A 72,089-nucleotide genomic window follows, 5' to 3' on the forward strand; every position below is an offset into this window, starting at 1 on the left:
AAAAAAAATCAATATCAAGTAATATATAAACAAAATATAAATTAAACGAATCTTACAATGTCTTCACGTCCCCACCTGCTTGGAGGTTGTTCTTCAAGCTTTCTTAGTATAGCATGATATTTGTTGAAAAACGGTAAAAGAATTGCCCAACATTGTGAAACTCCTTTCCACTTATAGTTGCGGTCAAAACCTTGAATTTCATTCATCTTAGCCATAATTCGTTCCCAATAAACTTGTCCCGATTGATCATTCCTTACTATAGGATCTTCTCCAATCTTAATCCACGCTCTAGTAAGAGCAATATTTTCTTCATTTGTCCAACTTGGACCCCTGCCTTGTTTTGGTTGTGACATTGAGAGTGTTGTGTGTGAAATAGATGAGTTAATTGATAATAATGTTTCAGTTGAGTGCATATAAAATAAAGAAGGAGATGAGTATAGATATATGGATGTAGAATTCCGACCATTTTTTGCAAGTTTTTTTCCTGTTGGAGTACGCGACATTAGTAGTGGCGCGCAACAATACCACTGGCGCGTGGTGCTGGTCAAAGTAAAAAAAATAAATTCGGCGACATTTACAATGGCGCGCGACATTACCAATGTCGCTCCACATCCGTATCCAAATTGCCAAATTTGCGAACAAGAATGCAGCTGGACAGGTGATGCGACCGAGTTTGCTTCTACCTGGAGTTGGAATTCCATAAAATTTCGAGTTTTAGAAGCAAATATGAAGAATTTGAGAGGTGATACTACCACCTAGAGACGCTCTGATTGTATTAAATATTAGCCATCAGATGTAGGCTTCACACAAACCACTTAAAAACTAAGTTGTTTTATTATATAGAGAATTTAGATAACTTCAGATAAATTTAGATAAGTTAGAATTTAAATAAGTTATATAAGTTATTTAGATAAGTTTCATAAATTCTAGATAAGTTAGTAATAATTTCTTTGAGTACGTTTTTATAAATATTGTTTCCTAATTGAAATCAACTTATTCTTTTTAATCATGCCGGTCTACCGTCAGATGTACTAATTGTATTAACTATTAGCCATCCGATGTAGGCTTCACACAAACCACGTAAAAACCAAGCCGTTTTATTATATAGATTAAATGGGTGGAGGAAAACCAAAAACTTTAAAATAAAATATAAACTTAAAAACTCAAGTACGTTAATTTAAGGAATACAAAACCAAGACATACTGACTTGAGTAGGGAAACAATAAGTGAAAAAGAAAAGATAACAGCATTGAAGTTTAACGATTGAAAATTGAGTCAAGACTTTAGTGAACACACCTTTGTGTCGTGATGAGTGAAGAAGTACAATGTTCTACACAAAAACCCCTAAAGTAACACAGTACTGTCAATAATGTCAAGTTTAGGTGGTGAAATAATAATTAATCTATTAATAACATACAATATTGGAGAAGTAAAAGAAGAAGGAATCTTCACCTTGTAGAAGACATTGGCGGACATATATAGTAAGTATTTATCAGTTCAAATTGATATATATATATTTATTTATTTTTATTTTATTTTTTTTTTCCTTCTTCTGCCTACTTGTTCTGGCAATTTTACTGCTGAGAGTGGAGAAAACAGACTCAGTGAGACAATGTGACAAACACTTAGATCCCCAAATCAATTCAATTCAACACAATCAATAACTATTACTAATGGGAGATAAAGAAGAGAACACAGGAAAAAGTTGTTAAAAAAATATTTTTTTACTTTAAAATCACTCAGAGAAATACCCTGAGGAGTTCGATAGTGATTAAAATCCCCAATGGAATCTAGTGGTCAAATAGTCAAATAGGACCAGCACAATGGTTCATATTCACAATGACTCAAAAAAGCAACAAAAGTTACTATGGGGCATATATATTTTATAATCAACAATGAATCAATCTTGTTTCTTCATTCAGTATCTAGAATACTAACCATAGTGCCTTCCAAAAGAAAGTGTTACTGTGCCATCTACAATGAGCTCACGACCACCAATTGATACACTGAAGTATACTACAAAATATCCCGATATATCGCGATATTTGGGGATATCTATCCAGATTTTAGAAAAAGATATATAAATATCATGATATGTCCAGAGATATATACGACTGTAAATATCGGTGATATTTCGACAATATTTACAATAGTTGTGATATTTGAGGATATTTTGCGATATTTTGTGTATATAACAATTTTATTTAATATTTACCATTATATTTCAAATAAATATAAATAATGTATCATGATATATCAAGAAATATCCACAATATCTATGATATTTGTCGATATTTTGGATATATCAACGATATTTGTATGTGAAACAATGTCAAATATCCCCAAAGAGGGAGATATATCCACGATACATATCCAAAAATTGAATATCGATAAATACCCATATCCTGATATTTTGTACTATGCACTGAAGTTCTCCATGTTAATATCTTTGATAGTTGAGCCATCTACACTGTTGTCATGATTTACAGACACTACTGGCATCCCTACTTTAGCTACTTCCATTTTGGCTACATGTATCAAGTATTCTTGTTGTTTTATACAATATAATGTAGTTAAGTAATTAAGACATAGGAGTTTCTAGTAAACCAATAGCATTTCCCCAAAATGGTTCATAGTTAGTTTACCTCTCTTTGATGCCCCTCTTTTCTCTTTCTTCTTTCGAGCTTCAACCTATTGCGTTCAGACAAAACAGGACCATCCATCACCTCTTCTTTTTTCTTAGGAGCCTCCTCCTCATCCATTCCATCAAACATTTGCAACGGTGTTGCCAAACTTCGTACCGCCAGTTTAGCCCGAAACCCAAAATTACAGAAACAACATATATAAAGATTGAAAAGATAGGAGAGAAGAGAGACAAAATTTCAGCGAGAGAATCTCTAGGGCTGTTTTTAATTTTAGTCGTGGGTTTTTCTTTTTTTTGGGAATAGTCGTGGGTTTTTTTAGGGACGGGTTTAGCTAACCTTCCATTCTAAGTGGGAGACATCTATCGCAGTTTTTCTCTCCTCTTTTTTTTGTAATCCCCCTGGTGACGTGGATAGCCTCAAAGCGCTGGAAAAGGGACTGCTATTATATATATATATAAAGATTCCATTTCTCATTTAGCAAAAAAACAAATAAAAATAAAAATTAGGTCACTCAAAGATGCAGAGTAACCACTAACTCCCACATAAGTAGCAACCAAAGTTTTGCACACTCTAACGTAACCCAATTCCCAAGGTCGTTAAAATCTGCAGTGGTAATATGCTCCCTCAATATCGAAAGTGGGCTAATACAAACAAAGTAAGTCAGACAATTGATAAAAGGCCAAACACACCATTCACATCCTAACCCTGTTCATCCAAAAAAATTGTAGTTTAAAGTTTAAATAATAGAATAAGCATGATTTCCTTTTTTCTAGTGTTTTCGGTAAGGCTGAAAAAAATGAAGACAACAAGCAATTCAATACACCTGAGACAATGGAAGCCCTTGTGATGCATACTATATGCAAGGTTAATTACTACATTGACTTTTACATTGGGGGTTTGGTGTATAGGTAAAGGACTGCCTAACTACTAAAAGCCTTGTAAAATTAGTAATTTGTGTTATTTCCTTAAATATTCAGGATTGAAAAAAAAAATTGATAGAACGGGGCAAACGAAAGCTAATAAATTAATATTGATATATAAACGACGAATCGATGATTGCTTGAAGTAGGGAAATGCATATCCCCACTGGGTTTGTGCAGAGCTCCTATGTTGTGAATCAATGTGGAAGCAAGTGTACACAAACAAGATCAATCACAAAGGTGTGACCTTTAATCAAAGCAAGCGTTATAACAATAATCTAAGTACAACTACAACCTAAAAAACAATATCAACTAGGAAAGCATAAACAAGTAAAAATATGAAGTAAATAACACACACCACAACACAAAGATTTAAGGTGGTTCGTCAATATGCCTACATCCACACGGCAAGAACGATGGTTCCATTAGATGAATTAGAAGATTACAAGAGGATTTATTTGGATTGTACATAACAATAAACTCTCAATCACTCACAAAGAATGAATCACTCACAAAGAATGCTCTTTCAAATTTCTCTCTTTTCTTCTCATCATTAGCTTTGTTTATTTGGGTCAAAACACTAACTTGTTTTATATGGTAATCCGAAATTTTGGTGTAAGACAAAATTCCGAATCATCTTGGTTTATCTTCAAAAAACCAAAACTTTACCTGTGCAAGGGCATGGGGGAGTGCGCCCTTTCATCAAGGCATATTATAGGGTGTGCACCCCTTGTGAAGAATCAACTTCCAATACTAATGTGCGCCCTTTCTGGAGAAACTCTGCTGTGAAAGACTAGGGGGCGTGCGCCCCTTCACGCAGGCAAATTAGGAGGGGGGGATACTCAGTCAGTACCTATTTTCCAACATTCTAGATCTAAGAAGTATAAGCTAAAACAATACATTGATGAAAAGTATTGGTAATTGAATTGTATTGAGATGAATTAAACGTCCTGACTCGTGCTCTATTTATATATGCACAAATGAAGACTCTAGAACAGGACTATGTTACAAAAACAAGGATGTGAAATAAGGGATTTGATTTTTTTTTAATAGGACAAAGAAGGAGAAACAAAAGAGAGGTGAAAGATTATGAATAGAGTTTTCTTTCTTTGATCAATGTGTAGCCAGGTTTATGGTTTTGTTTTATTTAGTTTGGGGGATTGGAAATCACATTAATTTAAGAATAAAAAAAAGTAATAAACAAATACATAGAAGTGTTTATGTTTTCAACATTTAACATTTCCATTTTTTTTTTAAAAACTCTCTAATATTGCTCTATTAATTAAAATATAGCAATATGATAAAGAGAGAGAAATAGGCCATATATCTATAAATAATAAATAATATATATTAGGAAACTAAGTAACCCTTGAACAACAACTATAATCACATTGATGTTTCTGATTCTTAGTTTTTAATCCGACTTGTGGATTAACAACAATTACATTAGGAAATTTACAAGATGCATAGCCAAAAGTAACATTGAATGCTTTAAAACACCTGCAATGGTTTTTTTTATACATATTACGAAAGTGGAACGATATTGAAGTAAAAACTACAAAGCTAAACTAAATCAAATGGGGAAAGCTAAACTAAATCAAATGGGGTTTCAACCATATTGGAGCTATACTAAACCATATCGAAACATAACCTGGAGCAGGACAATGTAATTATTGATTAACATAAATAAATAAGAATGATTAACAAAAAAAAATCAAATGGGGTTTGGTATGCTGAAGGACCTCTCCATTATCTGTCTCTTTAGGTAGAATAGACCAATGTCGTCTTATGGAGACTACTAGAATTGTTGAAGTAAACCGAGTTGCGAACAAGGCTCGGCCCCTCACACGAGGAAACAAAACTGAGTTGTGCCCAACAAAAATGCATCTATTCCCGATGTCACTTCTCTTGGCTTTCCAAATTCTAGCCTAAAAATCTTGAAACCCATCGTGGCTCGCCGTCCTTGGTCATCCATGTATACTAGAAGAAGCTCGCAAGCGATTTCAAATATATACAGAATATTTACTCTAAGAATAATTTCTATAGATTGTGGTACCCCCTCCCACTCCTCAATGCTAAGAGGGGTTCCTAGAAATCTAGAAGATTCATGATTTGGCAATTTATAATTTTTGCTGCATCATGGACATATATAAATATTATGTATCTTATTTTTGTAATTTACCAATCCATATGAATGAATTGAATGTAATTTATTTATTTGTTATTAATTATTGTTATTTTCTAAACGTAAACGTTATATATGAATAATTTTTTTTGAATCGGCTCTCTACCCTGAGCAAATCCAACAAATTATTCGCTCTCTCTAATTTTTGCAGCAACACTTGAACAAAATCGGAACATAAACACTCATCATTCATCATCTCGAGCTGGAGTAGTCACTTCTAACAACCGACTAGTTCATATAAAGTTGTATTCACACGATTGTTCCCCATTAGTCATTGCTTTAAAATGAAGTGGTCGATCGCAATTGTTTTTGAACTATTTTATTTTATGAGCTAGAACTTGAACGTAGGACCGTTTGGGTAATGTTTGGTAATTTACACGTCATGAAAAGGGTAAATAATTAAACAAACCATCCACCCGCTAGTTTCGCACATAGAAAAGAAAGTTGCTTAAATAGCAAAGCGCCATAGTTTCTCTCTCCTCCTTGTTTCCAGAGAGAGAAAGAGAGGTCTACCAGTTCACTCCTCTTTTTTCAATCTTTAATAAATGGAGACGGCTGTTTCTTCTTCTGCTGCTTCAGATTCTATTGCCAATAAGAAGCTGAAATACAGTATAACTGCTGAGGTATAAAATTGATTAATACCCATTGTTTGTTTCTTGATTTTAAGTATGGGTTTTCGATTTGGTGCTTGTTTGATAGGTTAAATTTTTATTTTTGATATATGATCAAAGGGTTGATTTTTTTTTTTTTTTACTAAATTAGTGTTTGATCAGTGATTTTAGGTGTAATTCTGTTATGGGTGTGTGATTTAGGTCTTGGGTAGTGAAGATTTAAAGTAAAGACTTGATCTTTAGTTGGGAATAGTGAGTTTAAAGAATCTGTTGTCTTTTTTTGTTTTTTGCAAATTTTGATTGATTTTCCTGTAATTCAATGCAATGCATGTTTGCTTACAGGAAGCGCTGACACCAGACATGGTTGCTAGTACCTCGACAGATCCTGATTCGATGGTTGATGATACCATGGATCTACAAAATGACTCTGACTTGGAATTGGATGACCTTGATGATGATGCATCAGATGCTTCATCATACTATGATGATGATGATGATTTCTCTTATTACGATGAAACTTTAAGCTTGCAAGCGCAGTTTGATGCTGCAGACCTCCCTCCTGGGGTGGAAGCATCTGTACCCTGGTTGGATGAGCATGAAGAAAAACAGAAGTTAGGTGCTAATCTTCCTAGTGAGGCTAGCTTGGCTGCAAGAAGTTCACCACTCACTGTAAATGGAGTAACTGAAGAGGAAGAAGATATAATGTTTAGGGAGTTTAAGAGTTTTGATACAGTCCAAGATTTTACAGACCATCACTTTTGCAAGCAAGCTTCTCCAGCAAAGCGGGTGAGTATGGTTCTACAGAGTGGCTACAACCTCTCTCCCTGTTTTTATTTTTGTGCCCACGTCTTAGCTTCCCTTGCTCTACTGTGTTTGTGCAGCCAGGAAAGGATTGGGCGAAGGCAATTCAGAATGATTGGAGGATCTTGGAGAAGGATTTACCTGGTCAGTTCTATTGTCTTCTGTACCCTCAGTCCAGTTGTGATCTTTGGTTCTGAACTGTGTTTGTATGTCATGATTTGCACTTCAGCTTTATTCTTGGTGGAAGTATATTGCTGTTTATTTTCATGATATGCTTTTCCCATGCCTTAATAGCTTCATAGGTTTAAATTTCTTAGTTCACATCTTTGTTATTTTCCTTGTTCTGAATTATGACCCATATGGTCACTGTTTTCCCGTCTTCTGCTTCTCACCTTTTCTGTTGTTGCTGTTTTTGTTGTTGTAAATCTTGACAGAGACAATATTTGTTAGGGTTTATGAAGAGAGGATGGATCTTTTGAGGGCTGTCATTATCGGTGCAGCTGGTACTCCGTATCATGATGGCCTCTTCTTCTTTGATGTTTTCTTCCCATCTGAATATCCTAAAGTGGCACCAGTATGTGTTCGTAGTTGGTAGTAATTAGATTATGCATCTCTTTTGTTATACATGATTGAGTTGACTGAATTTGGGCTATTTCTGCTGCCAGAAAGTCTACTACTACTCAGGTGGCCTTCGATTGAATCCAAACTTGTATGGTTGTGGGAAGGTCTGCCTCAGTTTGCTGGGTACATGGTCTGGCCAGGGAACTGAGAATTGGAGCCCGGGGAATTCCACGATCCTACAAGTGTTGCTTTCCATCCAGGCTTTGGTGCTGAATGCAAAGCCCTACTTTAATGAGCCTGGATACGAACGCATGGCTGGTCAAACAACAGGTGAACAGAAGGCTAAAGATTACAATGAGAATACGTTTGTCCTTTCTTGCAAAACAATGCTTTACACACTGAGGAGGCCACCAAAGGTATGTTCGTAAACTTTTTCATCAGCATTGTTGTCCTTTCCTTATTAAGGTTCTGTGTGGACACTGAGGAGGCCACCAAAGGTAAGTTCGTAAACTTTTTCATCAGCATTGTTGTCCTTTCCTTGTTAAGGTTCTGTGTGATTCTAGGGACCCTCCTCTCATATTTGACATAATCACACCTACATTTTATTGAATTTATGTAACTTTCTTCATTTTGTCTGCAGCACTTTGAATATTTTGTTGGTGGGCATTTTCGTTTGCGTGCACAGACTATTCTTGAAGCTTGTAAGGAATATATCAAGGGTACTGAGGTTGGCGGTCTCATTGAACATGAAGGGGAGGTACAGGAAGGAGAGCTGCAAGAGATTACATATGATAACATCGGCTCGAAGAACTTCAGGAGGTCCTTGGGCATTGTAGTCGGGAATCTGATACCGGCACTCCTTAAGAATGGTGCCAAGGACTGTGAAAAGTATATCCCTCTAGGGGATGTTACCAGAACTGCTCCATTAAAAATTTGAGCTGAAGTGGCTAAGAAGCATTTTTTGGACATATTGATACTGATTTTTGGATGGAATAGGTTAGAGAGTAATCCCTGTTTTCTAATTTAAACATATGTTGATACTGAAGCCTGTATATGGGTGTAGATACTGTGCAGTAGAGACAGTGTCAACCTATGGTTTATCTTAGGTGATTGGAGAAATAATTTAAAGGGTTTTCATCTTGATTAAGCTATTTATATGCTGGACAAACTTTTTATCTGATTTTATTCTCAACGCACTTTTGGTGAATGTCTGATTTTAGATGCTACGATGTGATAGTGAGTTACTATGGTTTGGAGCAATCAGGCTGTTTTCTTCTTCATACAGGGTGCATGATTCACCTCCATATATTTAAGGAACTTGTAGCAACATCCTACTCCAGTCTAAATAAGACGTTGAGGATGATCAGCAGAAAGGCCATGCATCTACAACTTGAACCCCAGTCTAAATAAGACGTTGGGGACAATCAGCAGAAAATCCATGCATCTACAACTTGAACCCCAGTCTAAATAAGACGTTGGGGACAATCAGCAGAAAATCCATGCATCCACAACAAAGGTGTCATCTGGACTTGAACCTTTGTAGTGCAAGTCTATCAGTGGATACTTAGGGGTGTTTTGTTCAGTTGAATGATTTTATACGAGTGAGAGTGAATGAAGGTTTGTTACACGTTTCCGAGATGGCAAACGCTAATGCTGTTGTGAAGCCAGATCAGAAGGTGTTTGTGAAAGATGTTTCCTATTAGCAGATTGAACAGATTGTTTAAAACCTTATCTCAGCTGCTCTCTCATTTTCTATTTTTCTATTTGCTCGCCTTATAAGTTGCAACTTCATCTCACCTTGATTATTACTTGTTGATCGCTTGGCAGCTCCTATTCCCCAAAAATGACCAAATAAAAGGAAAATAGATAAATAGAGACATAGTAAAGAGACCAAAACTTTAGAAAGTCTAGACAACAAAAAATAAAGTCCGAGTTCAAGGGACCATACATCAAAGATATTTTTCGACCAAAATTTATACACTGTAATCACTTGCCTATCAAACTACAAACTTCTGTATACACTGCATGGTGAAATTCTGATTGAATATCTGAAATGTAAATGTGGGGTGGAAACTATGGGCTAAACTACAGTTTGTAGACCGGCTCAATTCCAAGGAGATGGAAGCATTTTCTCATTACACTGCAGTTGCTTCACATAACAGCAATCTGCTTGTTTCCTCCAGCGATCCAACAACCTGAAAAGAATCAAACAAACCAGCAAAAAAGTTAAATAAATAAGCTGTTGTACTAGTTGCACAGCTGGAGCAGATGACAGTGAACTGTGTAGTGCACAAATAAAGGCCCCAGTGTCCAATAGAGTCACATCTTTGAAGATCATCCCCACAGCATCATATTCATCATTTTTCTTAATTTATTGAGTGAATATGCCCTTATACGAAAGTTTGTTAGAATGGCAATCTTGAGTTGGTCGCTTTATGGTGAGATCATTTCCACAATATGTGTGCTTCATTCACCTTGTTGGAAGTACATAGTGGGGCGAGCAATAAAGACGTGTTTAGCCATACTGAATAGAGGTGTAGAAAGATGCAAGAGACAAAGCGAGCTCGAAGACAACATAACCAAAAATCACAAGATCTTACCACAGAATGGAAAGTGGTCCCTAAGTGTTGGAAGATGAAGAAGGCTAGGGAAAACAACTTAGGATCCGAAACAAACAAAGGTGGGGCAGTAAGAAGATTTACTATTATGCAATCTATTGATCAAAAGCTGGTTAGCATTTAGCAAAAGGCAATGGAGAAGAACTCATTCAAGGAAGTCACGAAAATAGCGAACGAGTAGATGTTGGGGTGGATGTGACATTAGTTTGATCCCAAGCTGAGAATGACATCAGTTTGTTCCATGCTCTCTTCGTAAAAATAATTTCCAGCTGCTAGAAATGAAGATGAAGGGAGCAGCTCTAACGAATGTAGAAAGCTATGGAACCCAAGAAACGTCCAATGATATATTTAATTATTGTTTAAATTGCCATAGACCCCATAGTAGGCTGTTTTGAGAGTGTCCATAGTTTATGTAGAAGGTTGAAGTGTTGTACCTCCGTTTAATGATCAAACTACTGAGGAGGGTGCAAGCATTTTTATGTCTAATAACCCAGTAAAAATTTGAAATTATCATAATAATAATTTTAGTAATAATGATAATAATAATAATTAAACAAATGAGAAAGAGGTATCGAAAGTGTTTAAACTCGTTTCTGCATACTTGTCCAAAGCATCAAAGCGTTATAATAATAATAATAATATAATCCAGACAAGTTTATTTTTCACAATAATAATGTATCTTCCAAGAAAGTTTATGGTCCTCCTGTACTAGAGGGTTGAGTTTTATGCATGGAAATAGTACATATGTGATTTAAAGAAAGAGGCCACTCAATCCATGCTTTTTTAGATGTACCCAAGTACTTTTAATTTTAAAAATGCAATAGTGAAAAACTTCAGGGTAGAAACCAACTCATCATCGTATTGCAACATACTCGATAAGTCAGGCATTGGCATCTATTATTTATTATAAACATCCTGTGTGTTATTAGGCCAGTGCAACAGTTACTAAGCTGCTAATTACTTACTATTTTTGGTCAACCTAGAACCAACTTTCTGCTCATCTGGTAAAGTACGGTCTGCTAAAAGGTAAAAAGGACCAGCAGATAAAGAAAATCATACCTGACAGTTGGTATAAAATGTTGTGAAGTTCTCTGATAAGTTATAAAGGTACTCGCACAGAACATTTGGTAAGAGATTGCTGCAAGCCTCCTCAACAATCTGCATATGCAGGTATATCATCAATGGACATCAAAATAAGAAAGATTCTTCTATAAAGAGCAGTATCGTGTATATATCGTGTATATATGCCAAATGCGATTAACAATTCCTTAGAGTACAAAAATAAATCATGCAAACTAGAGCTACAAACAAGGAACCAAGTTGCTACCTCTGCAAACTGAAGTAAATGAAGTCCCAAGGCACGCTCAGCCGGATGAGCTAGCACAATGGTTCCCGTCTGTCCAAAATAGGGTATCAAAAACCAGGCATGATAGATAATCCCTGTTGAAGTACCTCATGAACATTTTATAAAGAACTTACCTCCTTTAGATCTTCTACAACTTTACCAGATTTCCTGATAATTGAACATATACGAGCATGTGCATAGAGTAGGTAAACAGCAGTGTTTCCCTGCCAGCAGATTTGAGATGATATCGTTAAAAATGCGACAACCACAGAATAACAGACGCTCAGAATAATGTAAGCCTACCAACTGGTCCACCCCTCGCACAGTTCCACAAGAAGCATTGGAACAACTCTTACAACGGGAAGGACAAAGTACAGGATAAAACGAAATTCACAAAAGGCACGAGTATTTTTATAAAGGAAAAACAGATAATAATGGGAATGTTTATCAATGAGGTGAAAGAAAGAGTATAGAATTTACAACAAAGTTGCAGACACCTAGAATGCTAATATTCCTTGACCAAGGTCACATCCCAATACCTGGTAAAAAACCTGTTGAACTTTTTTCTGGAAAAATCTTGGAATTCTCAAATGAGTTTTAGACTATATGAATATATACGAACAAGATGATTGACAGAATATATAAACTATAGATCCCTGTTAGTGGAAAGAACTAAAAGATATTAACAGCAAAAAGAGAGAAAAGTGAAATGTACTTATTAGATGGTTCAACTAAAATGACAAGAAATAATTCCTCAATGACAAAAGTCATTAGAATATTAGATCCATCCATTTTCAGAGAACTTGTAAACAACCCCCACCCCCAAAAAAAAATCAGTAATTAATATATATATTATATATAATATAATAATAATTAACAATAATTAATAATTTAAGTAAATAAATAAACAAAATTGATATAGACGTTCCCAACTGGTGGTTTTACGATGACTAGTGGATGTCATAGTCAACTTCTAATTTCACTAACAAGAGATACATGTTAAGGCATTTTTGTAATTTCTATTGTATAAGAGAATCATTTCAACTGGGACCATCAAATTCACATATTGAAAATATCAATTCCTAAAAACTAACAAGTTCCAATTGGATTTACTAGAGACTGTAAATAGCAACCATGGAATAAATATTTCTGTAGTATAAGAGGATCATAATTCACATACCGCAAATATATATATTTTTTTTTTTGAAGAGGTAAACGATCAATATATATATAAACTATATAAAAGATAATTACAATATAGGATGAGATATCCTACTAAGAACCGTAAAATAAAAGACAACAACAAGGAAAAACAGAAATACATCAGTGATTAGACATCTCGGATGATATCCTCCCAAGAAAAAACAAATGACCCGAATGGTATCTCCTTGAACTCCTTCCACCACTTACACCAAAGGAAAAGCAATCCTTTGATGTGAAGAATCAAATGTACAACGTCAAGGCTTCTATCCTCGAAATGTCTTCGGTTTCTTTCCAACCATATACCCCATAGTATCGCAAAGGAATGATACTCCACAACTTTCTTTTAGTATGGGTGGGGGACCATAGACTAGACCACATCATCAAAAGATCACAAACAGATCGAGAACACACCCAAGAGATTGAACCAGATTGAATAAAATAGTTCCAAATGGCATAAGAAAAAGGGCAACGGATAAGAGTATGAGCAACGGATTCTCCTAAATCATAGCAAAGAGGGCGGAAATTAACAATAATCATTTTCCTTTTCCAAAGATTGTCAATGGTTAAAATTCTACCCAAAACCGAACACCAAGTGAAGAAAGAAACCGGAATTTTGGCCCTCCAAATGAAACTCCAAGAATAAACAAGGTATGATAGGATATGAGGTTGGTTAGGTGAGGCAGCAAGGAGGGCTGAATACCAATATCTAACAGTAAATATACCTTTGGCATCATGGGCCCAAACCTGTTGATCATCTTCGAGAGTGATATTAGGCAGAGACCCTAATCTCGCCATCAAGGTAGCCAAATCATCAATCTCCCAGTCATTGAACGTATGTCTGAGATCAATGTTCCATGAGGCAGTACCATCTATCATAACAATAAAATCCCTAACCGGCTGATTTTTCCTGTCTGACATGGCATAGAAGTTCCCAAAATCCCTACTCAAGGCTCTATCCCCATTCCAAACATCCTCCCAAAATTTGACTCTATCCCCTTTGTTGACTTTATAGGAGATATTCTTCCTATAGTCCTCCACTTCTTTCATAATCCCTTTCCACACTCCGCACCCATAGGAGATCGTCACATCACGGCTCTCCCACCCAAAAAGACTCAAACCATACCTAGAAACAATAATTCTCCTCCACATTCTCTCACTCTCAATACCGAACCTCCACAACCACTTACTCAAAAGGGCACGATTCATAAACCGGGTCTTCTTTATACCAATGCCACCTTGATCCTTAGAAGTACACACCATATTCCAACTAACAAGATGGTAGTGATGTGCCTTCTCGGAATCACCCTATAAAAAATCTCTCGAAATCTTATCCAACCGCTTAGTAACACTCACTGGTGCTCGAAAGAGCGATATGAAATAAACGGGTAGACTAGACAAGGAACTCTTAATGAGGATCACTCTACCCCCTTTCGAGAGGTAACAACCTCTCCAAGAAGCCAACTTGCGCTCATATCTCTCTATCACCGGGTCCCAAATAGAAACACACCTATTCGCAGCGCCCAAAAGAAGACCTAAGTAAGACGCCGGAAGAACACTAGGAGAGCACCCCAAGACACTAGCAAGCTAAACTGCACTATTACTCCCTCCTACACAATACACCGTGCTCTTAGCAATGTTGATCCTCAAGCCTGATACCGCCTCAAAACAAGCAAGAAGACCTCTAAGGTATCTAACTTGATTCCCCTCATTGCCCAAAAAGATGATTATGTCATCTGCAAACTGTAAATGGGTGATCTTAATATTGTGTCTCCCCATGGAAAACCCCGACAAAACACCCCACTCATTGGCTCTTCAAATAATCCGACTCAAAGCTTCCACCACAATGACAAAAAAGGAAGGGAGATAAAAGATCATCCTGCCTTAAACCTCTAGAACTCTTAAACCACCCCGGGGAGACCCGTTAGAAAAAGACGCAAGAAGAAATGCACTTACGGACCCAACTTCTCCAAACCCATCCACCTCAACATATAATCTAAAAATAACCAACTCACATTATCATAGGCTTTGGAGATATCCACCTTACATATAATCCCAAGCGTCCAAGAACAAATCCTATCATCAATGGCTTCATTAGTAATTAGAACACCGTCTAGGATTTGTCTATTGAAAATAAACGCTCCTTGTTCCTGTGAGATAACCGAGTCAAGAACCTTTTTTAACCTCAAAGAAAGAGCCTTGGACATAATTTTATAAGCAGTTCCCACAAGACAAATAGGCCTGAAATCCCCCATGTCCACTGCCTCATGCACCTTAGGAATAAGAGTGAGAAAAGTATAATTCAAACTATGCTCCAAAAAACAGTTCATTTGAAAATCTCTCACCATCTCCAAAAAATCTCTTTTAATAGTCATCCAAAACTTTTTTAAAAATTCAACAGGAAACCCATCAGGGACCGGAGCGTGGTCCCCATCCATTGAATTCAAAGCTCCAAAAATCTCCTCCTCCTGAAGCGGTTTGCTCCAAACACTCCTTATCTTCCACCGAAATTTGATTAACTTCGAGATTGTCAAGTTGAGGTATGTATCTCATATGCTCTTTGTACAATTCTATATAAAAATTCACAGTCTCATTACGGATTACCTCTTCATCATCAACCATAGAGCTCCCTATGTTCAACTTGGAAATCGAATTAACTCTTCTCCTAGCATTTGCGAGGCTGTGGAAATACTTCGTATTTTGGTCTCCTTATCCCTTGATCTTTGCTTCCACGCAATCTCTTCCATCAAGATCACTCTCTCTAACACTCTTTTAACCACCTCCATCTTGTCCCTTTCAGCTTCTGTTAGATTACGCTCCTCCTCCACGGTGTCCAATTCCTTAAGTTCTTGAAGGGAATTCTTTTTTCGTGTCTCCACACTCCCAAAGACTTCCTTGCTCCACACTTTGATTTTAGATTTAACAAACTTCAATTTTTTGGCGACAATGAAACTTGGTCGTCCTCCAAACACTCTTTCACCCCACCAAGTTTTCACCAACTCTTCTAAAGACGGTTTAAGCAGCCACATTAACTCAAACCGAAAAGGAGAGGGTATCTTAGAAGATTTTCTACACTCCAAAGTGATGGGCCGATGGTCAGAAGTAGGAGCCGAGTGTATGGTTTGGATCAAGTTCGGGGCCTTATCCTCCCATCCAGTATCAATGAGAAACCTGTCAAGACGAACAAGTATAGGGTCCACTTTGTGGTCTGACCAAGTATAATTACCCCGAACAAACGACAGACCAACCAAATTGTGCCGATTAACAAAGTCAGAAAATCTCCTCATACCCGAGTTAATGGCGCATCCACCACTATTCCCATAAAATCTTATCATATTAAAATCCCTTGCAAGACACCACGAAGCCAACACAGAGTAGGCTCAAACGTTATCTAACTCTTCCCAGAGATCCTTGAGATCGCCTTATTAGGGACCATATACTCCTGAAAACATCCATTTATCAAGGCTTCCAATCTCATAATACAAAATGGTAGCAAAGGATGTCCCAATAAGGGAATCTTCTACAACAATCACATCTTTGTCCCAAATCACACATACCCCACCTCGGGTATCTAAAGCTAGAGTGGCAACCCACCCCAAATTATTCCCGCCCCAAATATCTTGAATCACATTATTATCTATCACTTCCAATTTAGTCTCTTGTAGAGTTACAATCGAAGCCACAAACTGACGTATAAAACCCTTGACAAGAGTTCTTTTATCCATATCACCTAATCCTCTAACATTCCAAGAGTCATTAAGAAAACTTATTACCCCTCACACTCCTCCTGCTCCCACTGGGTGGGTCCCCATAATTCACGGTAGACGATAACCTCATAACCTCTTTGGCTAATTTACGGTTGCAGTTAGGGAATATAACCGACGAAATTTCCTCTCTCCCTTCAGACAAAATCAGATCATTACCATTATTCGGAGGTGTGTTACGACTCCTTTGTGATCCCATAATGTCACTAAGGATATTAAGGGCGTCTTCCCAACACCCTTGAAAAGACAGACCGGCTAACCTCGCAAGCTCCTCTCGATGACTCTCTAACCAACTGGCACTCGCTAACTCAATAGTTCCAACGCCTTCACTCACATTAATGGGTTCTATTTCTAAAAGACTCTCCAAACCATGTTCTGCAATGGCCAACTCCTGACAAACCCTTTCACCCCCAACCTCGCCAGTAGGACTAGCAGGATGCCATGTCAAGTCAGGCAGGTTAGAATCTTTCGATGTATTATGCTGAGTTATTATATCAGACTGAAGAAGTGCTACTACCCCCATGGACCTTCTCATATTCAAAACATTTCGACCAGGAGATTGAGGATTTGGACACCTCTCACTCAGAGATGTGCAGGATGATCCACCTATATATGCCTCAGAGAAGTCTCCTGCCAAGGTTTGGGTCCATGCTCCCAACGGGCTATTCTGTGTAGACATAAAACCAAAATTAGACTCTAGTTGCCCCAAGATTGGAAGATTAAAATTAAAGCATGTTGAAAGAGAGATGGGATAAATTAGAGGTTCTGAAGTTCGAAGGAGTTCAGCAGCCTCGTTGATGGCAAAGATTGGAGGGGAAGAGTGAACTCTTGATGATAAGGCTTCTATGATACCCCACCCATGTTCAGATTCGTTTGTTTACATACCAACCCTCACCTCTACTGTTTGGTCCATGGGTACTGTTGCTGCTTCATCCCCAACTGTAATCCCGTCATCGTCGGTTCTATTAGTTGTCTCCTCAGTGGAATTCAAAAAATCCTCTCTAGTAGTTGTAGTTCTACTGTTAGAATTCTCATTAACTACACCGGATGACGACCTGTGTTCATGAGTACTAGAACCACTAGACTGGCTGCTGCTATCATTTCCATTTATTAGAGGAGCTGGAGCTGGATGGGTATTAAAAGTAAGAATAGCACCAAGCCCATCTCGTGATTCCATAGACTCGTTCTGTCTACCATTTCCAGTTTGTAAAGAACGGTTGCACTGGTTGAAATGATAGATGGGTAATCTATTTATGTTGTTTAATCCCACATCATGTAGCCCAGGTGGTATATTTGAGATGTTTAATCCCGCATCATGAGGCCCAACAAAGCTGGACTCAGGAACTGAATTAGATAAAGAGGATTGGGCCCTATTAGAAGCATATGGGCCTAAAATGTGACTGTCTTGTGCATCTGTGGGCCTGGCTGGAAAGATATGATTGTGGGCTGGATTGAACTGGTACCTAGCAGAGACATTGTTCAGGTCCACAACAGAACCCCCACCCGTCATATTCTGCTGTCCCACTGGTTGAGGATTCACCAAGGAAAAGTTTTGATCCTGTGGAGCTTGATGTTGAGTCCTATGTCGCTCCGTCATCATTTGCATCCTAGGAAATAAAATAGGAGTTCTTAACTGGCCCACTTCTGTAGACTCTTGATCTTGTGGAGCCTGATGTTGAGTCCTATGTCTCTCCCTAATCCTTTGTAACCTAGGAAATAAATTGGGAGTTCTTAACTGGACCACTTCTGGAGACTCTTGACCGTGTTGACAATCTTGCCTTCCTAGAACTTCATATCTTGATCCCGTAGACCCTATATTGCCATGTTGTGTATTCGTACCTACAGATGTAGGCCTATCCGTTCTGCAACCTTCTGCTTCCTTGACACCACAATTCAAATTTCTGCCAATCCTCTCTCTCAGCGTGTTGGAATCATGAGGCTCCACATTGCCCACTGTTGACCAACAGTTTTGGGTTTGACCACCACCAGAAATATTCTCGATGGGAACATCATTGGCCACCGGAGATCTGTTCCTCCTCAGATCGGCTTCCGACTGCTCGCGACTCAGAGTTGCCTTTAATACCAATCAGTTGAAGTAAATCCTCTTTTGGATCAGTGTCTAGAAACAAACGAAGTGATTTACCTTGGATCCTGATAGAGATTGATCGGGGGATTTCCACAGTTAGTTCGTCGATTAAAGCGAAAAGACCATCTTCTTTGGAGGATATCACTACAACAAGAGTGATGCCTGGACAATTTCCTTTGATCTTGGTGAAGGTTGCAGGATCCCACTCTTTTTTACTTAACCCCCAAATGGATACCCATCTCTGATCTTTGTTTCTGATTTGTGATGATGGCGACCCATTTCTCACCACTTCTGCATAGGATATACCTTCATTCCTTAAACTCTGGTTACACTGTATTTGTGTTCTGAACAGTGTGGTTTTGAGCGGTACCAGTCTGATATCCTCGACCTGCTGTGGTTGCCGCAAACATCCGTGTGAATTCCTACCATCCCCTCCCGTTTTGACCCTCTGGAATGGCAAGAGACTCTGCGTCATTTGGGTTCCCAAAGTAAGCTTCGATGCTAATAAATCTACTTGATCTGTTTGACCTCTTTTTGATTGTGATAACTCTGCCTCTGAATCTTTTCTGATACCAGCTGCACCCTTCCAAAGCTGAGTCTTTAATCGCTTTTTGAATCCATATCGCCTCGTCAAGTTTAAAAACTATTGCACCTTTCCTCTTCCTACTTTCTTCCACAACCCTGAAAGTGTACGAGCTGCACCCCTCAATGCGGATTGAAGCCTCCATTCTAGTGTAGCAGCTGGATTATACAAGATCTGATTTTGAACAAGTGGATTGTAACCTTAATGTTTCTTTGTAATGTGGCCTATAAAATCTTGTCCAAAGTAATAGTGAATCGACTTCGTCCACTGCTGCACAAGATTATATGACCTTTCCAAAGCGCTTTCATTCCCTCTCGGAGCATCCATGATAACATCCTAATTGCAAACGAACTATTTCACCACATCCACACCAAAAACAAAAAAGCTTCGCAAAAATGGGGTGCCAAGATAGACTTATCTAAAGCCTATGACCGTATAGGCTGAAATTTCCTTAGGAAAACTCTTTCTTCTTTTGGCTTCAATGACCACTGGTGCAATATGGTGATGTTCTGTGTGCAGTCCGTATCCTACTCGGTCATCGTCAATGGTAGACCTTGCGGATATTTCAGCCCAAAGCGAGGTATTCGTCAAGGGGATCCGCTGTCACCATACCTCTTCATCCTAGGTATGGAGGTCCTCTCCACTCATCTCCTTCATACCCAACAGTCCAATTTGATAAAGGGAATCTCCATTGGCCGTGGTGTGCCAACTATACACCACCTGCTCTACGCAGATGATCTTGTACTCTTTGGCAACAACGACCTCAATGAAGTAAATGAAACGGTCTCTGCCTTGAAACTTTTTTGCCGATCCTCGGGCCATCAAATAAATTTTGATAAATCTGATATGCTCTTCAGCCCTCATTCGACGGTAGATTTCAAGCACTTTGCCTTCACAATCTATTTGGGGAGCCCCACTTGCCTCCAGCAGAGTTACAAGCAAGTCCTTCCACCCAATTATTCTGAGACTGCAACAAAGACTCAGATTATGGAAGGCATCTACCCTCTCTCAAGCGGGTAGACTGACACTCATCAACGCGGTTTGCTCCGCTATTCCGAATCACCAAATGGCGGTTTTTAAACTACCGGAAATGATCACACAGCCAATTGATGTCCATCGGCGCATTCCTCTCAAAACATCAACACTTTCAGTGCACTCGGTTAACTGGGATACTATTGAAAAACCAAAGATTCAGGGAGGTTTGGGAGTCCACAATCTTCAACATAAAAATCTCGCCCTTCTAGCAAAAAAAGCATGGGCAGTCATTGCAAGCGGCAAGTCCCTATGGGTGGATATTGTAAAGGCAAAATATCTCCGGAAGCATGATTTCTTAACAAATGCCCAAAACCCGACTGATTCAAGAGTCTGGAAAGATATCCTCAAAGCTCGCTCAGTCCTACATAAAGGCTTGGGCTGGAAAATAGGTGATGGCACTCTATAAACCTTTCCACCGACAGCTGGATTCCAGGAAACGAAGGTGTCATCGCTCCAATTACCTTGACTAACAGCATCACCCCCCTCTTCGTCTTCGACCTAATTGATAGTACAACGCGAAAATGGCGTTCAAACATCATCTACCACTGCTGGCCGGAAGATATTGCTAAACAGATCATCTCCATCCCACTTTCCCTCTCAGAACCCCGACGAAAGAATTTGGACTCTTTCAGTCAATGGGAAATATACTGTCAAATCAGGCTACCACGCCCTCCACTCCACCAACACAACACCTCGCTTTGATTGGAGGATCATTTGGAAACTCAAGTGTCCTCCTAGAGTGAAAGTATTCATGTGGAAACTCTCCCGAGATGCTCTGAAATCATCCTCAAATCTATTCCGATTTGGGTTGAACATTAACCCCGACTGCATCTTCTGTAACAACCACCCGGACACAGCACAACACCTCTTTCATGAATGCCCTTTTACCCAGACCGTATGGCAAACTAGTTCACTTCCCCAAATAGGTTCTGTCCCCTTCACTGAGACCCCACAAATTTGGATAACAAAGATCCAACAGTTGCTGTGGAACACGCATGGCACTATCCCTTTTGCTATAGAATTATTCGCCATCCTCTGCTGGAGCATCTGGAATAGTCGAAACGAGAGAATGTTTGAGCAAAAAAGGGTAACACCACAAGGCACCTTACGAGCTAGTCTGGCATTTTGGAGAAGTACAAAGGAAGCCCAAAATCTACTCCTTAAACCCAAGAGAACGAAACAGCTAGTCCACCCCTGCTGGAAGCCAAATGCACCTCCACACATCACTTTGAACACAGACGGCGCCTGCCATGGAAACCCCGGTCCTTCGGGTTTGGGTTGTGTACTACGGACTTCTGACGGGACTTTCGTTGCTGCAGCAGTCGATTTTGTCCCTATCTCCACATCATTCATTGCAGAAGCATTGGCAATGAGACTTCGGTCTCTCTCTGGCGGCCTCATACAACATCCCACAGCTACACATCTGATTTTAGCTGTATTAAAGGAAATGACAGGGACACTCCATGGGCGGCGGCCGGAATTATAGAGGATATCCGCAAACTATTTTCCTCCTTCACCAATCTGTCTCTAACTCACATCTACAGGGAGGCAAACGCCACAGCTGATACTCTAGCACAACATGGAATTTCTTTATCCCGTTACATGAGCTGGCATGCCAGGCCACCTGCTTTCATTTGTAAATATTTGTATTACGACAATATCGGCGTGTCAACGGCACGTTTAGTATAATAATATGCAAATCTTTGAGGAAAAAAAAATCAATTTCCTTGAGACATCTAGCTGTTTAAAGAACTGAAGATCCCAGCAAAAAAACATTTGATCTTTCCTAAATATCAATTCCTAAAAACTAACAAGTTCCAATTGGATTTACTAGAGACGTTAATTTGCAACTATTGAATAAATATTTCTGTAGTATAACTGTATAAGGGAATCATTTCAACTGGGATCATCAAATTCACATACCGCAAATATCAATTCCTAAAAACTAACAAGTTCCAATTGGATTGCTAGAGACGTTAAATTGTAACTATTGAATAAATATTAGAAAATCCAGGATTTTCTAGAAATGCACAAGCACTGAAGTTAATTATTGAACTGTCAAGGGCGTTTTGTGTATAAATAGACATTCTCTGAATTTTCGCACAAGTCCTAATTAAGCATATTTAATAGAGAAATCCTGTACAACAGGGTCTTAAAAATGTACACAGAATATGAGACCAGTTACGCACCTTATCATTAAGCATCTGGTCGTAATTAAAGGTGTAGTTTGTTATCCTGTTGTTTTTCAGGTCTGCATATCTATTAAATACAACAAACAAAAGTTAGAGTCCAGCAAAAGGAAACCAGAAAAACTGTGTGTGTGTGTGTGTGTGTGTCTGGGGGGAGGACTCTGAGCAAAATGAGTGACTGCCAAACAAAGGTCATCTAAGATTCTCTCTTTCATGCCTGTCCATTATTATATTGGTCAAGCACACCTCGTCTTAGAGCATCTCCTGTTTCTCACGAGGTAGAGTTACATTTATGCAACATAAATTGATATTGGGGCATTTTTGTTGGTAAAAGGAGTGGAAATACTAAAATCCAGCAACCATAGATGGGACATTATAATCTTTAGAAAAAGATTCAATTTGAACAATCAATATCTCAAGTTAGCCATCTATCACTGCATGTCTTTAAATTTATTAGCAATTATGACTTTCCACTTGTCAATTGAAATGTAACCACAAAAAATAAGGAGAAGGTATTAAATAGGGCGGGAAGCTAGAGCATGTGCAGAGGCAAGACGTGTCTATACCCATAAAGGAATGACTTTGACTATATGCATTGGTAGACAGCAAGAGATGATTAATATACCTGGGAAGGCAATGAATTCTTGAATAAGATATGAAATGCCTACTTAAGCATAAGAACATGGAACTTACTTGACCGCTCCATAGCCAACTGCCTCAGCAGTTTGCTTGAGCTCTTCATCAGTCCACTCTTCAGCCTTGCCTAATCAAATTTAGAGAAAACATTTCGTGAAATCAAGCAAAAAACAGGCTGAGTAGCACCAATATGTTCTAAATCTCACTATAGAAAATGTAGAATATAACTGTATGAAAAAAAAAAAAAAGTGAACAGTCAGCAGAGCAATACCACGTCCGACAAGTGCAGCTTTACTGCGGTTCTTGGCTTCATCAAGTAAATCGACCAATCTCACTACTTCACTGGCACGAGTTCGGAAACGCTTTCCATCATCTCCGAGAACAAGACCAAATCCCACGGGCTTGTTTTAGGATAAGAATGCAACTTCTCATCTTGTGGAAGCCAACCTGCTCGTCTAGCGGCCTGACATAATTTTTTACAGTTAAGCTCATTTTCAGCCCTAAGTTTTAGAATAAACAACTCACTTCTAGCCCCTCAATGCAGCAAACAGAAAAACAGGAAGGTTTCGTGGAGGTGACAATTTCAAGTTCACTATTGTCTACACTGTACCTCCGGCTCCAGGCAGTAAAGTTATTAAAAGCCCTAATAATGAGGAACACGCCAAGGATCACTATCATAAATACTATCGCAAACTGCACTGGAATGCTTAAACACAGAGCTCAATTGAACTACATTTTTTGTCGCAGATCTGCCCAGTTATGTCTTGAATCTCATAGATTGCCAGGAAAAGTGAAACAAGGGAAAAATAAAGCACAGGAGCTGCAAATGATATTACATTACTGAAGACGCATAGATACGTACACTGAATACCATTTCGAAGTGCCCTTGCTGACCCACGTCAGTAACGTAAATGATCCACTCAGCTTTTTCGTCATTAAGACGGTACCTGTAAATAGGAAGCAACATTATCAAAAATAGCGGGTTTATCCAAACAAACAAACTAAATATATACTTTTATTAAGATTACTTAATTACTAGTCCATGGGGCACGTGTTACACACGTGCATCACAAAGGAGTGTAGGGAGTAAGTGAACAGGATATGAATTTGAGTATAGTATCAGTACGCAAGCTTCTTCTTCTTGCAGCAGAGCATGAGATTTGATTCTCTTAATTGAAATAAAAGCAAATGGATAATGAGGAGGTAATTAGATCTCATTCAAATTGCACCGCAATAAAGTTATTGGATTTCCAATAATTAAAATGAACTTAATTGCTTAGAAGTGACTTCACAATCCAAATAAATAACCAAAACCTTAAAAAAGATGGAAACCAAAACCCTATGCTCAAGTCAGATTAGCCAAAGAAATTTACAGACAATGCAAAAAGAATTGGGGAAGATGAGTTCAATCTAGGCGGTACAGGAATGGCTTATGCTGGAAGAGAGCAAATTGGGGAATGTCGCTGCAATGAGATCAACAAAGAAAGTGTTTGTGCTGGTCTGAAGGGGAGTGGGTGGACATACATTGTTGCCCTTTATAATGTATAATTTACTATTTTGATATGTATTGGATAATATAATTTGAAGTCAACAATGAGGTTAAAATCAGAAAGTAAAAGGTAAGGTATGCCTGTAATTGGGATATCTGAATAGGGGTATTTAAGGAAATTTGAAGTACATTTATACTCTTACCCTTCTTTAACATGTTATTCACTGCTTTAGTCTTGGCTTTGGTATGTAATATCAAAAGATTAATAAGATAAAACTGGAAAATAAAATGTCCATGGAGTGGAAGAATCACCATAGGTCGCTGAAGATTTATTATAGAAGTAAGATAGATGCATAGGAACCATACACTGTGATCTGCAATGTCACACAAATTACGAGTTTAAGACAATTGTTTGTCAATCACACAGGTCATTACATGAATCACCAGACATTGTGGACAGTAATACCCTTAAGTTGTGAGACAGATACAAGTATACTTCGCCTAAAGCAGAACACAGTTTCTTGGATTAAATCATAAAATTCTTCTTTCTAGGTAAAGAAGAAATTTTGATAAATTAATGTCCACAAAAAGCCTAACTTAGACATTTGAATTAACAATAGTCCACTGTTAGTATTAAAAATGTATATTAAGGTTAGGAAAAGATGACCCTCCATCATAAGTTGCAATTAGCCAAAACCCCCATTTTCGAAAAAAAAAAGGGGGGGGGGGGCTAACTCTCGCATTGCATTGCATTTAAACGATTATATTTGCTTTTACAATTAGATACATGTGAGAGATTTAAAATTTAAGGCAGTCAAAGCAATAGACAACAAAAATTCCAGAAATTTCATGACAGATACGATATTTCAGGAGTTTTTTCTGACAATAAATTTGTTTCAATTTTTAGTCTTAAGATTGTAGATAAATAGAAGAATAACCTTCAATTGATGCACTTGTCAAAGTGGGATAACCATACTAAAAACAGAATTACTAAAGCAGAGTAAGAAGGCACTTAATAGGCTCAATAAACCTAAGTAAAACGCAAAAATGTAAACAGCATAAAGTAGTCAATGCATTCTATACTCCAAATGTAATGACTAATAACTAACCAAAGGGCCGCCAGATCAGTCGACGCGTAGTTGTAACCACCATCACTCTTTACCACAATTAAAGGTACTTTTTTTCCTTTGAAAAAGATAACCTGGGCACCCTCACTTTCCTCGATCAACCCTTTTTCACTAAGACCCTCCAAGACTCCAGGAATATATGGGTTATAAAAGCTTTCTCCCTGACGAAAAATAAGGTGTTAACAGAGGGGTTTATAGAGCAAATTAACATAAACCAGAAGCCTAGCAATCCTTATGCACAAAAAAATATAAACAACACGTGTGTGAGTGTAGATATGGGGAGGGATAGAACAAATACCTTGGAACCACTCCCTTAGAGACATTCCACTCCAACGGGGGGAAATAAATTAGTCAAAAACATAAACTGTAGCCTATGCAGTCCTAATTGAAAAACAAATACATACATATATGTGTCATGTATTTATTTAATCAAGGATGGACCCAGAGGGTGAGGGTATTCAGTTGAATACCTTCACTTATTACAAAATGTTACATATTGATGTGAACTATGATGGCGGAAGCTTCAATCAATTAACAATTCACTCAATAAGAATAGTCCTTAATAAAATCACTCAAGAAATCATAATCTTTTATAAATCAAAGAACTTAATCAAAAAAACAACCGACCAATAATGGAGGCACACTATTCTATTTATACTAAATCTAAACCTCCTCAAACCTAACCTAAAGCCGAATGGGCTGGACTTGGACTTGGGCCAACATGACCTGAAACATAAAAACAATGAAAATACTAAAATACCCTCGCACTCTATGTGCCTATAACATCACATATAGTTTATGTTATCCTGGGCAAGAAATCTATAAGCCTAACTAAGATTCTCTTGCTATAAGTTATTACCTTTAGACTACAAATTCATACTATCCTAAATCAGTTTGTCATGTTTTCCAATAATAAAAACTCCATTGCTTCATTGACCTTTCTAACTTATTGTGATTTTTTAAATAGTGAAGTCTATAAACTATTAAATTTCTTGTTCAGGATGGTCTTTTGATATGCAGTCCAACAAGCTGAAATGTTTAATACCCTCAGGAAATTTTCTAAGTATGCCATTGTGCTTAATATATGGGGAGGGATAGAACCACTCCACTCCAAATGGGGCCTAGAACATGAGTTGATGGCTGACTCTTTTGTGGAGATGATCTCCCTATCAGACACACACACATACAAAGATGATCACTATTGCAAACTAACAATTTCATGTCAGAATGCTTATTCAAAAGTTTCAAGCACAATACCATGTATAACCAGTTTTGCAATCAAATATTAGCATAAACTTGCACTTTTAGCAAATCAAATGTTAGCAAAAACTTGCACTTTTAGCAGATTATTATCTAAGTCACATTGACATGGATACATGTGCTGGTGTCGGATATGGCACCTATATGAAGTAGGAGATGGGGACACATCTAATTAGATAAAGAAAAAAAATACTATTCTTTAGTTACCCAACTAATTCTTCAGCTCAACACAATTACCATGAAAGTGGCATATCATGGAGTTGTAACTATGTTAAAAGATTATGTTCTTAGGCTCTTAGTCTTTCAAGGTTTTAGGGTATAGAAGAAATTAGAAGTGTGCATAAAACAGACAGAACCGACCAAATAGAACCGAACCAGTCGGTTATGCTTATCAGTCAGGTCGGTTCGGTCGTCAACCGTCCTGCTATATATAATATATTAGAATATACATATTTAATTTAATTTAAGAATATGTGAAAACCGATAGGGTCGGTTAAAGGTCAAACCATAACACAGTCGCTTGGTTCGGGTATCAATTTGGTTGGAAATTGGTTCGGTTCGGTTACTGTAACATATAAACTAATAGGGTCGGTTCGGTTGGCCGTTTAGTCCCAAACCCGGCCCAACCCATGCACACCCTAGAAGAAACCCTAGTTTGAAATCGTATGCACAATGTGACCGTGTATCCGACACAAATGTCCTTGGGTATGTGTTCGAGTGTTCGACACGGATTTTTTTAAGAATATGGTGTCCATGTTACTTAGATGTTTTAATTCAACGGAAGAACACCAACCTTCAAGACCCAAACTCCCCAAAAAAATGTTTCTTTTGAGGAGATTAGCGTTTACCTACACTTCTATTGTGTAGCTAATCAATGAAAAAAGGTAATGGGGTTTCCATATTAGCACTGACATTTCATAAAGGACATAGATTAAAAGAGCAACAGTAGTGACTCACAACTCAGAGCATAAATAATAAGGGCAGGAACTCATTGTACCAATACATATACTGCAATAATGAAAAAAATTACCTTTTCTTCTAATTCGACTCCAAGACGTTGATAGACCATATTAAACTCCCTGCGGCTAATCTCACAGATCTGAGCCCATGCCCTGCGATAATTCTCTTCGCCACCCTGTTATACTCAATGGACCATAACAAGAATATCAATAATGCTACTTATCAATGCCCATGAAAATTTGTACACTTCAATGAAAAGGTCCAACACTAAAATCATTGATTTGTGTTTAAAATAGAAGACAAGTTAGCACTTCAAGTGCCTTGACATGAACACGTGAATAGAGCATCTAGTAGTGATATGGTTAGGACCTCAAAGATCAATCTCAAATTAATGTTAATTAAAGTCTTTCACCTGGAGTTGAACCACTGCCCTCTGTGCACGCTCCTTAAAATCAGGATCATTATCAAACCTCTGCTTTGACTTCTTGTAAAAAACCTGAAAATACCAGTCAAATAGAATAATCATGAACACCTTTGCTTTTGAAAGACTAATGTGGGAATTTTACTTCAAAGCTTTCAAGCTAATTCCATTGTTTTATGAATTCATAAAATTTTGGCCAAGATATATATAACAGCTTCCTCTACATAGACGAATGTAAAATATATTACAAGTGACAATATTGTCAGATTTGTCAAAAGTCTTTATACGTCAATCACTAAGCTCACACCATAAGTCCCCATCTATACCTACGACATTCAATTATTTTTTAGAAGCATGTTCGGAGTTCTTACAAAGTAAACCATCACAAATAAAGGAAAGATAACTTCCTGATCCTAGAAGTGAAGCACCTTAGCACTGTTGCACCGTATTCACGCAGACAAGGAAAAAAAAGAGGAAAGAGAGGATTTTTTTGCCCTTTTAGATTGGTAAAAGAGAAATGATTAGTCACCAACCAGTAGATGAATATATTTCCAATATTTACCTTGATATGTTTTTCCTAGCCATCTCAGCTGAGAATTCACAGGCTTAAATAATAATAATAATTATTATTATTATTATAATAATACACCATGATCCACCTATCAGGTTGATGCTTGGTACTTAAAAGAGTGATTGATCACATACTAACCACAAGATGAAATGCTAACACAAACGAGTGAGAGAGGATCATGTCCCAGTAGGAAGCAATGCACCCATCCAAGAGTCAATTTATGAAATACTAGGTTACATGGACACGCCATAATTTGAAAAAAATCCGTGTCGGATATGTATCCACGTGTCCGTGTCGGACACATATTGCATGTAATTTATCTCGAATTTTGATATTTTGCCGTGTCCGACAATTCGTATCCGTGTCTGATACGGCATGTCAATGTAACCTAGATGAAATATAAAGTACAAGTCTAAATGCTGGAATGTTCACTGCAGTGCCAACAACTGGATAAGATATGGAAAAGGTTCTAAAACCAGCACCTCAAGTTTCTTCAGAAGTGAGGAAATAGGTAACCATATGTTTGTTTCTGATAAGTAAAGTGGGTAAAATTCCAGACCCTTTGCCTGAAGGAGATAAACTCCTTGCACCAAAGAAAGCAATCAATGATGAAATTGACACTTTCAATTTATATATGCTAATCTTAAAAGAGAACTCCAAAAAAAAGGTGAACACTCACCTGTACTAATGAACCTTCCTAGTGTACAACCGATTAATTATCTCCTCTTTTACAGTTCTAACTGATTCCATTTCTAGAGGAGGTACAAACTACAAAGTACACAACATTATCCTCAAAAGTTCTTCATAATGTTGCTAAATGGTCTGCAACACCATTTGTCTACCTAAATGCATGGATAAAAGTTCAATTGATCATAAATACCCTGTATGAACATGACCAAGTTCAGACAATACCAGGGTCAAGCCTCCCTCCTGTTGATACAATTTATGGCATTAAAATAGTGTTGCAGCCTAAAACAACATATTATGTGTCCGCTAATTATGAACACTAAATGAGTTTCAGATCTAGTAATATTGTTACTAGTCAGGAGCCAACCAAAAACAGACAGAGAATCGCAACCACGTCCTCACAAGTAGTGGTTCATAATACAAGACAATGTAGCTTTTTTCTAAAACCAAACAAAAAAAAAATGAGAAGCTTTCATAGCTCACCTGCAGATCTCCAATGGCCTGTTCTCCAACTTCCTCCCAATTTGGGAACTGATCGAATAAGAACTCAATCAACATACCAAACTGCAAAACATTTGAAACATTTTGTAAACTTACATATTAAGGATATGCAGAGAAAATACTGAAGAACTAAAAGATGTACACTAATATGGGCACCAGCAGAGTACACCAAAAACAGCCAATGAAACGAACGTATAGGATGACTGCTATAAAGGGGTAAAACGAAGACCAAAGAGGACATGAACTGCAGTATTTTAGTTCTTGTTCTAGAAGATCTACATATTAACAAAAAATTACAACACAACAAATAATATAGAGTGGTACTTTCCAGCTTCCACCAGGTATGAAGTGGTAAAATGTAAAATACTCATAGGATAAAAACCAACAACAACATTTTGGGAAAAGGTCCACCTGTGTGCCCCAATCTCCAACATGGTTTCTACGAAGAACATTGACATTTGAGAATTCCAGCATACGTGCAAGAGCATCTCCAATTATAGTAGATCGTAAATGACCAACATGCATTTCTTTCGCAATATTTGGCGACGAAAAATCAACCACCGCTGTTTTCAAATTCAGTCTAGGTGCCCATATCTCAATACCATATTTCAACATCTTCTCAATACTCTGCACCAATAAAAATAAAAATAAAATATCCCTACAACATTAGCATCACCTCAGAAAAAAAAAACACAAAAAACTTCACCAGCACAACAACAACAACACCACCTTAGCTATCCACTTGCTAGACAAAACAATGTTAACAAATCCAGGTCCTGCAACTGATGACTCTTGTATCATTTCCGTCTTGGGAAGATTTCCTCTAATCGCCTATAAATACATAAAACCCAGTAGTTCGATATCATAAACTAGAAAAAAAAAAACATTCATGTTCATTATTACAGTACCTGTCCAATAGCAGGAGGACCCTTGAACTGTGTTGACTTCCCTTTTACCAATGCCCACAAGCTCATCGCATTATTACTACACAATACGTGTATAAATTAGTATTGTGCAGAAAATAAAATGTGATTAATAGGATAAGTAAAAGTACCATTGGTAATCTCCAAATTTAGCAGTGCATGCTACAACTAACGGGTCTACGTCTGTGTCTGGTAGTGTCTTTTTAAGTGATATTTCGAATAGTTTCGATATTTGCTTCTTTAGACTCCCGCCATTATCTTCCTCCTATAATAATAATAATAGTAATAATAATGTGACAGTGTTAAAAATAATAAATAAAACAATAGGATATGAAATTACCATTATGGACTGCCCCGGGGTGGATGAAAAGCTATTAAGAGATGTTGTTCTGAGAAAACCTGTCTAATTCCACAACAACAGCTATTATTAGTTAGTTACTTTAGTAAATAAAAAAATAAACTTTTACTGAAAATAAGTTTTACGGAAGAGAGGCGGAGAAGGAGAGTGGGAACGAGGGAAGCGATTTATGGAGAGTGTTGTTGTTGTGGGGAGAAAGTGGGAAGCGGACATGTTATGAACTAGTCTCTATTTTTTTTTTATTGTTCGTTGGGTTGACCAATTGATGCGCGTTTGGGCTAAACCACTTTGCATTTGGTTCGTATTGACCTATGGGCCTGTTTTCTGTGATGAGAAGAGATCCACGAAGGATAAGGTTAACACACAACAGGCCCATAGGACAGAATTGGAGATTAATTTAGCTTTTCCTTCGCTTTTAGTTTGGTTTGACAAATAATTATGGTTTAAGGACAAATCGGGTTGTAAAGACGGTATTGCCTTTTATTGCTTTTGAACTCAACTCTTCAAACTCTTCAGTTAAGTTAAAATATTATGGTTTAAGTCAAGTCACACTGAATGAAAGCTAAAATATTACCATTGTTGGTTTTGCATACAACCTCATCTCACCATCTACCTTTGCTAATTTAAGAAAACTAACATTTTTAAACACATACAACTTTAATTTTCTTTCAATACCCAATTTAAACTCTAATCTATGAATTTGAAAGCCCTAATTTCTAATAATTTGATAATGAAAGTTCGGATCAACATAGTGATGAAGATTTGGAAAGAAATGAATATTCATATAATGAAAAAAATATGAATTATCATTAAAGGTAAAATCCCTAGCTTTTGTGATTTATCTTATTTATATTTTTACTGTATGTAAGTATGTGAGTTAGTTGTCTGAAAAAAATTAGAATAATAATTTGTAACTAGCATGTCGTTATTCAATTTGTACTCTTATTTACAACTAATTTGAGCAACAAATTTACATACATAAAGTTTTATGCATGTTCTAACACATGCATAATCTTATTTGCATGTGTGTTGTACTTTTTAAAGATACTTTTTAGGTAACATCACAAGGTCGTTGTTAATGCAGAAAACAAGAGTCCTTGCTGCAATCAACAAATGTCTGGCTATGGAGAACCCAACAAAAAAGTTGATACTAGATAGAAAATTGGATGTCATGCCCTGCAAGAAACCCCGTAGTACCATTCTTTTAAGAATTGGATGAATATATATTCTTTTAAATAATGATTTTACTTTGACATTTATGTTAATACTTTTTCACTATTCATGAATGATTGTGTTATATATATATGTTTTTTCATGGGAACAATAATCATGGGGGCTAGTAAGTTTCTAATCTCAAAGTTGAAGAAACATGGTGTGGATTTATTGAGAGCAGAAATGGCATACCGATTGTTGTGTGATGATACAAAAAGTTGGAAGCTGAAGATCAATGACAGTCAAGAATCAAAAGAAAGACAAGCAAAATAAGCGAAATAAGGAAGTCATGAATGAAGCATTGAACAAAGATTGATTGAATAGGTCAAGATAGATCATTGAGTGTTTGCTGTTAGTAATAGTAAATGATTGAGGCAATATCTAAGACAATGTTTGAGTCAATGTTTCAATTTTTTGAATGTTATTTCTTTTCAAAAGGTAAATACTTTTTCCACTTAATAGTGAAACTATTTTTGTGAATTGGTTGTACATGCATTCGTGTCTATTTTTGCAAATTGATTTTACATGCATACAGGTCTATGTATGTGTTTACAGGTCTATGATACACTACACCATAACAGCTATTTTGTAACAGAGCTAATTTTCAATAAGTAACGGAAATAACTGTTACTCTTTAAGTAACAGATATATCCGTTACTTCTAAGTGCAAGTGTTACTTAAAGTCTTGAATTAATTTTTAATAATATTTTAACGGTTATATTTTGATATCATAACACTTACTTCCGTGAGAAAAGAATAAAAATAGCCAACAAAATTAGGGAAATTAAAAAATGAAAAAGAAAAATCAATTTGGTCACGCGCGTATCCTTCCCCATTCTGTTTTTTTTGCTAACGCTTAAACACTTAACAAAACTCTAATTTCGGCTCTGCAGGAAATAAAAAAACCCCCTCTAAAGAACCTTACCTTCTGAAAACATCTTCTTCTTTTGGGTTTTCCCTTTGCCTCGCAGAATCTCAAAATCTCATTTTCTCTCTCCTCTGTCTTTCTGACAACAAGTCCTCCGTTTTTTCCCACCTCCTTTATTTCTCCCCAACGAGAATTTCATTTCATTTACTTTCTATCTCTCTCTCGATCTGTTGAATGGAAGAAGAGAGTTGTATTTAAAGTGTTATTATTATTATTGAGTAGTAAACTAGAGTAGTAAAAAAAAAATGCTATACTTAAGCAACCCAACACCATTACTCAAATAGGTGTTGGACGACAAATAACTATCTATCTATTTTAAGATCCGAGTGTTTTCTTTTGTCTATTTATTATTTGCATGTTTGTTTGAGTCTGACCCTAGCCTGTTTAGGCTCGGGATTTTTTTTTTTGGTTTTTAAAGTATGGCGGAAGAGAACGAAGCACCATCTAGAAACTATTATTTGCAGAAATTCAGACTTTACGAAACTCGATCGGTAATTAATTTTCTTGATCCAAGATCTAATTATTATACTTTATTTTTATGTCTGTTCACATGATTACTGTTTTATGATTTATGAAAAAGTTGACTTGAATTATGATGTGTTTTTAGCTGTCAATTTAATACTGGCGCAGTTCATATTATCATTTTGAAACAGACATTTTATATGGTAGGAAGAGATAAGAGTAGGACGTTATGGAGAGTGTTAAAGATTGATAGACTAGATCCCATCAAGCTAAACATTAGATGAGGATTCTACTACTTACTCGAAGGTGAATGTTATGATCTCTTGAAGCCGGATACATGAAGGGAACATGTCTACCGGGGACTTAAATTTGTTACTACATGCTTCTGGAATTGTTGGTATGTCAAATCACATTTATGTTTGAGAACACTATCGACGTCCTATTTTACATACTCATGTTGTTTTTGTTATCTTCTTTTTAGGGTTCATCAAATTTTTGGGTCCTTATTATATGCTGGTCATCACAAAAAGAAGACAAATCGGTGCAATTTCTGGCCACACAGTATATTCTGTCACCAAGAGCGAGATGATTCCGCTTCCAAACTCTACTGTTCGGTCCAATATGGCTAATTCTAAATATGAGAACATGTATTTTGTTCATTCTTCATGGTACTTATAAAGAGAACTCTAGATGTCATTCTTCATAATTCTTCGTTCTTCTATGTAACTAGACAAATGATTGGTATAGTGTCAATATTTTTCTTTACTTTTTGGTTTGACTTTGGTGCAAGAAATACTTGGACGTATTATTACTAGTACGTTCAATAGTTCTATCATATGTTGCTGCAGTTTCACATGCAAACTCTTAGATAAGCCCTTTTAACGGCAAATCAGTAAGAAATTGATACCGCAGTATAGTTCTTATAATCATCTTTATGAAAATTACATTAAAAAAGTTAGGTATTGACCACATCCGCATTAGTTATCAGTATCTGTACATCTGTCAAGGCAATGATCATGATGTCCTTATAACATGTTTGAACAGCAAAAGTATCACCAAGGTTAGTGGGCTACACTATTTTCTTTTTTCTTGTTGTTTTTTATTTTGTTAGCCATTTGCTTCATATTTTATATTATCTAATTTTGATCTTGGTGGGCATGTTTTCATGTAATTTGTGTTTTTTTTGTTTTCTCTTATTGATGGCATAGATACAAGAAGCTCCTATGTACAGTGGATTTTACAAAGGACTTCTTTTTTAGCTACTCATACCATGCTATGTGTAGTCTTCAAAAGAATTTGTCTGATGGCGAAACAGGGCAGGTCCTTTATGATACAATGTTCGTCTTGAATGAGTTCTTGACACGAGGTATCCGCAATCACCTCAAGAACACTTTATGGACTGTTGTGTTGGTATATGGTTTTTTCAAACAGGTAAACACTTTTAGAGAATGATAGAAGCTGCTTTAGTGAATAAACTAATATAATGAAATCATTGAGTAACGCCATGATCAAAATGGTGTTCTTATGCCAACATCAAGTGAAATGACCCTCTTCAAAATGTTTACTAACCTGAATGGCAAGACATTGTTTGTTGTGTCAAATATGTTCTCCTGGTAGATAAAAAATTCCTCCTGTTGCATTGTGCTTATTTGGAGGAGCCTTGAATCAAGGAGTCATTGGACACACAATTCTATGGCATCTTTCTTTTCTTCTTGTAGAAAGGATTTTGTAACTGATAGGTCTTAACATTTTTTTGATTCCAGACCAAACTTTCAATATCTGGGAAGGACTTTAGATTGACACTAATTGCTAGGCACTCACGTCACTATGCTGGAACCAGGTTGGAAATTATTTTGTTGTGAAGGATACATTGGTATATGTAACTAATCCTATCAATTATCCTTTGTGTACTATTGAATACATTCAAATTCCATACTTGTGATCTTTAAATCACTTCAATTGTGTGGTGGTCTTAATAGCCAAAAATATATACTTTTTCCTGATAATACATCCTTAGATCTATGTGTCTGGTTGGGTTGAATCCTATGTTAACACATCTCATGCTGCTGGTGAACCTACTGTCTTAAGTGTTTTGTCACACACATGAGGAAGGGGGGAAAATACCTGCCATTTAGAAGTACTCGTGGTTTCCTTAACTTCTCGTATTGACATATATACTTTGAATTTGTATTTTCTCCTTCAGTATTGTCTTCTACGTACTTTGAAGCGAGGTGTAAATGAGAAAGGTTGAGTAGCTAATGATGTTGAGCGAGAACAGATTGTGTTTGAAGATGTTCCTGAAGGAAGTCCAACACAAGTAAGTTCGGTAGTGCAGAACAGGGGATCAATTCCCCTCTTCTGGTCACAGGAAACTTCGCACTTGAATATAAAGCTTCGCACTTGAATATAAAGCCTGATATAATGTGTAAGTCTTGTGCTTATTAATTTTATTACACAGAGGGACAACTCTTTTAATCTTTATGCTAACAAAAAAACTTGCTAATTGAGGCAAGGAGTATATACTTGGTGGATTATTCATATAGCAGATTAATTAAGCCTAAGGGTGCGCTAGTAATTTACAGATCGAACCCAAGGAATTGAACGATATATATATATATATATATATATATATATATATATATATATATATATATATATTGAGTTAAAATAACCATGCCACTTTCCAGGCCAGCACCAAGCCGTACCAGGTCACTACAAGCCACTCGCCAGGCCGCATCCAAGTCACTCATATGCCATTTGCTAGGGACAACGCTAGGCCACGCATAATTTATTGTTTATTTTTCTTGCGTAATTATATTTTTGCTAGTTCAAATAAAAATAAGTTAATATTCTTTTATTGGTATTGAGAGTATTATGTCAAGACCATGTACATATGCATAGGTGAGAGAATATTTGATTGGCTTCACTCGAACTCCTTACTGGATAATAACTGAATTTCGGATAATTGTGGACAGGTAAGATGCCTTACTATTTTAGAAGTACTTTGACTCCGTCTTTTTTAATATGAAGGATTGGAAATTATGTCTTCCCTAAATTGTTTACAAAACTTTGGCTTATTCATGGTTCTGATTGATGGTTGAGTAACTTAGTCCATGATTGTGTACATGCATTCTTGTTGGAAGTTATAATTTGATAGAGATATTTTGGAAGTTCTCTACTTAATATCTTATCATTTGCGGGATTAATTACGGAATGATTGCTTAAGGGTAGGCAAGTGGCTATTTTGATCTAACTTTTTACTGGCTATAAAACAAATGACAAGCCTGGGTTTCTTTTAAGTTTTTTAAATATGCGGCTGGTAATTAATTTTATTAGATAAATTTCATTTTACTAAAGACATGCTAGGTTCTTGGGTTCGTTAGAAATTCTTGTTATTCATTGTCTTTTTGCTTCGATGTCAAGGACAAAAAACTTTTGGTAAGGGTCTTAAATATATTTTCGTTTTTGCGTTTACCCAAGTTGCATTGCTTATTGAAAGGTCGTTGCTTTGCTGCAATTTTTTTTGAATTCTTTCTCAAATGCTTTTTGAGGCCAAAAACTATCTTTTATGCAGGTTGTTTTATTGCAATTGTGGAGCTCCTCATTTTCAACATGAAGATAATACAGAAGAATGTTGAAAGGCTAGACTATGCAACTTGACTTTTCTTGTTATGTTTGTAAATATATGTCTATTTGTATATAGTTGAAATGAATCACAGAAGGAAGTAGGAAAACTTATTGAGACTTGGTTTTTGATTCTATGTAAATTGTGATTTGGATTGGAGGCTTTGTTTCTATCTAAATTTAGATTTGGATTGGTGGCTTTGTTTATATAAAGTTTAATTGGTTGGTTTTTCTTCTTCTTTAATTGTTGGCTTGAGATGTTGTGGAGTGTGAATGTGTGATGTCTATGTGAGATGGAATAGTGAGTTATGGTAGAGGTATGTGCAGGGTGGAATTTTTTTGATTTGCCCCGGAATTTTTTTTTTTTTTTATTCTGGACTAAATTTTAGTAATGGATATATCCATTACATTAAAATCGACTAATTGTATGTCACACATCCATTACTAACGGTTATTTCCGTGACAAACCAAATATTTAAAACGTTAGTGGCCGAAACGTGCCAAACTTTAGTAACACTTGTATCTGTTACAAATGACCAATTTTAAAGGATAATCAACAGTTTACTATCCGTTACAAATATTTATAGTAACGGATATAACTGTTACTATAATTAATTTAAGTAACGGATATATCCGTTAGTAATTTTTGCCTAAGTGACAGTAACGCCCCAGAGCTAACGGATATAACCGTTAGTAAAAATATAAATAACGGATATAACTGTTGGTAAACACCTTTTCTGGTGTAGTGATAGAAAGAAAAGTACATGCAAACTGGTATATACATGTGCATTATACACATGCATCATGCATATAAGTCTATGCATGTGTTTACATGTCTATAGTAGAAAGAAAAGTACATGCAAACTAGTATATACATGTGCATTATACACATGCATACAAGTTTATGCATGTGTTTACATGTCTACGATAGAAAGAAAAATACATGTAAACTGGTATATGTATGTGTATTATACGCATGTATATAGGTCTACGCATGTGTTTACATGTCTACGGTAGAAAGAAAAGTACACGCAAATTGCTATATGCATGTGTATTACACACATGCATACAGGTCTATGCATGTGTTTACAGGTCTATGGTAGAAAAAAAATTACATGCAAACTGGTATATGCATGTGCATTATACACATGCATACATGTCTATGTATGCGTTTATAGGTCTATGGTAGAAACAAAAGTACATGCAAACTGGTATATGCATATACATTATACACATGCATATTACCAATATGCATGTAAAGGTTTAGTACATACATTTGGTAGTAACGATGAGCGTGGGATATTGAACCAAAGAGACTTGCAAATTAAATAGCAAAGACAAAAAAGAATTGCTAACAAAATAATGTATTACAAATTGTATGCATTTTAAAGTTTCACTCGTTAGCCATTTATCTCGTAAAGTATTGTCCATCATTTATACGGTTGTTCTATCAGTCCAATATTGTCGTGCTTTCACACCAACTAGATATTCTAAAGTTTAGTACATAAATTTGATATTTGTTGTGTATATATGCGTGCGGCGCAACGCTTAATAAAAGCCAATAAAATTTTATAATTTTAAAGTAGAAATTAAAAAACAAATAATTACATCCATGAAAAAAGTAATTTCAAAAGAATAATATCTCTAACAAAAAATAAGAAGTTCAATCAGTTGCAATAGCTTATAATGAATACTTCTCCGGCTTGCTTTTGTGCTTTCAATCCTCTTTTTCTTTGGCTTTCCGAGACCTCTCCTAACATCAGGTGGCATTATATCACAATCTTCAGGCATCTCTATAGGCATCTCAATATTTGCAATAGGATGAATTGAGAAAGAAGAGACAGTGAAAGTTGGATCAATGAATGAGTATACTGAACCACCAGAAGTAATAATAGATGCCACTGCATGTACGTAGGGGAAACCGTCAATCTGCCAGTAACGACAACTACAAGACCTGCGTTCCACGTTGACATAATGAACTATGACATCCTCAACCTCAAACTCAACCTCATTTTGATCTAACAACCTTGAAAGATCTAGCAACATAAACTTTAGCACGATAAATACTTTCTATTAAAGGGCACAATTCCGATCGCCAAGACAAACACTCACGACGGTGGTCATCAAACATTTTCATCATCTTTCGACGGATATGATACAACATAGCAGTGACAGACATAAAACGTTCTTCTTTAATCCACACATTAAAGCACTTGTCAAGGGTAGAACACATCTATCTCACCATACCCGCATCCCTGAAAGCACGCATTAGCCCAATGCTCAAATGGGATATTCACTAAGAACTCCTCAAATTTTGGCCCTCCAATTCTCTTCAGCTCAGCAAGCTTGTCCCAAAACTAAGCCATTGTAGGAGCATTAGAACACTCCGAGAACAAATTCACAACATACGGTATACTTGCACTCCTCCAACACATAGCCATAGACACATTGTTCTTTAGGTGCCACAAACAATAGCTATGGAATGAAGTAGGGAAAACAATGAGAATGTTTTTAACTAAGCCAGCATGTCTATCACTCAGAAATGTGTACCTCCTATCACAAGGGACAACCAACTTCAAATTATTTAATAACCAACGCCAATTGTCATCTGTTTCATTAGCCACGACAACCATAGCCATTTGAAACAAACCTAAAGAAGAAAAAACAAATAGAATCAATAATAAAAACTATATATATATATATATATATATATATATATATATATATATATATATATATATATATATATATATAACTTTACACGAGGAAAACTCACCAACATTCACATGCAAACTGAAGTATGCATGTATAAACAACGTAAACAAGGCATATGTGAAGACAAATAAGCACGATAAGACACTATTAAAATAGTGTCAAAATAACATACATACGTTCAACAAAAAGATAGATGTTTTAAAATAAAACCTTGATTTCCATTTTTAGTTGTTGCCGCTAACAAACAACTTTTAAATTTGGCCTTCAAGAAAGTCTCGTCCAAATAGATCATTGGGTGACAATACTTGAACCCATAGATACACGCTTCAAAACTGATAAAAATCCTACGAAACTTATGGAGCTCCTCGTCAATTTCAAGCACAACATGACTACTGGGATTCGAAGCCTTCAAAGCATCTTCAAACCAACGCAACTGATAATATGAAAGACCATCCTCGCCATATATATCTTTCAAAGCCAACTCCCTACCAATATAAACATAATAGTATGATATATCAATGTGATACTTTCTATGAATCAAGCGCATAATTTCTCTTGGCTTTATAGAATGATTATCACGAATCATCTCAAGAATCAGGCTATTCACAAGTTGACTCGAAACTTTACAATTACTAATGTCTTTACATGCAAAACCAAAACTATGTTCAAGGTTAAGCTTCTTCATCTCGAAAGAACCAAACTTCAAAGCACCATGGACAACCTAAAGGCAACCAGTTTCCCCTTTCTTTTTACAAATAGCATGTATTCGCTGCAAAGTATTCTTCTTATACAAGTATTTATATCTCGTCTCAATCGAGTACATGGTTAGCTTCACACGGAAATCACATGGCTCTTTAAATTTTTGTCCAACATGCGTAAACACCTTAGCCCAAGTCTTCGTCTTGTTTTCATGAGTAAACTCAATATCATGATAAAAAAAAAATAGAACCACTTGAGTTAGTACTCCCTTCACCCTCACAATTCCCAACAATAATTGAAGAAAGCAAACCCAACACTACATTAAAATCAATCATGCTTATATGTTTCACAAAACTATAACAAGCAATGACTTAGAGTTTGGCATAAGTTTCAATGATAGATTGCTTACCATCACGAGAAATCCATATAGTAAAATCCGTTGTACACAATTCATTCCACTTGTTTCGGATCTCTTCCTTAATTTTAGAAAATTGTTGAATCTATTCCAATACGAAAAGTGAAACTATCACGGTCATAGCAAAACATTGCTAGTACTGAAAAATCCATAGCATTGCAAGAAAAAAAAAACTTATATTTATTAAAAGTAAACTCATTATATTTCATATAAAGACATGTTTTGCATGCCATAAGCAATCAACAACAAATGGTACAACACCATAAAAAAATCAAAATAAATAATAAATTAACTATGAATAACACTAAACCTTAAGAAAAATGTATTAAAAATAATTGAATAACACAATATGTATCACATGTCTCAAATTGAATAATACATTAATACCTACATATGATAAATACACAATTCAAAACAATAAAATAAAAATAAAAAGATGATGAGATGAAATAGAAAAATGAGGAAAACAAAAACGAACCTAGATGAGCATCGATTGATATAGAGAAGTGGAATGGCAGAAAATAAAAAAGAGTTTGCGTATGAAAGTTGGGTTTACTTAGGAAATTTTCTAATTCTATTATGTATAGGAGGAGAAGGTTATTATTGGAATTAAATAAAGCAAAAATAGAAAAATTTGTCTTGGAACCGTAATTGCTTACACTGACCCAGTTGATTTGTCCTAAAACCGTAATTATTGGTCAACCAGGCCTAAAACCGAAATTATTGGTCAATTTATGTGTTTGGGCCTAAATCTATGATAAAGTTATTTGTTTCGGAATACGGAAGCAAAATCAATCTTATTAGAAAAAATGTTGTTTATTAATTGAATTAAACTACTTGGATAATCTTGACAACTAACTGTTACTAAAAAAAAACTCACATTTCTTTGTTTTCTTGCCAAACTATTTCTAAAAGACAATCATAATCAAATAGGTAAATTATGATAGGTGCTTCACTCTAGATATAAGAAAATTCTCAGTTAAAAAAAAACACTGCTACAAAATATAATTACACGTCAGAATTTACTTATTTGATTAAACAAAATAGATATGTACATTGAATAATTTATACAAAATTGTTCCAGTTCATACACCTAATGTTACCTTCCATAATAGCAATATAGCACAAATAAACAACGTTAATAATAAGACTTTTCTAGTGTCTTCAATTCCCTTTTCGTAAAGACCATCTCTTTAGCATATACCTGCTGTAAACAATTTATTAAAAAACAATTATCAACACTACTAAAAAAAGGGCTTTTTATGACAGTTTTCTCTTTCTTTTGAGCAAGCTAGGGTTTAAGCAATGCTACTTTTGAGCTAAGGTCATCATCTCTAGTCTTTTGAGCTAAAGACATAATCTTCAGTATTCTGGGTTTGAGTTTTTGACCGTTGACTTTGACTTTTCAGCATTTTCTCCTGTAAGCTAGAGTCTTCATAACAAGCGTTAACATAGCTCATTTTGGCGCTAAAATACATATTTTACGAGAAGTGGTCTGAAATCGTCTGTAACCTGCAAAAGGCAGTAAAAACTATGAGTTGTCTGTTTATTAAGCATAAGAAATGTTATAATGTAGTAATCTAAATGGATAAATATGCACATTTGGGGTCTGGTCAGGTTATCATTGTTTATCTTAAATCTTATGTTGGAGAGAATGGTTTGATGGCTAAAAACAAAAACTTATCTAAAACTTCTCCTATTCATGTTTCTAATCTCTAAAAGGGATTGAAAACAAGTTGTCTAAAGTGCTAGGAAGATAAAAACATTGAAAATTGGTTGCTTTGAATTCAAACTTGAAATAACAAGGAGAGAAAAAGAAATAACTTGGTTAACAAGTCACACTCATTTGATTGATTCAAATGAGTGTAACATGCTTCTATTAATTGAAATGACAAAAGGGAAGTGTAGAGAACAAGTTGCTTGATAACAAGATTGAAGGATAAGTATTTAAATGCTAGGAAATACTTTAAAGTAAAAAAAGAATAAAACTTGAATAATGGAAAATAGCAAAACAAGAAATAAAACTTGAAATAAAATAATTCTATTTATTCTTTACTCCTAGTTATTTCCTAAAAGCATGAGTAATGATCTCAACCCTTGGTTTGTCAAGCCAAGAATTGGATAATGATTTATCTCTACATTTTTTGTTTATATACCCCTACTTTTATATTTAAAGATTTGCCCTCCTCTTCTAGATGTAGGACACCTCTTACAATTGTTTTCCTTCTATTTTATGCTTTATGTTTTATCTTTTCTTCTTGAGCAAGCTAGGGCAAGCAAGAGCAAGCTAAAACCACTTTTGAGATAATGACATCGTCTTTAGTATTTTGAGCTAAGGATAGAATCTCCAGACTTTTGGGTTTGAGTCTTTGACCGTTGACTTTGACCCTGACTTTTCAGCATTTTCTCATATAAGCTCGAGTCTTCCTAAGCAGCGTTGATAGAGCTCCTTTTGGTGCTAAAGTGCATATTTTACGATAAGTAGTCTGAAATGGCCTATAACTTGCAAATGATAGTAAAAGTTATAAGTTGTCTATTTATTATGCTTACAATGGTTGTAATGCAGTAATATAATGGGATAAAAACGCACATTTGGGGTCTGATTAGGGTCTATTATGTGGTAGTTGTTTATGGAAATACCCGCAACTCTTTCGGTTGTTAATATATGCATCGTAAGCGATATGTACACACACACATATATATATATATATATATATTAGATATTATCGAGTATCTGACTATAAAAGACTCATTTTATTCTTCATTGTACTCTATTCTAATCTTATTTTATGGGAGTGCACCATTAAGGTAACTGGACCTTCATTTTGGAGTGTGTGGTTGTAAGTGTCGGATTCTTAATTAGTCCATTTTTCATGTGGCTCACGAATTCCTCTCTTATATTTTTTTCTCGTTATTTGAGTAGTGTTTTTCTATGGAAGTGAGTTTCATTTTTATTTCTTCCTCATAATTTTATTTTTCCAAAAATCAAACCTATAAGAATTAAAAAAAATTAAACTATAAAAATATATTAGTAAGTCTAGAGAATTTGACTCTAAAAGACCTAAGTTTTTGTACAATACCACCTTCCTGGAGTATAGGCCACAAAAATTTTCAAACTTAAAAAGAATTTTCAAAGTTTGTTTGGGGGTGGAGTATTTTGGTCTTTTATTTTAAAACTTTTGCCACCCTTTGCCTCTCATGTTTATTCCAGTAGAGTCAATGTTAATTAGTACGTAATAATTTGATTATGCTTCATGTTATCGTATCATCTTTATAATATTGTTGTAACATATGTACTGCCAATTTTTGCTATGTTTCTATGGTAATCTATTTTTTTCTCTTTACATTTTGAGGACAAAACGTTCTTCTCACTACAAGAAAATGGACTTTTGCCCACGGATGCCAGATATTTTTTGCCACGGTTATGAACCCTTGCTGCTTTGCCCACGGTTTACTTCATAGGAATACTTAAATACCTTTACCCACGGTTTACATTTTACTTAGGTCGTGGGAGGCAACCACGAGAGAAACCGTTGGGTATGCTTTTTCTGCTGTAGATTTGTTTCAACGCTTTATGACTGTAGGCTTAGGGCTCGTAAAATTGGCTATGTCGACGACTGTTGCTTCCCCTATCACTTTACAAAACACAAATACTCGCCCACCACCACTTAGGTTCGCCCCCACAATTAGCCACTTACCTTTTTTTCCTGTGTATTTCCCCCCCTCTTTCTCCTTCTCACATCTCAACAAGGTAATGAAATCAAAAATTTTATTTCAAGCACCAATTTTTTTCAATTTTAATTTTCTTAGGATTTATAAGATTTGTTTCTATTCACTACTCAAAGACCCGTTCTTCTTCCTTCAAATGTCTCAAAACCCAAAATCTGTACTGACCAAAACCCAAAATTAGTTTTATGGAATAAACTAATTTTAATTATGTGATGCTTACTAACTATCTGTCAACTTAAATTTATTCAGAATTCAGTTGGAAGAGGTCGTTTACAGTTGTGGCAAATTTCCGTTTCGTCATATACTTAGGTACGTTCTTACTTTGTTCATGCTTTTATGGTTGCTTTTAAAGAAAATAAACCAAGAAATAAATAAAATATACCCCATCTCTTAAGGAATTATCAGCTGATCTTTGTGCATGTGTCGGGCTTGAGTGTTGGATATATTACTCTTTGGCATCTTATGGGGTATATGGTTTGAGCAAAACCAACAACATTTTGAAGGAATTTCTTGAAAAACCTCACAGGAAGAGGATATTCTAGCGATTGGATTTGTGTCACTGGTTTAAAGTCATTAAGAAATATTGGTGATTTTGTGGTACCTTTTGTAGTTTCGTGGGAACATTTTTGCTTACTCTTCTTCTTAAAGATTGTAGCTTTGCCTTTCCAATTTTTCTGGATTTATTGTGTTAATTATTGTGTTTCCTTATGTGTATAATAAACAATTAGTAAACTAAGGTTGGTGTTTCGGTGTTTGAATAGCTAATTGAATTTGTCACTGTTGGGGTTTTAAGCCGATGTATAAATCTGTAGATTTGGGTAAGTCGGGGAAAGTGGTTTCGCCTACTGAAAATTTATTTGTTTGTATAAGGTCTAAGAAAATTTATTTGTTTGTAGAGACGTGGATTTTGTTCAAAGAATTGGAACTGCTACTGCTCTTAAAGTGCCTGCAACTGGTGTACATTGTACTTTTGCTCCTTGTGTTGTTGTAAGTTTGTTATGAACCACTCTCTTATTTTTGTTGTGGAATCTTGTGTAGAGTGGTTGGTGCATAAGTTCTTTTTTTGGATTTTTTTTTTGAGTTATAAGTCCCATGAAGTTAAATGCATCAACCATGACCATATAGGACTTGCATTTAAATGAATAATGAATACCTGTTGGTGTTTATGTGTGCCTTAGACAAATCATATATACTACAATTAGTTAGGTTGTCAATTTTGGGGTTTGAAACAGGTATTTATATGTGTTGTTTGAAGCGCCCACAATTATAAAATTGTTCCCAATATCTAGTTTTCTTTTTAGAAAAAAAGATCTAAAAGCTGAGTGTATTGAACCCTTTTTTGCTTATCTCCTTTGTATTTCAGATCATGTAGTTGTGTTATTGTCTCCATGATTACGAGTCACATTGTATGTTCTGAGTGAGTGCGGTATTAGATAACTAGTTTGGAATGTTGAAAGGGAAGTTAACCATCAAGATTAGTATTTTGATTTGGGCAATTGATGAACGAAGAATAGGAGAGTTTCTTCAGGAAAAAAAAAATATAAATTTGAAGTAAGTGTGTTTGTTGAATTTTTTTGGTAGATCGAAGGATAGAACATCAAGTAGATTCAAGACTTTAACAAGTTTAAGGTTATAAATTTTGAGTTGAGGCTGTAGACACTTATTGTGAAGGGCTCATACTGGTGAGAGGAATGCTTTGGTAAAAGGTGGATCAGTAAAATTCGATTAAAATAATATATTATACTTGCATGTGAAATATTAATATGAATATATATGATAAGAAAGTATTTTATACTTTGTTTATGAACAGTAGATATATGATGTCGTGAACAGTAAATTATGGTGGGAAAACAGTAAATAATACTCTCTAAATCATGTGAGATAAAGGAGAGTAGTCGTATTCGCCAAATTCTAATTCGTACACTATTTGGGTGCGAATCTAGATTGCAATATGCTTTACTAATAAGAGTCAAAACAGTAGATATGGGATGAAAAGAGTAAATTTTGAGAATGAATTAAAGAATTAGAATGGGTTTAATCCGACACGCGATTCGATTGACTATTAGTTAGTATCGAATCGCTTGTATTGATCCCTAATGAAGACCAAGTTCTCTCGGATCGAGGTTTCACTAGCAAGAAAGTGTAGCTCCACCACAAATCTCTTTGGTGGTGGCTCTATACTCTAGTTCTTCGTTATGAGCTCTATCTCTAGTTACTCATAACGAAGAACTTGATGTTCTTTTATACAACACAATACAAACTACTAGCTACTCATCTTCACATGACTTCATATACCTCCTCTAATGGAGGTTTTAGCCGTGATTCATTGGATAAACAATATCAAAATAGTAAAGTAAAGACATAAAACTATAGAAATTGAATGAAGAATGAAAGAAGTTTTATTGGAATTGGTTATAATGGTGGCTACAATTGCTAAACCTAATTATAAACTAAAAGAAAAGTAAACCTAATTAAACTAAGGGTTTGCTGGAAGAGGAGTATTAAGTTTAGTCTTAACCCTCTTTATATAGGAGAGGGTTAGAATTATATTTTCGTGCATGGGCCAAAAAGGAGGATTTTGGGCCTCTAAAGTGAGGCCAAAGTCCATTAGGTTAAGTCTAAAAGGGCCACAATTGCTGGAAATTACTTCCGTGCCATTTTCATTCACTTTTACAGCTTTGATTGGGGCAAGGCCAGGTCCATTGGAAAACTTATTCCGAGTTGGTCATTTTATCATAAAGTAGGCCCAATTCCGATGCCCGAGTCCAAATATACGCCTATTTGAAATTATGTTGACTTTTTTGTCATTTTTCTACCCAGATTGACTTTGACTTTCCAGCTTTGACTGGGCTTGAAAAAGGCTTTTCTCCATAATTTTTAGGCTTTAAATGTAGAACTTTTTTAGCAATTATCTTGACTCATTTTTTATGCAAAAGTGGTGCTTTTAGTTACCTAATCAGCTTCAAGTCTTGAAATGCACAAAAACACTTAAACATTACTAACTCTTATTTATTATAAACATAATTGGTTTAAGTAGAACACTATTAAGGGGTTTAAATTACACTTTTGGGTGTTTATCACACCACCCCCAAACAATATTTTGTTTGTCCTCAAGCAAAGATGAGAATTATAAATAGATAAGTGGCCAAAATATGTCCTAATTAATCTCGTTTCGCAGAGTGCGATTGTATTGACCATATGCAATAAGGCCTTAAATCACTAGGAATTTCCTAGTGGACAAGTTATAGCATCGTGAGAGTTTTCCAGAGAAGGTACTCACAAACTTCATTTATACTACAACGACTAAGTGATAAAAATAAAATTTCATAATTCTTCTAAGATATTTATACATCTCTATAACAACATAATAAGAACAATGCTTTTGAAACCTAAGCTAATACACACATAATAATCAAATCATCTAAAGGTAAACATGCATGCAATGAACTATGTTGGGTCCTAAGGGGTCCTTGCAATTACGACATTAAAAAATGTCCCATAGGCCCTGCAACATCCAAACATTCATTGAGACTATTCTGTTTCCTATCCTGTAATAATGAATCAAATAGATACATAGGATAACTGGATGTTAGCAAATGACATATATACACAGGTGTAAAAGAGAGTGAAGTGAAAATCGTACTGAGAAATTGAAAGAAAAAATAGTGGTGAATAACCATATCTTTGCTATCCACATTCCGTCCTCTCTCAATGTTGTGTGGTGCTTTTATAATCAACGTATTGTGAGGTATGAATTGTCTTGTAATAGATATGTACCTTTCAATAAAGAATAGCTCTTTTAATGGGAATTTCCCTTGAAGAAAATAGTTGAGGATCACAATCTGTAATTAGTGTTAAGAGGTTGAGATAAGATTAATGAGTCGAAACAACCTACCCATTTCAAGAAAGCAAGTACATATATCTTCAGTCTTCAAGAACCACACTTTCCTTCTAAACACTTATTCAATAACTATAAATAGATGAAATAATCAATTGTAAGAAATTAAACTTGAAGTTAATATCTAAAGAAAGAATGAATTAACTAAGAAATTTGTATCTAAAACCACTGAATATCTAAACTTGCTTTATATTTGATCACAAATAATTTATCTTCAAAAAACCAACAATGATGTGGTTCCACTCAGTCAACATTTTCGTTACTACCATGAGTTCTTGAAAAGCAATCAAGAATTGAGGTATGATCACCGATGGTTACAGTCAAAACAATCGTAAAATACAGTTCAAGCATAGGCTCAGAATACTTTCTATGTAAAAAACGATTGCATAATCTAATCTAAGATTCTAATTCATGAATAACACATACACAGTCTTTACACACACATACCAAGTAACACAGAGGATTGGGGGGGGGGGGGGACAAAGAAAAGAAACAATTCAAATAAGGAGAGCGTATTTACCTAGTTGTGACCACGATTTGGTAAAACACCAATCAAATCGAATGATATTCTTTCGCTTCAATCTAAAAGCAAAGCAACAATATTGATTTTTTGAAGTTGTGAGAGAGACAATGTTCTACTTCTCTAAGGTTTTTATTTGGTTTGTAAACTATTTGTAGTTTTAATTTAGTAACTATATGAAATATATCGCTATATGTTAAAAATTCAGAAATTAATCAGACATCGGATCGGATCGGATTTTAAAAACACATCCAATTCCAATCCAATTATTTTTCAGAAAAATCAGATATCGAAATTTTGGATATCGGAACACAAACATCATTGCCAAATTCGGAAAAATATCGAATCGAATTTGGAAAAAATGGGTTTTCGGAAAAAAAAGTGGCAGACCTAATCGTAAGTCACTCGCGTATATTTGAAGAAGATACATATAATGGTTACAGAAAGCCAAAACAATGTACTCACTATAGGTCCATTGCTTAGAGCATACTCCTTTGCAAACTTGCATGCCTGCTTCACTGCGAGAGAATCCATATCGCCCACCTGTTACAGTATATTCACATGTGAGAATCCATTGGTAACAAAAATAATTTAAAAATAATTACTTAAAAACAACTGTAGCTAATTATTCTTTGTGTCCTGCAAGTCTTTTGGTTTGAATTGAAATAAACCTCCATATACTTGCTGAATATAACGAAACAAACAACTGTGGCTATGAATTGTAATACATGACGAAAATTCTTCCTTCCACCTAAGTAGTAGCACCTATGACGCTTAATCAAAACTATTACCAAGAAGGTACACACAATCTAGGTTCCGGCTTACTTGAATAAAGTCTGATCAAGCATTGAGGTTTAGATTCACTGACGCGCTCAATGGCATATAGTATGTAGATACAAATAAAATAAAGCAAAAAAGGGAAAAAAAAAAAGGTTGGAAGGAATGATGTGCACGCGTGAATGAGAGAGAATTAATCTTATACTATTAACTTTAAAAATCTGAAAATGCAGCCACTTTTCACCTACAAGTGCTATAGTGTTATGACACATGCATCACATAATATGTGCTTCAATTTTCAGAAGTTCGTAAGATGAAGAAACCCATATTGCTTGGATGTGCTATGAGGATTTTCATCTTACAAGAATAACATCAACCTTCAGAAACTTGGAAGCTGTGTAAAGGATTAAGAGTAACTTCAATCAAATGTAGCAACTAATATTGCATTCCTCGAAACAACCATGTTAATGTATAGGAAGTATTCGTGTCTTAAAGGTAAAAGGTAAAACCAATTCCGAGTTGTCACAAAAGTTATCATTCTTTTTAGTTTGGCAAAACATATCCTTCTTTTATGTAAATCATAAGAGCTACTTGACTCCACCTTACCTGCCCTAACATGGTACTAAGGAAGGACATTACCTTGAACCCATACGTGTTAGAACATCATCAATTATCCGAAATTCTCCAATTACAAAAAAGTCCTTGGAAGTTCAAAATTCTAAAATATGAGCACGTACCCCATAGCCAAATCATAAAAAGGCCTCTTTATGTCAAGAACAACGCTTTGGCACTCTCAAATGATCGCTTTTGGAGTTTTGGAAAATGACAAAACCTCAAAATGCATTATGTTCCTGCACTCCCACCTTTGAAATAGTTCTGAACATACTAACACTAAATGTACATCAAGACCAAAGATGATAATTACAGTTTTTTATGAGCAAACTATCTGTTAAACAATGCATAGACGTCGGTCCCTCACACAAGGAACCAGAGCGATAGAACATCTTGCAAAGGTAGATTTGTAGAGGAATAACTCACATAAGGGCGGGTAAAACAACAGAGGCTCATGCTGTGTTAGTTCCAACTTCCAAGTCACAAAATCTAATCATTTTAAATTAGCAGTTAAAGTTGAAGAGGATCTCATTGTAGAATCCCAATTACAAACAAAACCTTGGAACTTCAATCTTCTAAAAGATGAGGTCCCAATAGCACAATCATACAAGGCCTCTTTTACATCAAGAACGATCATTTGGCACTACCAAATGACCTCCCGAATGTACATTGGTAACCAGAACAGCTTAGAAACGCAGAGTCGTAGAGGGTATAGCTTACATAATGGAAGGTAAAACAAAAGAGACTATGGATTTCTGATGAAATTATCAGTTAAAGTTAAACAAGATCTCATTATTATCAGCAACCATAGAGATGTTTAGTGCATAATGCTAGAAAACGCACGAAGAGGCTAAAAAAAGGAGTGAAAAATGAGGTGTAGAAAGGTTTAGCTATTATATTTTAGTTTCTTCCTATTTCTTCGTGAACCAAATTTTGTTAAAATAGATGCATGCAAGCATCACAGATCACAACCTTGTAACTATTTACACCACCTATTTAACAGTCGTTATGAAGCTTCATCAAAATTATTACCAAGACAACTACAACTAATCCACAGATTTGCTACCGACCACCCAATCCTACCGGTTCTTATACACTCATAGAGCCACATGAAGTCTAAAAGTGTGATACACAAACAACCATCACACTTGCAACTTCCATACAACGAGAACTACATGCACCTCATTTCACCAGACAAACAAATGCCTATTAAACCAAATCTTAATTCTAAACAATTTTATATGTGATAAAACTTTAGCAAAATAAATACGATGTAAAGAACAGAATAAGCACAATTAAATAAATTTCCCCTCACTTTCAATCCAGGTGCATAATCACCGCACTTATAATAAGCCGGACTCCTAGCAGCTCTCCATTCTGCAGTCCCATTCCATCTACAAAACAAAAACAAAAGCAAATAAAAAGCACATAAACCACAATGAAACAATCTGAAAACCATTCAAACTAATACTCATAATGATTATTTTTGCAAACCAAAATCGTAGGCAAATCCCAAAGAGCCGCCATATTAAGCGCCTCAAACAACTGCCCCTGATTCGCAGCACCGTCACCATACAACGCAAAAGTAACACACCCGTCTTTCTTATACTTTTGAGCAAAAGCCAACCACAACCTAAAGGAACTTGAGCACCAACAATCCCATGGCCACCAAAAAACCCACTCTTTTTTATAAAAATGCATGGACCCGCCTTTCCCTTTACTACACCCATCCTTTCTCCCTATCAACTCAGAAAATGCCTCAACGAACGAACCACCATGTCCTAAAATCAAACAATGGTCACGATAAGCAGTTATAATCACGTCTTTTTTAGTTATAGCTGCTTCCATACCAATAGCAACAGCTTTTTGTCCATCATATAAATGGCAAAAGCCACGCATTAGTTTTGCTTTGTATAATGAATCTGTTGCTATTTCCATATGTCTCATTACTACTATTGTTTTCAAAAAGTCCATTAGTTATGATGGGGAGGTTGGTTCAAGGCAATTAAAATCTCAAAAAACAACAAATCATAAGAAAAAAAAATTTAAGTACATGAATTTTTTTAAGAGCAGCCCTTCGTTGGTGAGAGAGAAGTTTAAGTACTTTTCGTTTTTTTTAACGTCTAATAAATTGCTTAATTAATTTATTTTTTTCACCATCACTTGAAATGACCAAGTACTCCTAATTAAAGTGCTAAGCAATAGTTTCATTTAAGGACAATATGGGTACCATATATTTACAAAAGCAGAAAAAGTTGTCCTTGTAAATGGTATCTGGGTGTTTTGATTTAATTGTTCATCGAGGGGCATTATGTCGTAAGAAAAATACCTCCGGATGAATTTAAGAGGCAAGGTTGATTATAGGAGATGCTACTAATAGAGATTAGCATCCAACATTAATATACGTGAAGTTTCGAAGAATACTATGTATTTGGGCACCTTAAATGTTTTATTTCGGCATATTTTAGAATTATGAACTTGAGATGATATTAAGTTGATATTTCAAATTTTTTTTTGCATCTACTTCTATTTAGGCCCAAATACCCAGCCGGTATAGATGGCAGCCCGATGGGAGGCAAAGGAGCCAGAATCGCCATAGGTTTGATCCCTAGGAAGATGGGAGTTGAAGAACAGAGATGCAGCCACAGCTAGGTTGTCCAGAGCGGAGTCGTGGGTGTTGACATCGCAATCCCGAGCTTTAAATTGTGGATGCCAGATTTCCACAGTCCAGCCGGCAGAGGTCCAATGGGGACGGGGTCTTTTCGATGGTGGCGCAGTGGAGCCAAGGGCCGCAGAGAAGCTGGTTGAGGGTCCTTAGTTGTAGAGGTAGGTGCTGCGACCCTAACCTTCTTAGCGGGAGGGCCCTTGGTTGCAGTATTAGTGGGCTTATCACCGTCAGAGTCACTGTCCCAAAACTTGAGCTTAGTAACATCCATGGCAGCAGAAGTGGCGACGGGGCTGGCAAAGTCGTCTTCCCAATCAGCGAGGGAGGAGTACGACCTTGGATTGTCTTCAGGGGTGGTAGAGGAAGCGCTGGTGGGAGACGTATGGGGCTGGGTGGCTGTGACACTCTAAGCAAGTGCTTGAGAATGGGAAATCTTAGTTGTAAACCCAAATGACCGGTGGGCCTTGTGCTTCCCTTTCGGACCTTTGGGCGAGAGGATTTGGGTTTCCTTTCTTTGGGCGGCGGTAGGTGGTAGAGAGGGCCTTGGTATTTGCCAATGTCTTTGAGAGTTGGATCAAGGAGAAGCTAGTTGCCCTTGTTAGGATTGATACTAAGAACGTCGCACTGATGACTACCTAAATCGCAGAGTTTCTGGAAGATCTCTGAAGAAACACCAGTGTATATTTGAGACTGCGAGTCAGATTTCCAGCCTGCATCAAAGAAAATTAAGCACGACACTAATGAGAACAATGAGAAGACAAATAAGCTGGCCAATTACACTTATTGCTCTGAAGAAAGTGAAAATGCCTTAGAGAAACTTTAGAAGGTAAGTTCGCTGAAAGAAAGCTCCCAGACACATACAACGAATAGTGATGCCACACTTTGTTAGAGGTAGTGAAGCGGAGAACAAAAGACTTCTTCTGTGGACGAACACAGTAGGATTGGTAGGCTACACTCCCAAACTTGGTGCTCTTTTTTATGTAATAATGTGCGATTATGTCACGGAGTTGGATTTTGGGGGAGTTAGTCTTGTTATAAAAGTTAGTGGCTTACATGACTTGCAAAAATTGCCAATGCCTTGAAATGGCGGAATGTTGAAGTGATTGCACACTTCTACATCTAGCAAGGACAAAGGAAAGCACATGCCGGCCACTATTTGACCTACTATAGCGACCAGACACCCCAGCTGCGGGTTGATGAGGTGAGGGAAGTGGGTAACGCCCGACACGTGTTCTAAGACCACGTCATCAGGGATGCCCTAGGCCGCCTTGACCACGTCTAGGTTAGGTCTGCGATAGTATGAGGGAGGCGGAGGAAGGGTAATCAGTCTCCCTGAGGTGGAAAGGACAGCGGCAGGGATTTTCGAGCCTGAGGCAGGGGATTCAGACCTATCAGTGATTGGGCTATTAGACCTGGACGTAGGGGTCTTCGATCTATAGGATTTGACGGCGGACGAACTCGCCGACTCCGAATCAGACATGATGTAAGCAACACGAGAGGTGGATACAAGAAGAAGATAGATTTAAATGGGCAAGGGTAAAGGTATCGAAAAGTACCATAAACTATTGAATAGAATGTGGAAAAAGAGTTGAAAGAGAAAAGAAGAACTTGACGTACGAAAAGAGTATGATCGAGGAGGAACATCTGGCGGGGTTGAGTGAAACGTTCTCTATACTGCGGAAACACAAGCTGATGTTGAACCCAGAGAAGTGTACATTTGGGGTGACGTCCGAAAAGTTCTTGGGGTACATTGTCATGTACCATGGAATAGAAGCAAACCCGGATCAGATCAGGGCTTTGCTGGAAATGTAGTCATTGCAGAATGTGAAGGAGGTTCAGAGGTTGGCCGGACGAATTGCGGCCTTCAACAGGTTCATTACGAAGTCTTTGGACAAGTGTAGACCTGTATACCTTCTCTTAAGGAAGACAACTGACTTTCAGTGGACCGCGGCTTGTGAAAGGGCTTTCCAAGAGTAAAGGGTTATTTAGGAAAGGCCTCGATCTTGTCGCGGTTAGGGCAAGGAGAAAAGTTGTATCTATATTTGGGGGTGTCAGAGTATATGATCAGTTCAGTATTGATAAGGGTAATAGACAAGGCAGAGAGGCCAGTTTATTTTCAGAGCAAAACGATGTTAGATGCATAAATGAGATACAGCAGGATCGAGAAATTTGCCTTAGCTTTGATTTTCTCGGTGTTGAAACTAAAATCTTATTTCGATACTCACTCGGTAGTTGTGGTGACGAACTTGCCACTTAAACAGGCCTTGAAGGCTGACAAATCAAGAAGAATGTTGAAATGGGCTGTGATGCTGAGTTCTTATGACATTGAATATCAGCTCAGGATCGCGGAAAAGACACAAGCTATGGTAGAATTCCTGGTAGAGTTCCCCGCTGAGGACCCAACGTGGGGAGAGAAGATTATAGAACAGGAAGGAAGGCGACACCAGCCATGACCCTTTAGACCCTTGGGATATGCAGAACGGATGGAGGGTTTTTGCTGATGGGTCCGCTACTGATATGGGTAACAGAATTGGAGTGGTATTGGTCACACAAGAGAACAATCGTCTAGAGCTGTTGATGAAGCTGTGGTTCATGGCTTCGAACAATGAGTCAGAGTACAAAGCGGTGATAGCAGGGTTGGAGTTGGCCACGGATCTGGGTGTGAGCGAACTGAGAGTTTATTCTGATTCCAACTTGGTGATATGTCAAGTGAACGGAGGGTTTGCGGCTCGATGCCCAAGGATGGCGAGGTATTTGGAGGTATTACAGAGAAAGGCTAGCAAGTTCACTAAGATCATATTTGCTCATCTAGGCCACGGAGAGAATAGACATGCCGACGCATTAGCATATGTCGCGGCAATACTTCCTGGGACTGAAGATAGGTCCATTGAGATCAAGGTGCTGAGCAAGCTAAGTACCTCAAAGGACGAAGGGGTGTGGTTAACCACTGAGGAAGAGCCAGGGTGGATGGAACCCATAAAGAATTTCCTATTAGGGATAGAGGTCAAGGACAAGCAAGAAAAGAGGAGGATGGAGCAGGTATCTCAAAGATACACCTTGCTGGATGGAGACCTGTATAGATGAAATGTCAGCGAACCACTGTTGAAATGTTTAGGGCCATGACAGGCACAATAGGTATTGGGGGAGATTCATGAGGGGGATTGTGGAAGTCATTCGGCAGGGAGAACAATGGCTCACCGGTTGTTATCACAGGGGTATTTTTGGCCTCACATGGAGAGAAATGCAACCGAGTATGCCAAAAGAAGCAGAAATGCCAAAGATTCTCACTGCTGATACATGCACCAGCGGAACCCTTGCATAATGTTTTTAGTCCTTAGCCATTTGCCATGTGGGCGGTGGATATCGTCGGCCCGCTACTATGGCGAGTGGCAAAAGAAGGTTTATGCTTGCCGCGACAGATCACAACCTTGTAACTATTTACACCACCTACTTAGCAGCCGATATGAAGCTTCATCAAAATTATTACCAAGACAACTACAACTAATCCATAGATTTGCTACCGACCACCCAATCCTACAGGTTCTTATACACTCATAGAGCCACATGAAGTCCAAAAGTGTGATACACAAAGAACCATCACACTTGCAACTTCCATACAATGAGAACTACAATGCATAAATGTACCTCATTTCACCAAACAAACAAATGCCTATTAAGCCAAATTTTAATTTTAAACAATTTTATATGTGATAAAGTCTTCTAATTAGGATTAGGTTTCCTTTTAGGATAAGTGGCGGTGTGGAACATAGATAAATAACCTGACCCTCTATAAATACATGCTTAGGGCATTGTTTAAACTCAAAAAAAGTTTAACAGTCAATCCATGGGCTCATGCCTATAAGTTACTCTTTCTTTGTAAGTGTATGCCTAACGTTCTTTTCCCACCCAACATACATACATAAGCGTGCGCATATCCAACACTGGCAATTTTACTCCACGTCCGCCCATAACCCTTCCCTGTTGCTGTTGATATTCATAGGAGTATGCCTATTTAGACAGTATAACTTATAGGCAGATGCCTATATACAACAAGCTCCTCCAGTTATTTTCCAGGAATCTCTGAATATCGTCTACAGTAGTTGTTTTCTTTTGTTCTGAACTATGGTAGCACCTCGTGTAATTCTCGAGCAGTCCTTCCAGGCCCTGCTCCTATCAAATACATACGATACATTTTTTCGTGATCACATCATACATAATCAGTGAACTTCAATGGTTTTAAGACCTTACCAAATATATTCTCCATCTTTAACAACTTTCTTCTATGAGAATATTAAAATCATTAAGACAAACAAGGGAGATTTAGAGATTATTCTCTATCTAGATAAGAAACCACATCCCATCTCAATTTTTTTGGTTGCTTTGGCTTTAAATTTACCTATTCCATTGAATGACACCATCGAGTACCTGAGTGAGAATGTAGTAGGTTATTAAGCATGGCTCCCTTTTGAACAAACTTTTTTGGAGCCGGTTTCTATTGGATTCAAGAACAGGGACAACACAATGTGTCCCTGTCTAGTATGGCTCTAAATTATGGTTCAACAATGCTCTGGTTAATGTTGAACGCCTTAGGCGAATGTCATTTCTCTTTAGCGGATATAGAAGTGTGTAATGTATTCATTGCCCTTAGTGAGGGTTGATTCTCTGAAAGATGAATGTGGTGCTCTGACTCAGTGATTTTCTCCCACTTCATTATCATTTTTGTTCTAAAAATTTACTTACATTATGAAGTACGTGCTCATCTGAGCCAATCTTTATATGTAAATCTAGGAAAGAGATCGCTCTAGGAAAATGATGACGAAAGTTTCCAGGAATCTTCACAAAATTCCATTTTCCAGCAACACAGTGTGTCAAAATTATCTGAAACATAAGCATCAAATTTTGATCACTTTGTGAAACAACATTTTTGTTACACTATAGAGAAATAGGAAACTAGGGTCACACTATTTCGTGCACAAGTTAAAGTTACTAGTGTGGCGCCCTTGAGGTTTGAGGCTGACAATTGAGTAATCCTTGAGATGTTTGGAACCAGACTCATTTTACTTTCCATTTCTTGTTTCAGCAGGCCTCTAAATGAACCACGTTCATAAATTATTGGACAGTTTTATCTTCAAGCATATCAAATGAATGAAAATTTTCACATCGACATAGGAGTATAGGACATCTGCCTACCATCCCACACATTGCTTGAAATGAGTATATTAGCACAACTACACATCCATGTATCAACCATAGCTACTCTTAGGCGCAAATGTACACCATTAGACACTTGAATGCTTGTAAATTACAACAACTCCTGGTATATGTATGTCACTATTTTGTGATATTTCGTTAAACGTTATGCTAGGATAGTAGGACCTAAGAATGTTGCCGGTTAGGATTTAGCCTGCTGAAAGTTCTTAACAACTTGGAGGCTCAAACCAGGTACTACTATTTGCGACAAGACCATGCTAACAGTCAACATCGAAAACTAGTAACTCTTCAATTTGAAAATTGAAATGGTACCACTTTTAAGTGTGCATCCGCCCAACAAACCAATACTATGCCAGGTGGCCTAAAGTATATGCCAACTAAGTAGTTACCCGGTTCGCTATTAACAAATCAATTTCGTCACAAGGATTTTAATCAGACTCGAAATGCCAAGAAATAGCCCATTCAATTTGAGGTTGCACACTTCACCCTGTTGCTAGTATCCTTATTTCTTTAAAAACCCTATTTTCTCCCGAGCTTTGTTTCAAAAGAACACTACCCACATCTTTGTTTAAGAGAAACCTGCTTTGAGAACATCAACTTGTTCTGCGCTGTGTTTTAGAGAACGTTCCTTTACTTCTGTTCATTCTTTATTTTATGATTTAGTTGCAAAGAACACCCATTCTTTATTGTTCTTGATCAAATCCACATTTTCCAAACATTTCTTCATAGTTTTCTCCAGTTGATCACTCTTCTTACTCCGAATTAGTGGATTTATTGTTTTAATACATTCTTTAATGGAGGACGTGTGGTCTGATCTTCCACACCATGTTCTTGAAGAATTAACTGAAAGGTTAGACATTGAAGATTTGTTTCGCTTTAGCCTAGTTTGTCTAGAATGGAAAATAGGGGCACAACGACTCCTACCAAGAAATCTTAGTTTACTGTGGCTTCTTGTTCCTCTTGAAGATTACATGAGCAACGACGATATATCAGTTTGATGTGCCAAAAAGGTTGGGTTATTTAACCTTGAAAATGGTAGGACCTACGAAATCGACACACCACAGCTTCTCAAGCGTAGAATCTGCGGTTCATGCAAGGGTGGTTGGCTTACGACCATCCACCAAAATGGTGAAATTCAGTTGTTTCACTTATTTTCCAAGAAAGTAACTAACCTTCCTGGTATTGTGGGCTCTTTCTTCGATGATGATAACCTTTGTTATGAAGCTCTGGTACTGACATTTTGGTGGCCTAAAGCAAAACAATAGAATGTGGCCCTAAATGCGTTAATGTTATCATTTTTTTTAAACTTATGCTATTCAATATAATCCAAGAGAGAGCGAGTGAAATGATTTTGTTATTTGACAGAAGAGTTTTATTTGTTTTTTTTAGATATAGATAAAAGTTTAGGTTTTTTAATTGTGAGTTGGTTTAATGTTTTTTGTTTTTTTTAATTGTTTGTAACGAGTGGGGTAAATATTGCCAAAGAATTTAATAAGGAGTTGGGTTCTCGGGGGTTGTGAGTGATTTTGTTATTTGGCAGAGGAGTTTTATTTGTTTTTTTAAATATAAATAAAAATTTGGATTTTTTAATTGTGAGTTGGTTTAGTGTTTTTTGTTTTTTTAATTGTTTGTAATGAGTAGGAGTGGGGTAAGTATTACCAAAGAGTTTAATAAGGAGTTGGGTTCTCGGGGATTGTGAGTGATTTTCTTATTTGGCAGATGAGTTTTATTTGTTTTTTTAGATATAGATAAAAGTTTGGGTTTTTTAATTGTGAGTTGGTTTAGTATTTTTTGTTTTTTTTAATTGTTTGTAACGAGTGGGGTAAGTATTGTTAAAGAGTTTAATAAGGAGTTGGGTTTTCGGGGATTCTGAGTGATTTTGTTATTTGACAGAAGAGTTTTATTTATTTTTTTAGATATAGATAAAAGTTTGGATTTTTTAATTATGAGTTGGTTTAGTGTTTAGTGTTTTTGTTTTTTTAATTGTTTGTAACGAGTGGGGTAAGTATTGCCAAAAAGTTTAATAAGGAGTTGGGTTCTCGGGGATTGTGAGTGATTTTGTTATTTGGCAGAGGAGTTTTATTTGTTTTTTAGATATACAAAAAAGTTTTGATTTTTTAATTGTGAGTTGGTTTAGTATTTTTTGTTTTTTTTAATTGTTTGTAATGAGTGGGAGTGGGGTAAGTATTGCCAAATAGTTTAATAAGGAGTTGAGTTCTCGGGGATTGTGAGTGATTTTGTTATTTGGCAGATGAGTTTTATTTACTTTTTTAGATATAGATAATAGTTTGGATTTTTTAATTGTGAGTTGGTTTAGTATTTTTTTTTTATTGTTTGTAACGAGTGGGGTAAATAATGTCAAAGAGTTTAATAAGGAGTTGAGTTCTCGGAGATTATGAGTGATTTTGTTATTTAACAAAAGAGTTTTATTTGGTTTTTTAGATATAGATAAAAGTTTGGGTTTTTTAATTGTGAGTTGGTTTAGTGTTTTTTGTTTTTTTTAATTGTTTGTAACGAGTGGGGTAAATATTGTCAGTAGTGAGGGATTAATTGAAATCGTGTGTTTATTTTTTTCCTTAAATATGGTTGGTTTATTTTTTGTCCTAAATAAGTGGCAATTAATTGAACTTTTTATTAGAAAGTTTATTGTTTTGTGTCGATAATAGTGTGGTCCCTATTTTTTGTTTTGGTTTGGTGGCCCAAAACAATTGGTTGGGTCGCTTTGCCTTAGGGCTGGCACTGATGAAGCTCAAGAGAGCGATGGGTCAGAAACATATAGTGCAGATGCAATTCGTGATAGGATCATTGTGAAGATGGTTCTATCTTCTATTGATCCAAAGAGGGGTACTATAGTGGCCATCATCGGAGGAACGAGAAATCTCGTATTTTGCAGGCCAGGGAGGGACAACGCATGGTATTCGCTAAAAGGGGTTGCTACGCCGGGAATCTCCGCATTTGCTGAACCCTTTTTGAACATCACAGTATTCAATGATATTTTCTATGTTGTCGACAAACTTGGACAAGTATATTATGTTCACGGTTTAAATGGTCTGGATCCATGTACCAAATTTCTGATTAATGCTCCCCCCTTTGAATCCTTCTATCACAAGCACTACCGATGAGCTATTATTGGTCACAAGGATTTGGTCCTACACTGCACCGATAGAAGAGTTTCAGAGTTTTGCAGTTCACATGACTACCGGCTTCGTTGTTAGCAAGCTAGATATCAGTGGACCCAAGTGGGAGCCTGTTGAGAATTTAAATGGTCGTGCTTTATTCGTTGGGTGCAACCAGTCCTTCTCGGTTTCAGTTTCGAATTTTCCAGGCAGGATTGAAAATTCCATTTACTTCACCGACGACTGGAATCTGATGAGATCCTTGAATCAAGTTTTATGTGGTTACGGTGTATATCATATGACTGTTAGTGAGCTTGATAAAGGCTATGCAACTAAGTCAAGGATAATAAAGCCACCACCAGTGTGGTGGTCAACTATACCGTTTTTGCAGAATTGTTAATCACCATCCAACTTCCAAAAGACGTTCACTGCAGGTAAATTTGTTAGATTTGTTGAGGGATATGTCACCTTGGCTTTTGTTACAGTGTTCCACATTTTTTTTTGGAGGCAATGGTGCTACTAGCCAGTGCTATTACTTGAAGGTTTTGTAATAAACTAGGTTTCGTTAATTGTAATGATATGAAATTCTTCATAAATCAACAATATTGTGCCCGCCTAAACGCACAGTCATGCTTACTATCAAATGGGTACACGCCTATTTAGGCATTTGAATTTATGCATCATGGCCAACTGCAAACTTCATGTTTTCATTTTATGCAGTAACATAATAACAACTAAAATTGTCTGATCCTTGGCCTGAGATGATATAATGCGCTCCTACTGTATTAAATGTAGAAACACTAATTTCCACAGGCGATTGCCTGTTTCATACAGTAAATATATAGGCTCACGCCTATAAATTGCCACCAATCAATAAAAGTTTCCTCCAGCACCTCCGTCCTTCCCTTTAATCGTTTCTAAACTGTCCTATAACCTGTTACCCGGCCACCTTCACCTTCTTCCCCAAAACAGATCAAGGTCTGGGAAAAAAAAGAAAGGTGCATAGGCGCACGCCTATTTTTTAAGGCTAATACATACGCTCACGCCGAAAACTTACACCCACATGTTCTCCCCTTCCTCCAGCACCCTCCTTCATTCCATCTAATCGATTGAAGCCTGTCCTATCACTGTACCCGACCCCATGGAAGATGCACCGAAAATCCTTCCGAACATGTTTTTCCACCTGCGTTATTCCATCCTTTTTTTGATGAAGAAATGACTTCATGGCGCTGGAATAACCTTTGGTACACCACCAACGATTTTTACTATAAGGATTTGGTGTTACAATTTTACGCAAACCGAGGCGACGCAGAGAGGGGCGTTTTGCCGGTGATGATTAATGGAGTGCATAGAGAATTTACCAAGGATTTGATCGCTGAAATCATTGGCATTCCGAAAAAGCAAGTTGTACGTACCCTTCAGGAGCCTCAACACACATCACTTCAGGAATTAATGATTGACACGGTGTTGGAAGGAAAGTTAAACAAGAAGTCTCACTGTGTGTGGCAGAAATCATTGGGCAAGAACTAGCTGGCCGCGACTCAATGGGTGGCAAGGAACGCCATGTGATCATCCAGGGTAAGTAATTTAACTCGTGCTATTTTGCATTTCCTTTGGATACTTCAAAATAAGCATATGGGTTTTTGTATTGTGGATTTTATGTGGAGTGAAGTTGTGGCTTTTGGTGTGTCTACTGCACCCCTACCTGTTTTCATTACGAAAGTTATGTTGCCTTGGAGGTGCGTTAGTAGCGTGAAGAAGACTATGCTTAAGGAGCACAAAAACCCTATTATATATAAGATGTGTGTACCAAAAAATTGGGATTTATCTGAAGTTTTGGCTCAAGAGCATGGGCAAGATGATGACTATGAATCCCCTTATGAGACTATCTTTGTTGAGGACGCCATGGAGGGCGTGATTGATGATATGGGGAGATTTTCTTTACTTCATAGTGGTATGCGCCAGTTGTTGCATAGAGAGCTGAGGTCGGTCTAGAATACTCAGGCAGAACATCAGAACTAGATGGGTGACCTCCAGGATGAGCATCAAACACTTAAGGATAATTAGACTGCTTTTGATAATGCTCAGAATGAGCATTGGAAATTCCGGATCATATGTGGGACCAACAACAACATTATTGGGTCCAACAACAGATGTTCTGGGCAGCAGCAGCAATAGCAGCACTGGGCAGCTCAGGCACAATTCCAAGAGCAAGCGTTGACTCGTTTGCCTGAGCGTGGAGAGCCTTCAACCTCTGGCCAGTCCCAATCCTCACGTCGTCACCGTCGTTGCTCTGGCTCTGGCCCTTCTTCATTACATGCTTAGGGATTGTGTGGTTTTATGTTTGTTATGTCTAAGTAGTACTCGTTCTATTTTTATTTTTTGGTGTGTTAGTTTTGTATGTTGATTTCTCAAATTTTGAGTGCATTGTGATTATGTTTTATGAAATGAGCAATCACATATATAGTATTATTATTAGTGCTTAATAATTTTAATTTAATTTCAACCCTAGTCAGTCTTTAAATTTTCAGCCCAAGCCCAACTCAAGTTGGTCAGATTTCTCGGGTTTCAATGTTAAACAATGAATAACTCAACGCCTTTTCATTGTTAAATAAATAAATTAAGAGGTAAATGACACCGAAATTGCAATATTTTAACTAAATCAAAGGGATTTGATTATTTGAAAGGGAAACTAACCTAATTAATTCAATTATTCTCTCTTAAATTGATATTCTCAACCTTATTTTTGACAAGAATAAATCTTTATAAGGAAACAATATAACAAAATAGAATAAATGAAATATATATGTATTATATGCACACGGGCTCAAGTTTTTTTCGGTTATAGAATAAATGAAACCCAGACCATGGATCTAAAATGTTAGCCTAAGACCAACAAAAATCGGGTTTTAGCCCATCGGGCTTGGGCTAACCCAACCTAAGTTCCACCTCTATAGATATGCCTTGCATTTTTAATGATCCACGTCCTTCAAAATTGTTTGGGGCTGATTTATTTTAAACTAGCATAATTGCACGCATATGACCATTGTGCGAACCTAATATTGGTGTCTAATGCTAATTTACTCTTATGTTGTTAAAGTGCCATTACCTTCAGTTTCTTATTTCTAAATCAATTCTATTAGTGTTAAACTTTGATTTAGTTTGCATCACTTTGTAAAGATTAAGGTTATATCGATTCAAACTCTGACACCGTACCCTTACCAATGTTCCCTAATAAAGGCTACCCCCCATCGAAGAAATTTGGCAAAATATGTAATATCTAAGCATAATCCAGTTTCCACCATTTCATGAACTTAATGCCTTAATGGAAACCAACTAACATAATCAAAGTAACAAACATAAACCATGAGTGACATTCAACTGGCCATTTATAGTTAAATCAAGTTTGCTCAAGCAAGTTGTCAACATAACCAAATAACATAATGCCTTAATGGAAACCAACTAACATGTGCATTACATTGAAATCAATTATGCTCAAGCAAGTCCACATTGAGTCTTTAAATGAATTTCCTAAACTTGAGAAACTGCTTAAAAAATACAGTTTTCTAGCTTTACCCCCCAGAACTTAGGCCAATTAGCTTTACCCCCCCCCCCCCCACCACATCCAAGTCAACTATGCTTGACTGTTATCTTTTTGGTCAATGCATGTAAAAGACTTCATTGCCCTTTACCCTTTTAATAGTTTTCTAGCTTTACCCCCCCAGAACTTAGGCCAATTAGTTTTTATCCCCCCAGTTCTTTCATCTAGAGGTTTACCCCCCAAAACTTAGGCCAATTAGCTTTACCCCTCCAGTTCTTTCATCTAGAGGTTTATCCCCCCAAGACTACAACACATCCAAGTCAACTGAGTTTGACCGTAATGTTTTTGGTCAAGACAAATAAAAAGACTCTAATACCCTTTTCTAAGGATAATTATATAAATATCCTGTGACTTTGGCGAGACAAAATTGGAATTCAAATCATCTAGGACACATGTCATGATCTTGTGAACTCTATCCGACGGCTACCACCAATCATTATCAAACGACATCCATACCCTTAACATTATAAAATTACACCGCTACCATCACTGTAGAATTATCTTTTCCAAGCCATACACCACTACCACATAAAAAGACTTCATTGCCCTTTCACAGTTGGTTTTCTCCTAGTATATGTGTAGCTTTTAACAACCGTGAGGGTAATTATATAATTTCATAATGTTAAGGGTGTGGATGTCATTTGATAAGGATTGGTGGTAGCCGTCAGATAGAGTTCACAAGATCATGACATGTGTCCTAGATGATTTGAATTCAAATTTTGTATTTGCTGAAAGAGCTGGGGGGATAAAGCTAATTGGCCTAAGTTATGGGGGGGGGGGGGGGGGTAAAGCTAGAAAACTATTAAAAGAGCAAAGGGTAATGAAGTCTTTTTACATGAATTGACCAAAAAGATAACATTCAAGCATGGTTGACTTGGATGTGGTGTGATCTTGGGGTAAACCTCTAGATGAAATAACCGGGGGTAAAGCTAATTGGCCTAAGTTCTGGGGGGGGGGGGGGGTGTTGTAAAGCTAGAAAACTGTAAAAAATAACCCAAACATGTGTCCTTTCCCATTGCTTAACATCTGCATAGCAAAAAGTTCCAATCAAGAGTATGCATGTGCCGACCAAAAAAAATATATGCACGTCCTACAAAACAACAGGCCACCAAATTATTAAGAATCCAAGATAACTACCATGAAATATGGTGCATAACTACCTATTTGTAAAGCTAAACATAACCCTTAGATAACAATCCTTACAGCGAAAAAAACAAATCCATAAATATATTAAAGTTTTAAGTGATTTATATTCATGTTGTGCTATCTTGAAATATCATTTACCATCACTAACAGGACATGCATGAAGAAAATGATAGACTATAAGTCTTTAAAATCTAACTTCAGGTCAAAATTGTTTTAAGTACGTCTGCTGCTGCAAGATCAGTGCAAAGGAAAGTTCATAACCAATATAAAACATAGACATATATGAAAATTAATATTATCTATGGCAGACTATTTAATAGTCATTGCTTTGTAAAGAATGGTGCCTTCCTCTCTACCAAGGGTTTCAAGGCATACCCTTCTCCCAGAGCCAAAATAAAGATAACTCGTGTTTGTACCTACAAAATCACTAACACTACCTGAGTCCAAGAACGTACCTCTTTGGTCTAAAATCAAAGGGGTTGTCCCAAAACTCAAGATATCTTGGAAAGACTTTTTCACCTTTTGGGATGATCTAACAGCCCATTTACATGGCTTACATGGGATTCTAGGCACTATCAAAAGAGCTAGTTGGTACAAACATAAGGTTTCTATTCTATCAATATTGCGTTCAAGTATTTCAATTTGGGTAAATGTGACACCTATATGTTTAAGTAGTTCAAAAAACTTTAAATGATCGATATTGAGGGAAAAAACTTGAACAATCAGCTCTAGATCTAAATTTGTTCAAAATCTAAGATAGTTGCTACTAAAGAAAAAACCAATCAATCACCTTGTTAACGACTTCCACATATTGGTTTTAGTTAATTGGAGCTGGAAAAAAGGCTAATATATGATACCCAAAACACACTTTCTTTGACTAAGCACAACATGCTCTAGGCCTCTAAGTGACTGGTCTATATGTGTTATGAATAAAACCTTGTTGACATTCAAGTTAGAGATTGTTCGGCTTTAGCATTCAACCTATCTGAAAGCAAGTAAAGGAGTTAAAGATGGAACTATGTGACTCAACTCTAAAGGAACTGAGCATATAAACATGATATATGTGAACAAATAAAAAAGCTTAGTCTTCTTTTGCCTCCACTACATCATATTTCTTAACACACTCTAAATCCATTTAAAGACAATAGCTAAAACAATTTCATTAAATAAAAATCCATTCAATCTAAAAAGAACCTACAAAGACCAAATCATCTATACTAATTTATACATATCATTTTATCTACTCAACCCATAATCCCAAATGATATATCATCAATCCCTCAGCGAGTCGTATTACCAATAAACAACACCTAAAATACAAATCAAATTCATGAAAAACAACAAAACATGCAGAGGACTTACCTTTGCAATCTAAACAACTAATGGTTGAGGCTATTCGCATCGCTATTGAAACCATATATTGATATACTGCTGTTCATGAATTCACTGAAAATACCAACATTTTTATTAACATTTGAATACAGTTAACAGAAGAAACTTCTTTTTTTCGCTAGAAGGTAATTTATTCAAAATTTTTTAAAGGTTACAAGAAAAAAGAATATGATGTGTGAGACCTGTATAGTATGGGTTTCATCATATGTGAACCCACCTATTACATCCAAAATTTAGCTTATGAATCGGAAATAAGTAGTGAAATGGTTTTCCAAATTCCTCACAAATGGAGGCTTATTATCCCACCATTTAGTTTCTCCATTTTGTAAAGCAGCACCATGTCTCACACAACTGTCCGCTCCTGAATTTGTTTCTCTCCATGTAGCTGATATATTGATCCATGCTGCTTTCTCTCTTTGTTGCTTCCATTTTGATCTCACTCTCCAATGCACTTTATCCTTCTGGAATGCTTGAACCACTGAGGTTGAATCTGATTCCACCCATATATATCTCCAGTCTCGATCTAGTGCTCTCTGAATCCCTTCTATAATAGCAAAGGTTTCTGCCATATAGTTTGTTGTTATCCCAAGTCCTCCTGCTGCGGCACCCAAAATATGCCCCATATGATCCCGGAGAATCACTCCCCAACCTGCCATGCCTAGGTTTCCCTTAAAACTTCCATCAACATTTATTTTTATAGTTCCCGACGGTGGGAGAAGCCAGGAGCATTCCAAAATTTTGGGAGCACTTCTAAGTTTGTGCTGGAGATTAAATATGCGAATGGTTTTCACATATGCAAAGGGTTATATAGAAGAAACTTCTATATAACTTTCCTATATAACTTTCTAGATCGCACGACAGGAACTGTGGGATTAAGATCTTTCCCTCACTTTAGCAACATGGTAACTATTTACACTATCCTATGCTTTAACCAATTCATGCCGTAGCCAAAACTTAAAAGATATAGTTGAGATAGATATCATCTCTTCTGGTGATTTGGGAATTTAATTAAGGGAGCAACAGACATAGTAACATGGATTTTTGTGAATAATTAACAAAATTAAGAAGAGGATATAAAAGATGGCATGCATGCATACCATGTTTTGAAGGCGATTAATTAAACATTATCAAAGGATGTAGACTCACCATACAACCATTTTACTTCTTGTGCTCATAAACATTGACAAACACTTGTAGGTAAAAAAAAAATCGATTCAAAAGGAATGTCGAACCTCTAAAAATTGTGTTGCTTCATTGCTTGAGCCAAGAATATGTACCATCATATGGTGATTACTCTTAACTTGTTTGACATGTATTGAGTTGATCGTTAGTTAATACTGAAAAACTCACTATGGCAATGCAAAAAAGGACGGTCTATAAAGCCATTATGTATGCTAGAAGAACGATATCATTATAATAGTGCATTCTCTTTGCAAACAGGTTGATAAATGTAGACTTCTTTAATGCACTACCATAATTGTTGTATTTAATAGAGTGATTATATAAAATGAACGGATCGGAGAAACTTGAAAGCAAGAGTTACATGTTTGTTAGTTATCAATTGTTGGTATCGAGTTGTAAACTGCAACATGATAGAAATTTATATAGTTTACCTAGTCAAAGATTGGATACTCTACTTTGAAGGGAGTGAAAGCAAACTGCACCATTTGGTTATCAGTTCCACAATCTTGTGAACCTAATTGATTGCAAGGAGATACCAATATCTCCAAACCTGCAAGAAAACACCAATTTATTTGACGTAAGAACACTAACAACATATCATCACACAAAATTAAACATGGCGAATTCTGTTGAATTCTTTAATGTAGTACAACTTATACATATATGTAAAATGATTAACAAAGATCAAAACAAAAAATATAGCAAGCCATAATAATACCTCTTTGCTTTTGGTTATATATATTAGTTGGGTGTCGTTGATGCCGCACTATAATCTAAGATACTCGTATATCAGCTTGGAAAGATAAATATTGGCATGGAATCCTTACATATGTTACGGTGTGTGTGTGGCAATCTGGGTTTACCTCAAATGAATGAAGTCTAGCATTACTGAGTGTAAAAACTTAAAACTGGACAATATAATAAGGAATTGTAAATGTCCCTAGATTTATATATTGTACTAACTGTTGAACAAAATTTGACTTAAAACATTTCTTTTTGTATTTTCTTTTTCTAAACTCACATTATATAAAGGTCTATTGTTGACTGGTGTTTGGTGTTGCTGTTGTCAAACTTGCAATATTTCATTGGTACGTACATATCTTGAAAATTTTACAATGCAAACTTTTTACATTTGAACTCAAGTAAAAGTTTGAAGATGCAATAATTTAGTAACAATAAGTCACTACTATCCTACATAACACTCAACCAACACCACAACAAACATTAAAGTTTTCTCAAGGTTTATAGCTCCCAATGCCAAAAATTCAAATATATAGAATGAACTAATAGTCTAATACAATTCATTAATCTATTTCGAGAACAGGTGTAGTAAGTAAATCCTCGCAAAGCAAATACAATAAAAATGAAAAAAAAAAACCCATGAGATGGATTCGTAGAGGAAAAAAATAGCAAACAAAGTTTGATTTACATTACAAAGAATAGAAAACAATGTAAAGAAATCCAATTACCTGAACTAAGAAATTGATACTTCTGTATGTGTAATCCAGTAATTATTCTTCCATGTTTTCCAAGCCATCTTGACTTCCTCAAGCTTTTCATCTGGAATGCTCGTGTTTCCATCCAATGTTTAAACCCATTGCTTCCATGGAGGATTCAAAGGGTCCAACAACTTTGATACTTGAGGCAGCATAAAGGACTCATAAAACTCATTCACCGCCTTAAGTCTTCGAATAAATAAAAAATGGTAAGTGATGAGACAAAGAAAAGAAACAATTCGAATAAGGAGAGCGTATTTACTTGGTTGTGACCACAATTTTGTAGAACACCAATCAATCGAATGATATTCTTTCTCTTCAATCTAAAAGCAAAGCAACAATATTGATTTCTTGAAGTTGTGAGAGAGACAATGTTCTACTTCTCTAGGATTTTTATTTGGTTTGTAAACTATTTGTAGTTTTAATTTAGTAACTATATGAAATAGACCGCTATATGTTAAAAATTCAAAAATTAATCAGAAGTCGGATCGGATCAAATTTTGAAAACACATCCAATTCCAATCCAATTATTTTTCGAAAAAATCGGATATCAGAATTTCAGATATCGGAACACAAACATCATTGCCAAATTCGGAAAAATATCGAATTAGAATTTGGGAAAATTGGGTTTTCGGAAAAAAAAAGGCACCCCTAATCGTAGGTCACTCGCGTATATTTTAAGAAGATACATATAATGGTTACAGAAATTTTGGATATCGGAATTTGGATATCGGAACACAAACATCATTGCCAAATTCGGAAAAATATCGAATCGGAATTTGGAAAAAATGGGTTTTTGGAAAAAAAAAGTGGCAGACCTAATCGTAAGTCACTCGCGTATATTTGAAGAAGATACATATAATGGTTACAGAAAGCCAAAACAATGTACTCACTATAGGTCCATTGCTCAGAGCATACTCCTTTGCAAACTTGCATGCCTGCTTCACTGCGAGAGAATCCATATCGCCCACCTGTTACAGTATATTCACATGTGAGAATCCATATCACCCACCTGTTACAGTATATTCACATGTGAGAATCCATTGGTAACAAAAATAATCTAAAAATAATTACTTAAAAACAACTGTAACTAATTATTCTTTGTGTCCTGCAAGTCTTTTGGTTTGAATTGAAATAAACCTCCATATACTTGCTGAATATAACGAAACAAACAACTGTGGCTATGAATTGTAATACATGACGAAAATTCTTC

At 36.4% G+C, this 72,089-nt stretch overlaps 4 protein-coding genes, 1 long non-coding RNA gene and 1 pseudogene across 5 annotated transcripts; 3 read left to right on the plus strand and 3 right to left on the minus strand.

Annotated features, from left to right (window-relative positions):
- Positions 1–6,179: 6,179 nt before the first annotated feature.
- On the plus strand, positions 6,180–8,930 carry LOC147505168 (putative ubiquitin-conjugating enzyme E2 38). The gene is made up of 6 exons (XM_086557750.1): positions 6,180–6,373; positions 6,704–7,147; positions 7,243–7,306; positions 7,597–7,736; positions 7,828–8,139; positions 8,364–8,930. The coding sequence occupies exons 1-6, from the start codon at positions 6,296–6,298 to the stop codon at positions 8,658–8,660; spliced, it is 1,335 nt and encodes a 444-aa protein (XP_086413876.1). The 5' UTR covers positions 6,180–6,295; the 3' UTR covers positions 8,661–8,930.
- A 672-nt stretch (positions 8,931–9,602) lies between these two features.
- LOC147505169 (arginine--tRNA ligase, cytoplasmic-like) lies at positions 9,603–31,744 on the minus strand. The gene is given in 20 exon segments (XM_086557749.1): positions 9,603–9,864; positions 9,867–9,918; positions 11,401–11,499; positions 11,669–11,737; positions 11,821–11,910; positions 22,544–22,613; positions 23,237–23,306; positions 23,451–23,579; positions 23,582–23,642; positions 24,042–24,126; positions 25,778–25,956; positions 28,086–28,190; positions 28,428–28,511; positions 30,178–30,258; positions 30,607–30,822; positions 30,925–31,026; positions 31,104–31,179; positions 31,250–31,383; positions 31,459–31,517; positions 31,602–31,744. Coding segments are annotated over 20 exon segments (1,905 nt in total). The 5' UTR covers positions 31,690–31,744; the 3' UTR covers positions 9,603–9,808.
- A 4,555-nt stretch (positions 31,745–36,299) lies between these two features.
- LOC147505170 (uncharacterized) lies at positions 36,300–37,933 on the plus strand. The gene is made up of 2 exons (XR_015220552.1): positions 36,300–36,395; positions 37,653–37,933. It is a non-coding gene; the product is annotated as an uncharacterized LOC147505170 (long non-coding RNA).
- A 1,413-nt stretch (positions 37,934–39,346) lies between these two features.
- LOC147505171 (uncharacterized) lies at positions 39,347–41,102 on the minus strand. Its single transcript, XM_086605483.1, has 3 exons — positions 40,628–41,102; positions 40,119–40,352; positions 39,347–39,738 (listed from the first exon to the last, which is right to left on the minus strand). The coding sequence occupies exons 1-3, from the start codon at positions 41,100–41,102 to the stop codon at positions 39,347–39,349; spliced, it is 1,101 nt and encodes a 366-aa protein (XP_086461609.1).
- Positions 41,103–48,736: 7,634 nt separating this feature from the next.
- Positions 48,737–53,014, minus strand: LOC147505172 (pyruvate dehydrogenase E1 component subunit alpha, mitochondrial-like; annotated as a pseudogene).
- Positions 53,015–56,204: 3,190 nt separating this feature from the next.
- On the plus strand, positions 56,205–56,816 carry LOC147505173 (uncharacterized). The gene has a single exon (XM_086605485.1). The coding sequence runs from the start codon at positions 56,205–56,207 to the stop codon at positions 56,814–56,816; it is 612 nt and encodes a 203-aa protein (XP_086461611.1).
- Positions 56,817–72,089: the final 15,273 nt, after the last annotated feature.

The sequence above is a fragment of the Coptis chinensis genome, chromosome 4 (genome assembly GCF_015680905.1).
Source record: "Coptis chinensis isolate HL-2020 chromosome 4, ASM1568090v1, whole genome shotgun sequence".
Classification (NCBI taxonomy): Eukaryota; Viridiplantae; Streptophyta; class Magnoliopsida; order Ranunculales; family Ranunculaceae; genus Coptis; species Coptis chinensis.

Excerpts from the sequence above, each read along its gene's own strand:
- LOC147505168 (XM_086557750.1), top strand. The coding sequence starts at position 6,296 with ATGGAGACGGCTGTTTCTTCTTCTGCTGCTTCAGATTCTATTGCCAAT. Across the intron at positions 7,307-7,596 it reads CTTGGAGAAGGATTTACCTG|AGACAATATTTGTTAGGGTT; the intron begins GTCAGTTCTATT and ends AAATCTTGACAG. Across the intron at positions 8,140-8,363 it reads CACTGAGGAGGCCACCAAAG|CACTTTGAATATTTTGTTGG; the intron begins GTATGTTCGTAA and ends TTTTGTCTGCAG.
- LOC147505171 (XM_086605483.1), bottom strand. The coding sequence starts at position 41,102 with ATGAAGAAGCTTAACCTTGAACATAGTTTTGGTTTTGCATGTAAAGAC. Across the intron at positions 40,353-40,627 it reads AACTAAAAATGGAAATCAAG|GTTTGTTTCAAATGGCTATG; the intron begins GTTTTATTTTAA and ends TTTCTTCTTTAG. Across the intron at positions 39,739-40,118 it reads TATGTGTTGGAGGAGTGCAA|ATCTTTCAAGGTTGTTAGAT; the intron begins GTATACCGTATG and ends TTATGTTGCTAG.
- LOC147505173 (XM_086605485.1), top strand. The coding sequence starts at position 56,205 with ATGCAGAACGGATGGAGGGTTTTTGCTGATGGGTCCGCTACTGATATG.